Genomic DNA, 57,420 nt, shown 5'->3' with positions numbered 1-57,420 from the left:
GTGGCTTTGGTGGCTAGACCTAAATGTCAATGTTACTTCCTACCTTCCTGGCTAATCGTTGCCAAATGTACTTCGTACGAAGTAAAGAACATGACTCAAGAATTAAAGCAGTTACCTATATATATCTTGACGTGTTCTGTGTTCATGTGAGGTATATTTTAAAAGCTAAATTATCCTCGGTTGAAAGGAAAGTAACCTATTATTTTAAACGTTGCTCAAAAATTTTTACCATTGTTCAAAAAAACGAAGAGATATCATATAAAATTTTGAACCAATAAATTAAAAGATCAAATGTTTCAATTGGAGCCTCAAAATTGATTTTTATTTTCTTAATGTATACGAAGTATTAAATTACTCTCATGTTCTATATACCACCTTTCAAACTGTTACGAGTAGATAACTAAGCTAGTTGTTATACACAACTTGAAAATTGATAATGTGACTTGGGTTTTGATCTTTGGAGGTACGATGAATTAGATATGGGAACAACCTATGTAGCTGACTTAGGGCCTGTTCTGATTGACTGAAATCAACTGAACTGAACTGAACTGAACTGAACTGAGCTAAACTGAACTGAACTTATTAATTAGTGATTTTTAACTACGGATTAGTGGTCTTTGATTATATATTACTATACCTATGTGTATATACAAATGTACTATTTCATATGACATAATTATAAAATTTATAATATAATTATAAATTTATGGAAAATATATTAAAAACTTGAAACCTCTAAATATTTTAAACACATATACTATTTAATTTTAAAATAAAATAGTATTATGACAAAAGAACACAAAACACTTACATGTAGCAGAAAAACAGCTATGGATATTGTCCGACAAGAAATAACTGATCAGATATGGGAGTCAGTTCAGAGGAATGCCGAGGTAATGGAGGAGCTTGGTGGACAAGAAGAAGACGAAGAACTAACTGACTATGAAAATTAGTTTAAGTTGTGTAGTACTTTAATTTTCTCAATAAGATTAACAATAGAAATGTGTATCAAAAAAATAGAACCATTTGAACAATGAATTGTATCGATATTATTATTATTATTAATATTAATTATTGTTATTATTATTATTATAATTAATTATTGATTATTATTATTAGTATTATTGTTATTATTATTATTATTATTATTATTATTTATTCATGATTATTATTATTATTTATTGATAATAATAATAATTATTATTATTATTATTATTTGTTGCGTCGTTGTAATAAGAGCTTAAAAGAATGAAATTTGGCTTTATATCATTAGTAATATCATTAGACATAAGAGCTGAACTGAACTGAACTGAATTTCAACGGAAGAGAACAGGCCCTTACTCAAGTTTTTGCTGCACTTTTTGACTTCACATATACTATAAACCAATAATATCTCAACTTTTTGTATTATTTAAACTATTGTTAGAAGTCTTCCAACATTATACTCCGTGTAATTATCATTTTCCCGTCCAAGAAAACATAAGTATTATAATTAGGCCTTTAATTAGGGTGTTATATATGTTGATCCAAAAGTTATAACACATGTTCTCACGTGAAAACACATGCATGTTGTTTTGTAACATTGATCCATATTGAGATATCTCATTATACTTTTAAATGTCTAATAAATATGTACGTATAGTACGTTCATCTAGTATCTCTGGGTTGACTAATGGACAAGGTGCCAAGTGGTACTTAATCTAGCTAGCTAGTTAGTTGTAATAAGGGTATCAAAAAACAACGAGGTTATGAGGTGATCCCCCACCATCTCCAATACTGAGACTCAACATTGAGTATTGAAGTACAAAATGAATTGTTTTTTACCTCCAATGGTGATACCCAACCCACTTTTCAATTTAGCAACTCATGTAAAGTCAAATTTTCCAATGGTGAGACATTTTAAAGTATACTAATGTCACTTTCAATTTATGGCCCACCAAATCATATTATAAGTTTTTTTACAAAAAAAATAAAATTAAAACTTAAATAAATTACAAAACATATTATAATATTGATAAGGGCCCACACTTTTTGTCAAATGAGACTCAAAGTTGAGTATCTGAACTTAGCAACTTTCTTTTGGAGTTGCTAAGTTTAGATACCAACTTATTGATATACAATGCAAAAAAATACTTTCTCTCTCCTAAAAATACTCATTTAAGTTTCACTATTGGAGAGGGTCATTTTAAGGTGGAGATTACCCCTTAACTCTTTTAAGGGGGAGATTACCCCTTAACCCGGTTTATGGTGACTAAGGGCCTGTTCTCTTACGTTGAAATTCAGTTCAGTTCAATTCAGCTCAGCTCAGTTCAGTTCAGTTTAGCTGAGTTAAGTCAATGAGAACAGGCCCTAAGGATGAGTTTAAAAGTCTTTTAATGGACCAAGAATTGAAAAGGTCAAAGCGAAAATGAGACTACAAGAATAAACGTCAATTTACCAAATACATGAGCTCATTTCTGTAGAATCCTCATTATCTCTCAATCAACTTAATTGATCCAAAACACACTAGATAGGGACCTACATGGTCTCTAGTAATTCGATTCTGCATTCCTGCCTAGTCCCGATCCATTAACTGTAGATGCTAATTATTTATTTTTCTGACCCACTATCATCCTAACATTATGTATGTTTTAGAATTAAAACTTTAAATGTGAGGCATGCATGATGTGTTGTTACTTGTTAAATATTAATTAATTACAAATAGATAAATGTCTCTAGCATGTATATAAAAGCTACGAGTATTGTTTTAACCCACAGTATCTATCTATCTATCTATATGCCAAATCCTTGTGAGATATGTAGTACGTACGACACAAATTGAAGGATGGGAGAGATGGAGATAATAGAGAGCTTAATACAAGGTGTGCTACATTATATATAGCATGCAATGTTAGATTGTTAACGTACTTAGTTATACATTGATGTTGAACCTTAAACTAATCATACCAATACCAATATTTGGTTGACTAAAAACCAAGTTTTTCCTTGTTGTCATGAACTACTTTTATTTGAACTTCAAATCTAAGGTCCCTTACTCACATGGGAAGGCCACAATGCAACAAAAAATGACCTTAATTATGCAATATAATTCATTGAATGTGCCTTAGCTTACCAAATAATTTCTTACCATGTGTCTATCCTTTCCTACAATGGAGACACACCCACATGTATGGCAACATGTCTTATATATTCAATACATTTTTGAAAATATTTATTGTATGGTTTTGTAGCAATATAAATTTTGGTCTACTCTTTTGTCAAAAAATAAATTTATCAATAAATTTTTGTTCTACCAATAATTCTTTTCAAGGACATTCTCTATGTTTGTTATTGCTCGTTGTCACCCGCCACTTGCCATCATATCCAATGTAGATTGATCTTGACATCCATACTATGTAAAGAACATATGTTAATAATATCACTAAAGTATTATTATTATTATTATTATTATTATTATTATTATTATTATGGATATTTCTATTTATTATTATTATTATTATTATTATTATTATTATTATTATTGTTATGGATATTTCTATTTATGAGCAATTAATAGAACTAATTAGAATTATATGAGAAAAATACAACTCGATGTGTCCAGTTAAAGTTTTTAATGAAAGGGGAAATTGCACATTAGCGAGATTGAGTTTCACACTTTACTTACTTTAAAAAAGATCGCTTATATTTGTGAGACTTTTTAATTTGTGTATACTATCAAAAAATTGTACAAACTTCTTGTTTATCGTTATTTAAACCCACATTTCTAGTTTTTGCTAAAATTGTTGTATCTATTAATCTTATTATTTTTTTGCTTTATGTTGTATTTTGATCTGCATAATTATTGTTGCGGGCTGAGTATATTCATTTAGTACATACAAACATATATAAGCCTCCTAGTTGGTATTAGAGCGATTCCTTAAGCTTTTTGAGAAGATAACATCTAACAACACTTATATACTTATATCAATAATTTTTTTTGTTAGTATTATAATTATTAATTTTATTAGTATTAGTATTATGTTTATTTAAGGGTTTGATCTCACATGAAAATAGACCTTTACACGATTAGACTTTTACATGACACATATAATTCCTTACCAACGCTTTATAGATTTTTGTACTTGTACTACGTATAAGTCTAAGATTTGGCTAGCATGCATATTTCCATTGCATGAAATTAATCATGCAAATTGTGTAGGACAACTTGTATCGCTTTCTATAGATTTATTATAGTATTAACTAAATTATCAAGATCTAAATTAAATTTATTAATTTATGTCCCAAAAATAAATTGTCTCTTCATTGGTGTATAATCTTTTTAGAATGGTGGGGTGAGAGGTTTGCCCCTTATGCAGCAATTGTAAAGATCATCCTAATCATTGAAGAACTACCATATCCTCTAACTCAAATGACAACTATATATGATGCTTCCTACCGCCATTATCACCCATCACTAACTTTAATTAAGTTGTTAGTAACAACTACTACACACTAATCACTAGGATAATGAGTTAAATGATCATAATAGTGACAATAATTTGATAACTAGAGCTCGAAGATATAACTTCAACGTTTTCCTATTTATGATACTTGATAGGTATGTTATGATCGTCTTTTTTATTTGCATAAATAACATACTTTCTATGTTCCTAAAAGTTCTTCAAATTTGAAATCTTTACACTATTCAAAAGATCAATATAATCTAAAATACTTTCAAAGTCTCAATATATAAAATGTATCATATTCAGATTGAATCTTATTTGATTTTCCTCAATGAGTAAATTTTTTGTATTCTATTGATTGGTATATTTTTTATTACTAATATACAACTAAAGATATTTATGGTCCAATGAAATATTGCATTGGTAAACAACTAAACATGTACAATCAAATTGAAAAGAACATTTAGAAACGAAGGGAGTACTTTTTACTATATTTTCTAACGGGACATTTGTTATTTCCACTACTAAATTTAATTAACATATCTCACTTGTAATTGCAACATTAACACGCTCTTTCCTCTTTTTTTCCCTCTTATTTTATTTTTTATTTTCCACAGTCTACCAAAAATGTTCTTAAACTCATCACCTACCAATTTTACACCAATTTTACTTTAATTACTTCGATAAGAGGTTATTTGCTTCTTCGTACGTTAGGAGAATAGTCTACCTCGACATGGCTGTCCACATATTTCCTTAATTGAGCCATAACAATCAAATTAAACTCTTTAAAACTCTAGGAAAAAAAGATAATTAAGGGAGTTTCACAGCGAAAGATTCCAATAAAGTTTGATCCCACGATCTTAAATTTGTAAAATAAACTCTATACTACGTATAGAGTATAAGTATTATCTTGAAATTGTACGTTGTCGCGTGGTATAGAGTTTAACCATTATCTTGATATTGTATGTAAGACCTAAACATTTTAATTGGCTTATATCCAAATTTCCTATATCCTTGGTAGCAGAACTTAATAATTTATACTGGAATTCCACATGAAAGCAGCAGAACAATCATGAACTTGTTAATTGGCTTCATCTATATATAATGTGTCATGTTATTATTTTACTAAAATTATTAGCAGAATAAAAAAATCACTTTTATCATTTGATCTGTAAATAGTTTTTAAATATATTTGTTTGTTGATGCATCATTTTATGTTAGATCTGGGAAAGCTAAGCAATCTGGCAACAAAAGGCAGGGGAGGTTTATGATTGGTTGACCATATAATAATTTTATTATTTATGACATAAAACCATATAATAATAAGAATAATAAGAATAAACGTAAAGTTGGATATTCCTTTCCAATAGTCCTGTTACAAGATTTTGAACGTGTTCAAAATATGACAGCTTAGGGTAGACAAGTATTAGGCTTTGTAGTATTTCGAATGCAGATGAAAGTTGGCAGAATCACAATTGAGCGCTCCATGTTTAGGTTTAAGGTGTCGATAAAGTTAAGCTTCTAGGATTTCTTCCCTCCTCCGACCGCTCTCAAAAGGGTTAAAACTTAAAACCAATCTATAAGGGTTCGTTTCGCATTGCTATTGGTTTTCAGTTTTTTGGTTTTTAAAAATATATGATATATGTCATAATATAATAAAACAAAAATTAGTCAAACTTATTAAAATCATGATAATTTTGAAAACTAACAACAAAAAAGTTGAAACAACTTTTTTCATGTTTTCTGTTTTTAGTTTTTTATTTTCTAAAAAAATGAAAACTGAAAACAAAAAACAATGCCAAACAAATCCTAAGCTTTTAGGATTTCGTCCCTTTTACTCTCAAAAGATTTAAAACTTAAAATCGATCTAACATATAAGCTCAGGATCGATAATTAGAGTATTCGTATATTATAATAGATATATAAGATAATATGTTTATGAAAATGGGTTAAATAAACTGTACTCGATAATGGGTTGAATTTCTAAGTTAGGTGCTTAGACCCCAATATCAGTGATTATTCCATGATGTTGGTATTCATTAAAAAAAAAAAAGAAAAAAAAAAAAAAAGAAGAGGGTAGAGAGTTAGATTTTTTTTTTTTTTTTTTATTATTATTATTATTATTATTATTATTATTATTATTATTATTATTATTATTATTTTCCAAAGAGATTGCATTTGAGAATTAAGATAAGGATTCTCTTATGTTTTTTTGTACCTCAAAAATAAAATTTAAAAGTATGTAGCTCCAAAATTTAAAGATGAATGTGTATTTGAAAAGGTTGACCAATATTATTTGTCACTTGTATAGTTGTATGTTGTATCATCTCAAATTTCATTTTTTCCATCTAGCCCATATGCAAGGATTTTCGTCATGTAACACTTGGACATAAATCAATTATAAATTGACAAGTTTTTGAAGGTGTGCAAATGTGCAATGAATGACAATGAAGTGTATTAAAAGGTTAGGCATTTAATTTGAAGAAGCCATAAAGTGATAGACATATGAAAGATTAAATTTGAAGAGAAAAGATTAAAATTGCAAAATAATTTTTTTACAAAAATGAGTATATTTGCCTTTGAAATTAGGGGTAATATCAAAGGATCTAGGAGTTGGAGGGATGGTTAGTCCCTCCATCTCCGCTCCAAGTGATGGGAGCTCGATTCCTCATCCCGGCCTTCGTGATAGAAGGGGTTCCTCCCCGTATCTAACCATAAATAAATAAGGTTAATGATCAACTATGTATTTTTTTTTTTTTTTGTTGCATAATACTATCACCAAAACTTTGACTCATCAAAATCAAACAAACAAAACTATGGTGAAAATTAACAAACCAAAAAGAACATGATAAAAACAAGTTAGTGACAAAAATCATATAATTATACTATAAATTACTCTATCAGTTTATTATGACACAATAATATGGTTCATTTAAATAATTTGCAAGCAAGAGCCAGCTAAAGAATACCCATTCTGCTAATAATTTGGCATTAGAGTAAGTGAACAAGACAATTATTCAAATATAGAAGCAACACAAAAATATCACAAAAGTTAAACATTAATTATTTGTGAATATCAACCACAAAATATGATGATACAATAAGCACATAATCACATTGTCTTATTAGCTTAACTTAGCTTAATGTAGATTTGTCTTTTTAACTTATATAGGCAATTCAATGATGATATTCATTTCTTCTGTTACAATTGGCTTCTGGGTTGACTAGTTTAGGTTAGGTATTATGTATACAAGTCAAGGCTAAAGAGTCGTACTCATAATGTACAAGTGACTAATTAAGTAGGGTACTATTTTTATTAAAAAGGAAATGAAATTAGGTGTACGTAGTTTATTGAAAAAAGACCACTTAAACCATTTTTGGGGATGAACATGACCATTTGTTTTAACATACTCGGTTTAATTGTTTGATGAAAAAACTCGGATTATATCCGATTCAGAATTGAAATGGATTGGACTTTGCTAAAAATCCATATTGAATCAGACTCATAATTTATTAACGTATACACGTAATTTTATTTCATGTTCAATCAGATTTGAGTTTAATCGAACTTCCATTACTAATCAACTAGGATACCAAGAAACCCAAGCTGGATGGTGCTGCCGACCTGCTACACATTACGTATGATAAACAAGGGTCCTAGTCCAGCTCTAGTTAGCTTGATCATGAGATAATAGCAAAACTAATATCTCTAAATTTTGCAATAAACAACAAATAAATAATGATAGAATAACTGTATTACAACATACTACGTATATATTTTGTTTGTAATTAGGTGATATACGAGTCATGTTTGATTTTTTTTCAAATAAAATTATAACAAGAATTAGCTAGACATCTTTGTATTAAATTTCTATTTTTCAATGCAATCATTTACTAGTAAGTACGTAGTACGTTATAAGATTATTGTTTATATGTTTACATATCCAATAATGCAATCATCAATCATATCATGTTGCGTTTAGCTATAAGTGAATTTCAAGAAGAAAAAAAAATAGCTAATTAGAATATTATAGAGTTATAGAGATTGTAAGGTGTTTTGATAGAATAAGCATCAAGCAAGTGCACTACATTATTATCATGTAAAAATTATAATAAACCTAAGACAATGTAAAAATCTCTCTTTATACCTCAATATAAATTTCATCTTTGAGGGGTCTTTTCTAACGAATTTGACAAATACATAGTAAAAATTCGTAGTTGAGACCTCAAAGGTAAAAACATAGTCATACATTTCCATCATACCAGTAATATTTAGTCTGTAAAATTCGTAGTTGAGACCTCAAAGGTAAAAACATAGTCATACATTTCCATCATACTAGTAATATTTAGTCTGTAAAATTCTTAGTTGAGACCTCTAAGGTAAAAATAGAAAGCACGTAGTAAAAGCCTTAAAAATAAAATAAAATTCATGTGCCACATACTAGACACTCAAAAAAAAAAAAGGTGATCTTCTTGTCGTGGATTGTAGCAAAGGATCCAAACAACGAAACACATAATATTTCAATGAAACATATGGGATCATATTGGCTTAGACTTGGAATCTACCAATTTCATTTTTGAGCTGGATTGAAAATTGGAATAAAGTGGAAACCAAAAACCAAACTTTCATCCCTAGATGGCTAGATACAAGACAAACTACTCGTATATGAACGTAAATAAACAAGCTTTAGTGAGAGTGAGTGATAATTCAAGTGGTCATAGCTTTTCTCCCGATTTCAAGGTATTCTATGATCGATTGTTATCATCTATGCTTGTGGCTCTCTATTGAGGATATATTTTGGTAGATATATTTTGGGGGATATTTGATATTATCTTTTATATTGTTTCCTAGTTTCTAGTAACCTAATTAAGGTAACTCTAGGAATTAGCATTGTATATATATGTTTTGCACCAATTAATGAAGGGTCAAGCCGTAAGTTTATACAATTCTACATGGTATCGGAGCCTATGATTTTAATAATTTTTTTTTTCTCTCGGTAAACATGGTGGACGAATCAAATACTCCACCGCCATCAATTCTTGAGTGTAATGGTAGGCGTAGGGCTGCAGTTACATTGACCAATCAAGCTCTTGGTTTGAGTTCTAATTGTCAGTTAAATATACATGACAAATCTAAAGATATTATAGGTTTGGTAGGCAATACTACAATTGTCGAGGATCGTGTGAATAATAATTTTGATGATACATCTTGGATTATTGACACCGGAGCTACACACCATGTTACAGGAGAAAAATCTTGGCTTTTTGACACAAAGAGCTTCGAGTGCCCGGTTGGTTTGCCTAATGGAGACACGGTGTCGGCGTCTCTTATTGGCTCTGTTTGTTTATCGGACAAGATTACTCTCTCCGGATTACTCTATGTTCCTAATTTGAGTTGTAACTTGATTTCTGTTTCGCAACTCAACGATGACCTTAATTGTACTGTCCAATTTAACTCTTATATTTGTGCTATACAGGACCAAACGAAGGAGCTGATTGGAACGGGAACTAGGAGGGACAGATTGTATTACTTTAGCAAAACGGATTTGGTGCATCATGTGAGTGTTGCAAATTCAGAGTTGGAGTTGTGGCATCGTCGTATGGGTCATCCTTCCGAGAAAGTAGTTAAGTTGCTTCCCACAGTTAGTAATAAAGCTTGTTTAAATAAAGGATGTGAAGTATGTATGCGTGCTAAGCATCCTAGAGATAGTTTTCCTTTGAGTGACAATAAAGCATGTAGAATTTTTGAAAAAATTCATTGTGATTTGTGGGGTCCGTATAGACATGTTTCGTCATGTGGTGCTCGTTATTTTTTGACAATAGTTGATGATTATTCTAGAGCCGTTTGGGTTTATTTGATGAATGATAAAACAGAGGTTTTTCGTATGTTTTTGATGTTTGTAGCTATGGTAGAAAGACAATTTTCACAATCCATAAAAATTGTGCAAAGTGATAATGGTACGGAGTTTAATTGTTTGCGTGAATTTTTTGGTGCTACGGGTATTATTTTCCAAACCTCTTGTGTGGGTACTCCGCAACAAAACGGGAGGGTTGAGAGAAAACATAAACATATTTTGTCAGTTGGGAGAGCTTTGAGATTTCAGGCCAAATTACCTATTTATTTTTGGGGAGAGTGTGTCCTTGCCGCGGTTCATCTAATTAACCGTACTCCCACTCCGTTGCTACAAAATAAAACCCCATTTGAAATCCTTTTTGGTAAACCCCCTATGTTTGATGCCATTCGTACTTTTGGTTGTTTATGCTTTGCACATAATCAGAAAACTAACGGGGATAAGTTTGCAAGTAGAAGTCGGAAGTGTGTTTTTGTGGGCTATCCTTTTGGGAAGAAAGGGTGGCGTTTGTATGATCTTGAAACTAAGGTTTTCTTTGTGTCTCGGGATGTTAAGTTCATTGAAGATGTGTTTCCGTTTGCTACTCCGGAAGATGTTAACATAGAGCCTCATGTTTTTGATTCGGGTTATGATGTTCATGATGGTTTTATTGAGTTTGAGGACTCTCATATTGATGTGGTGGAAAATGGGCATAATCGTGCTATTGAGGGAGGCACAGGTGTAGGCCCGCAGGAGAAACCCGCGGGCGCGAGGCCAGAGCCCGCGGGCGCGGGGTCGACGGTAGCCCAGCAGCACGAAGCTACTGCCTCCCCGCAGGTAGAGCCCGCGGGCGCGGGGACAGCATCTCGGGAACCCGCGGGCGCGGAGACAACAGCTCCACAACCCTTGGGGCGCGGCTTTCGAGAAAAAATTCCTAATGTGCGTCATCGAGATTATGTGACTCACTCCGTTTTTGTTAACAATCCGTCTCCCTCCACTCCGTCCTCCAACACTCCTTCAGGTACTCCCTATCCTTTAGCACATTATATAAATTGTGACAAGTTTTCTGTGAATTATTGTAAGTTTCTGGCAGCTATTGTTGGTGGTCATGATCCGAAATCCTTTAAAGAGGCCATGAAACATGAAGGTTGGAGGAAATCTATGCAAGAGGAAATAAGGGCCTTGGAAGATAACGGTACATGGACCTTAGTGCACCTTCCCCCTGGTAAACGTGCTCTAGGGAGTCAATGGGTGTTTAAGACAAAATGTTTGTCTAATGGTGACATTGAACGACTTAAATCTCGTTTGGTTGTCTTTGGTAATCATCAGCAGGAAGGCATAGATTATAGTGAAACGTTTGCTCCGGTTGCAAAGATGACAACGGTTCGGGCTTTTCTTGCAATTGCAGCATCAAAGAATTGGGAACTTCATCAAATGGATGTGCATAATGCTTTCTTGCATGGTGATCTTGCTGAGGAGGTATACATGAAATTACCTCCCGGGTTTGAAAGTGAAGATCCTACATTAGTGTGTCGCTTGGACAAGTCCTTGTATGGGTTGAAGCAAGCACCGAGGTGTTGGTTTTCAAAGCTAACTACGGCTTTGAAAGGGTATGGCTTCATTCAATCTTACTCTGATTATTCTCTTTTCACATATACTAAAGGCACAATTCAGATTAATGTCCTAGTATATGTTGATGATCTTATTATTTCTGGTAATCATTCCGCTGCACTTGTTGGTTTCAAGGCTTATCTCAGTGATTGTTTCAAGATGAAGGATCTAGGTCCTTTGAAATATTTTTTGGGTATAGAAGTTGCTCGTAGTGCTTCAGGTTTATTTTTATGTCAACGAAAATATACGTTGGATATTATTTCTGAGGCAGGTTTGTTAGGGGCAAAGCCGAGTGGTTTTCCCATGGAGCAAAACCACAAGCTCGGTCGTGCCACAGGTGCGCTTCTTGAGGATCCGGCAGCGTATCGTAGGTTGGTTGGTCGTTTGATTTACCTAGGGGTAACTAGGCCGGATCTAGCATACTCCGTTCATATCTTGTCTCAATTTATGCAAGAGCCGCGTATTGAGCATTGGGAAGCAACTCTCCGTGTTGTTCGTTATTTGAAAGGTACCCCGGGTCAGGGTATCTTGTTGAGTGCTATTAGTGATCTCACCTTGGAAGGTTGGTGTGATTCAGATTGGGCGGCTTGTCCCCTAACTTGTCGCTCTATCACAGGTTGGTTGGTGTTTTTAGGCCATTCGCCTATCTCTTGGAAGACTAAAAAGCAACCAACTGTGGCGACGTCCTCTTGTGATGCCGAGTACAGGTCTATGTATGCAGCTACTTGTGAGCTCAAGTGGCTTAAGGGTTTGTTGTTGAGTTTGGGTGTACATCATCCTAAGGCGATCAAGTTATTTTGTGACAGTCAATCTGCTTTGCACATCGCAAAGAATCCGGTCTTTCATGAAAGGACCAAACATATTGAAGTCGATTGTCACTTTGTTCGAGATGCAATTATAGATGGCTTGATTTCTCCTTCATATGTTCCTACGACTACTCAATTGGCCGACATTTTCACGAAGGCTCTTGGGAAGTCACAGTTTGACCATATTTTGTCCAAGTTGGGCACTTATGATCCGAGTGCTCCAACTTGAGGGGGGGTATTGAGAATATATTTTGGTAGATATATTTTGGGGAATATTTGATATTATCTTTTATATTGTTTCCTAGTTTCTAGTAATTATATATGTTTTGCACCAATTAATGAAGGGTCAAGCCGTAAGTTTATACAATTCTACACTCTCTAAACACCCAAAAAAAAAAAAAAAAAAAAAAAAAAAAAAAAAAAAAACCAGCTTTAGTCCCACCACAATTTATTATTATTATTATTAAAATGTAAGGAGTATTTTATTTGTAATTAATTAGTAATTAGGTGAGATTTGAGTCATACTTGATTTTTTTTTTTTTTAAAAAAAAAGTCATATACTTGATTTTTAAAATTACAATATGCAACGAATTAGACGTCTTTGTACTAATATTTATTTTCCAATGCAATAATAAGATCCTTGCTCATTTGCTTACATCTCCAATAATGCATATCGCTGTTCAAGAGTGATTTTTAAAAATAAAAAAATTCATATAAGTGACTTTTAAAACATTATATTATGGTTAGTTGTTTGATTAAATAGAAAAAAATTTATAGGTAGGATAATTCTTTGCTCATTTGATTTAATTTAATTTAATTTAATTTATTTATTTCTAATTGAAATTTTAAAATATCAAGTGAAGAAAAACATACCTTTAAGAGCACCTTTCTCTATACGCACTTGGTATCATGTAAAAACTATGATAAGAGAATGCCAAATGTTTCTTTCTTCTCTCAACATAAACACTAAAGGCCTGTTTCGATTTACTGAAAACAACTGAGCTGAACTAAACTGATTGGGGCTGTACGCCTGTACTGAACTGAACTGAATAGAGATGAAATGAATTCTTTATAAAAGAAGAAAATTAGAACTGAACTGATTGGAGCGGAACTCGAACAGAACTGAAATTAAGTTGAACAAAACAAGCCCTAAATTAACCCTTACGTATGATCTTACATATATGAGTAGAATCATCAGTTCAGATGCCCTGGTCGAGTTTAAGCCATACATTCAAGTATGGCATTTTTAGATCAAGTCGTGTGGGATAACTCGGGTTGATTCCTTGATTTTAAGTCAAGATTGAATTTGAGTCATTATTTTCTCAGGTTCAAACAAGACTAATTATAATCGGATTAGTTTTTAAATTGGGTCAACTGTGATTAGAGAGTTTAAGATCAAAGTCATATCTACATATCGTAGCCCTCAAGCGGATGGACCTGCTAAGCAACTATAGTTAGATACTTACCTCCGTTTTTTTAAGTTGACATGTATTTCTTTTAGGAAGTTTTTTTTAGTTTACACATTACCTTTTTTAGTAAGTTTAATATTTTGCATTTACAAGTTACCCCACTTGCTCTCTCACTCTCTTTCACTCTCTCCTCTCCTTAATACGTATGCCTAAATTGAACGTGTCAACAATTTAGAAACGGAGGAAATACAACAGAGAGTTGGAGTTTGTGTTGTCATGGGCCTATAAAATGGACTGTTGAAGAGGAAAAAATTAATGGGCTTCTTTACAAGGCCCATGGGCCTTGATCTAGTTACCACATATTGTTGAATTAGAGTCCAGCTTTGAGGGGAACCTGTGGCACTAGGCAACATGGGCCAAGTACACAACAGCAATAATGATAAACCATGTTGGGCCAGATTCATGTTACTAATAAGAGTAGAAATAATAAGAGCATGCACTTCATAAAATTGAAAATTTATTAGTTTTGATGAAGTAATTTATAATTGATGCTTAACTAGTAATTTTTATATGAAATTGCAAAGAAAGCAAACATTAATTAACCAACAAAATCAACATTTATCAGCAAAGGTCAGTTTTGATAAATTAAATCAATTAACCTCTGATTATTCGATAGTAAAAAATCAAGTGAATAGAACATGCCTTAATTTACCAATTCAAGGGACTGTAACATAGACAATGGTTAATTCACTAGCAGCAGCAGTCACCAGAAAGGCCTTGAAAGTTGAAACTGGAAAGCTTAGAAATATAACAAACATCCCACAACCTTCATTCTATATATATCGCGCTGTCAATTGGAAAAACTTACATATATCACACATGTAATAATCACAACCAAAAATTATTGAACAATCCTCTTAAGAGACTGTTCAATAGTTGTATGATTGTCCAATACAAGCAGGAACCGGATAGGATCCTTGAGGCAAGATAAAAATAAATAAAGAATCAAAAGAATACAAAACTTTACTTCCAAGGAACCCAAAACCTGTAAACAAAAAAATCGTAATCAAAATGTAAAGGCACCACTTTTTCACCAAGAAAAAGTAGCAGACATGGAGCGAAAATTGATTTAAGCCTGCATATCACCAAAAATTTTATTACACAGGTCAGTATGAATCCATCATAGACCAAAGGCAAACTGTGAAGTTGAGTTAGCAGAAGATTAATTAACGGAGAAATTGCACACTATGAATACCTGGGGGGAGAGGGGTTGAAAGATCTCCATCCAGGTCTTGTCAATTGCCACGTTCAGGCAGACATCATTACTTTCAGGAATTATAAGAGACTAAACGAATTCTTTTTCTCTTTTGTTGATATTTTCAGGATCTAATAGAAACCAGCTTAATGACACAGTAGGAATCAACTTTTTGGGGCCAGCGAAGCAAGAGCATTAGCATGTGCAGGGGAGAGCGAACTCACTATGGGCTGCATTTGATTGCCGTACATTGAGACGAGATGTGAAAAGGCCCTTCCTATCAGGGATTTAACTTCACTAGTCTCAATGGGTGACAGTGCCACTTGAGCAAAAAGATTCACCAAGTCTGGAACCAGTGACAAGATCTGCCACGTAATTTCAAAACAAAAAAATTAGAAATTTCCCCAAAAAAAAAAAGTGATTAGCTGAAGAACCTCCCAGGAGATGGATACATCATAATATTCATAACTAGTTTTCACAGTAAAACAATACCTCGGGATGGGATGACAAAACAAGATTACAAACACAGCTATAAACAGCGGTTGACTCCTCATGATCTTCTTTAATAGGAAGAGTTTTCAGGAAAACAGGTAGTACCTGAAAAAAGAATGATATACATTTGGGCCTATCATAATCCAGAATCTTATCACGATCTAAAGAAGTTCTGTAGAAGCTTAGTTACATACCTGATTTAATGGGATTGCCTCGGGGTGTACCATAATCATCCTTGCCACAGCACCTGCTGCATTATCCCTCACGGCATTATCTGGTTCTGATTCACCAAAAAGTGGATGAAGTCCTCTCAAGATGTCGCCATAATATCTATTATTGATGTTAAGTAAAACAAGCTAACAAGAAAATTCAAGACTAGAGTAAAATAACAATATGTAAAATTTCTTTTAAAGGCTAGCAAGCTTGAGTGAGACTTAAACACACAAAAAGGATACTTTAAAGCCACTTCACCGCCATTTCTACAGAATTCACCAACACAGAAGGCAGCATTTCTCCGATTCGTTGCATCAGAAGAAACCAATTCTTTCAAAACTAATGGCATCACCGCCTGAAAACACAAGTCACCGTCTCATAACCCTTCCACATAATATTTAAAATAAGATGTAATAATCCTATGATTTTGTTTGAAAATGAGACTAGTAATGTCTCAAATTAGGAAAACAAAAACACTTCACACAACCAAATTCAAGGATTAGTCTCAGCAAACCGTGCAATTAATCAATAACACTTTACATCAACATAGCCTGCAATAGGTGGACCCATGTTCTGCGCAACTTCCGCAAGGGTTGCAACTACCATAGTCCGATCTTGTGGTGGACGAGAAGCTTTCTGCAGATGAAATACATTCAGATAAAAATAATATAAATAAAAAGAGACTCAAAGTATACATGACAGGAATCATGCAATTTAAATGACAACCCACCGCAAATTTCATCAGGGGACTGAATAGTTTGGCTAATATGGGTGCAAAATGAGGACCCATAGATTTGGCAAATGCAGGAAGAAGGTCAGAAACTGCATCCATTAGCACCTCATCGTGCTCTGTGTCATCTTCATCAATGTCTCTATCCGACTCAACCTGCTGACAGACTGACTGCTCATTAAGCAGCACTAGTGTTGCATCGACTAGCTGCGGCATATCTGAAAATAAATAAACAAACAAATCATGAGACATGTTTGTATCAGTGAGAAAAGTAAAATCATAAAACAAATCCATTTGTAGAATAATACTAACAAGCCTCAATAGCCGTAAATCCAATATCTTTAATGGTGTCTGCTATGCCCATACAAGCTTGAGCTACAACTTCCTTGTCATCATCCTCCGTCATAGTCTTAATATAAATGTTCAGGACAGTATCTGACACAAGAGAGGGGGGGGGGGTGATTAGATAACAGTCATCAGAGGGTCCAAAGCTAGCCATAACCTGAAACAAAGAACCCAATGTCACTAACAACACAATCTTATCATTACCAAGTACTTCTCTCGCCTTGGATGAACCGTCCTACAAGTAAATACACAAAAAAAGTTAGAGCATACTTTTCCCTGCCAAATAGGGTTTCAAGCACAGCTATAGCATAGAAATTGGTCACTAAACTATTTAATTTATTACATCTTGAATATGCTTTACTAGCAAAGATGATGATGGTTTCTTAAATGCCAGTCAATGACACAAAATCGTCAAATTTAGAGCTTAAATTGTTTCTTACAATATAAATTCCAAATCCAGCACTACATAACTGACTGAGCGTAGGTCATCACAGCCCTTATATTGTTCAGATACACCAAATGATAATTGAGAACAAAATTATAAGCTAAGAAAAATATAGTATGTTCAGAAGTACACTCACCGCATGACCTTGAAAGACTGCGTGTGCTGCTATTAGTATATCTGCAGTCAAAGCATAACTGATTATATATATATATATATATAAATACAAATATAAAGGTGAAAAAAAAATGCACTCTTGTAACGACACATGGTATCTTTCTCTAGAATTCCAGGTATGCCTTTTTTTTGTGAGGATACTATTGTACATATGTACGTACAATAAGAAGCTGCCACTTGCAATCTCTTTTCGATGCCAAGTGTCCCTCTTTTTCTTAATAAGTACATGTACACAAATAATGCCATATACACAATACGGAGTAGGAAATTTAAATTCTTATTAATGATGGGAAGTGATGTAGGTTACTAAACATACATTATATTTTCATATTACTCCATCAATTGTTTTACTTACTCGTTTTTCATAATTTATTATACATATTTTTTTAATTAGAATTTATTAGTTCATATTCTTCCATAAAAAAGAATATGCATATGATAAAAATTAACCTTAAGCACGGGCTAGGGCCACCAAGTCCACATTTAAAAAAAAAAAAAGGGGGTTTTCTAAGCTATGCCCTCCCAAGTTCTTCAATTTCTACGCTGTACCCATGCTTTTCCAAAGTTATAAGATGTGCCCTCCACCTCACGATATTTTATCAACAATACCCTTTGACAGCCATAGCCGTTAACGAAAGTTAAGTTATTTTGTCAACAATGGTGTCGTGACGTTATTAAGTTGACACGTGTCCGGTTCTAATTGGTTTGACACTTTGAAAAAAAATTTAAAAATCATAAAATAAAATAATAAAAAAGGTTATTGTTAATAAAAATTAGTGAGGTTGAGGGTACAGCTTAGACGTTTGAAAAATCATGGGCACAACTTAGAAACCGAAGAAGTTTGGGGGCATAACTTAGAAAAACCCAAAAAAAAAAAAGGAAGATTGTGCATGCTGATGCTGGTCCCTTAGGTCACAAATCAATTCAGCAACACATTTACTCATGAATATCTGATTGTACTTAGACAGGAAGAAGAGAATCTTATCCATGAACACTAGGGAATAAATTAACAACTCCATTTCACACATACACATTATTCATATACATAATTTTAATTCCTATTTAAGCTGTTCAGCCTCAAAAGATAATAAGGCAGGGCTTCAAATTAATCTAAACAGCTAACAGAGAATGGATGTCATTCCGGCTCTTTAACATTTACAATCCGATTAAAGAGATAAGAGAATTATTGACTGGAAACAACTATAAGAAACCACTTGCTGCTGCTTTTTATGCAGCTAGTCAGCTACCTATGACCAAATTAGCTAAGAATAAAAAAGAAAGCAGAAAACTTGGTTTTGATGATATCTTGCTCAAAGTTCATAATAAACATAGCTCTTCTTAGAGTTTCATCAAAAAAATTACATAAGCTGATAAGAAGTCTAGTTGATTTGCTTGGTAAATGGCGCTTTATTTTAATGGATCCTTCCAAGAGGAGCTTGTGATCGGCAAGATCTCCATTTTTCAGTTCCATACATATTCATGCTTTTAAGTTATATTTAATTGCTCGATTGCTCTCTTCCCCCACTACTCAATCAACAATAATTAAAGGAGGCCTCTATATACCCACCATAAATTTCATCACTGCATCTAATATCAAGACAACACAATAGTTTTCGAGTCCAATTAAAAGGTAGGTTCATGTGTGAAAATAGGTGCTTGAATAGGTCAAGAATAATTCTAAATGGTCTGTACAATAGCATTCAGCAATCAAACAAGAAACAATCAATCAATATACACGGATAAGAAGGAAATAGTAAGATTTGACATGGTAGAGACCATAAAGTAAAATGCACCAGCAGATATAGCAACTCACTTTTCAAGGCAATAATAGCCTGAAGCCTTACATCCTCGTGAAAGTAACCAGAATGTCGTACCAGGATTTTCAATGTCTCCTCCAAGTATCTTTACAAGGCCAATCAAGGATCCCAATGCATACATAAGTAAAGGAAGTAATCATCAAGAAAATACAGCACAAGTAAAGCATAGTTGACGTATAACAAAAGGATACGGTGCATAAAAGCTTCGTGTATGAAGAGCAAATAGTCCTAGAGCCTGAGTTGCGGCTGCCTTTTCATCTAACACTCCAGTTCTTACGCTGATATTCCTAACTCTTGGTTCATCATGAACTTCATCATCTGATGAGACCCCACCAAATCCATTAACATTTTCATCACCATCAGATTCATCAATGTCAATTGCAGAACCATCATCAAGATTGCAGGAGGAAATTGCTAACGGCACAACATGTGGAAGGTACTGTTTTATAATCAAAAAGTTATCTGTTGATATTCATATACAAGTTAACAAAGAATATTCAATTAGTTGCAAAAAAAAGGTCATCGTTACCTTCACAAATCCATCATCCAGAATTTCAGCCACATTGCTAAAGAATCCATGGGTATATTCGCGCAGCTCACTAAATTCCAACCCAAAACCCTGAAGTGACATGAAAAACTGATACTTAGAAACAAAAGCCAGCCATTAAACCACATCAGAATTTAAAGAAAACTTACAGCAATTGCTGCTTCAATATAAGGTGGCAATATAGGCTCCATCCTTTCTCTCCCAACAGACATTGCTACTATTCCTACTAACTCGGTTGCCCTTGCTCGAGAACGTAGATCCTCATCATTTGTCAAAACCAAGAAGTTTTTCATCAGCTCAAAAACCCTTTCAGCATATGGTAGGAAAGCTTGTTCTGCTGCAGATGCGACAGAACCAATCGCAGACTGAAAAAAACATACAAAAGGTTATCAATCTGGAGGACAACTCAAAATAAGGCGCATCTCTCTGCCAAAAGGGGCATGGCAGGTGAGTAGATAACGAAATAATATCTAACCATGCAAGTCTCTTGCAAATTTCGGGGACTGTTTTGAAGAGCAGCCAGAAGCTTTCCCATCAAAGGATCAATAAACGGGAGGATTTCTTCACCCATATTCTCACAAAAGGCAGCCAATGCATAGTATGACTTTTCCTGATCAGTAAATCCAAATCAATCATAAAAGTAAGCTACAAAAAGATTGATGATTGACAGTAATTAACATCATATTTTACCTTTACTTCATTAGATACATCTTCCAAAGCATTTAATATACAAGGAAGCACACTCTCGTAGTGTGATATAATCTCAGGCTGCAGGTGCTCAGCAAACTGACCTAATGCAAATGAAGCAGCACCTCTCACCATCTGCTCTGGGTCACTTAAAGACCCCAAAACTATATGAAGCACAGGCTTCAGATTACTTTTCATCAAATCCAAACAGCCCTCAGATACAACTCCCAAGGCTGTGACAGCAGCTTCCCTAAACTTTGGGTCGACATTTTGACAGCTTATGGATGCAAATTCAAAAACTGGTGGGAACACTTGCTTTGGGAGGTTCAAAGCCATGGTGTCAATAACTTCTGCAGCAGCACGATCTGGGGCAAGGTCCTCATCGTCTTCCCTGTTACTTGACTCCGCAAGCAAAGGGCAGATGACATGCAAGATTGGCATAACCAACTTGTGTTTCTTAAGAGAATTATACTTGTATTTTGCCAGCCAGGAGATGATTTGAATAGCCTGACAAACAAAATGACACGTGGAAAGATAAGCATTGCTGCAAACTCCTTTATACAAACACTATGAGTTTCTGATAGATCCCAAACATATTGTCTAACCTGGTGACGGGTGCTCTCGTCCAAAGTCTGATTAGAACAAACCTCGAGAGAGAACTGAACTATGGATTTAACAGAATCTCCAAGAAGTGGTGCAGGGGACTCAATCAGCTCATCAAATATTTCGAAGGCAATAACAGCCACATCTTCCTCACCAGAAGCAAGACACTGTCTAGCTGCATGCAATATTCCAGGTATAAAGTCCCTGAATCTGACCTACATAACAAAAGAACCCTAAGTTGTAAAAGTATTCAATAATTATTAAAGAACTGTTTTCTACAGTGATCAGCCAAACTGGCAGTAACTAGAAGTTATTATTAAGAGAGCTGAACCTGACCACTTTAGATGCACATTTGATTTAATTAACATAACAGGTAATTTCCTGACGGTTGCCTTAGATAGAGGAGGAAAAAGACTGGGATTGTGGCAGATAGCAGGCTAGCAGCACAGCAACGAAATATCCATACAGCTATGGAGCAATGGGCGTGAAAATAGGTTGGATTATCAAATTGGTCATAAGAGTAATAAAATTAAGGGGTTGCAGATTTGCTCTTATCCTCCAACATGGAGCTATTTTGTATATATCTTCGAAAAACCATCACTTTCCTCATGTCATGATTGTTAAAGGCTAACATAATAAGTAAGGATTTTAGAGTTCAAAGATTGGTAGCTCCCTCTTAACATTTATTTTCTTTGCTTTGTAGGGAAGATAGGAATTACGATGCAATTGCCAAGTTATTTATGTGTGTAACACATGGAGCTATCTCATTGATCTCATGACTAAGAGTTCAAATATAATCCAAAATCTTTTCACTAGCTTTAGATTTACCAGAGAAAATTTAGCTATATGAATTTCTACAAGTCAATTCAATATTTAAGCAGATATCTGGGTTCAAAAATTCACCAGTCCAGCTTTTACTCTTCTTTCTTGGTAGGATTATCAATTAGCCTTTTGTTGTTTTTACTACGAAGTGAATCCCCAAGAAACACCTATTTTTTAAATTGTACATAAGGCTACAATTGCATGATGAATTAGAAACTCACCATTTCAGATGCATCATGCGTAAACTCTAGAAACGATCCCACAGCCCTAGCAAAGGAAATTGAATATACTATTATCATAAATTAAATTGCAAAACAATTCCCAGAAACACAGAACTACAAGGCCAAAAAAATCAGGACTTCTCATTACTTAAGTGCTGCGACTCTAACTCGGCTGCTAGTCTCGTCCTGCAAGCACTTTAGCAAAAGACTTTGAAGATCTGCAAAATGTGGTCGAAATGTATCCCCTATTGTTTCAGTCAATGAGCTGAAAAGAATCAATGAAACCTAGCATGAAAACCCAAAGTGCAATCTGTTAGCTTATGATACCCTCTTAAGTTCCATATGAGAACAACAAAAACGAATGCAACAAGCAACAACATATATAAGTACACTAAATACACTATGGAAACTTCACATAGCACATACACACATGCAAAAAAAAAGATGCATGCACTGTTACAGCTCAAGACCCCATTAAAAGACATCGTAAACTAAGAACTTAGGAAGTGCAGAAAAAATTCATATTATTAGGATTTACAATTAGAAATTCATCCAGATCCATCTAACAATGGTATTGGTCATAAAATATGACTCTTTTATGATATTGCTTATAGTGGCATTTTAACTGTCATTGTTTTATTTCTAGTATAACAAAACTTTTGTGAGTACTTTCTGGTTTGATCTAAATTCTAATTATAATGACAGGGCTTTAAATATCAATCCTACACTGTGTTAAAGGCAAATACAATGCCAAAACCACAGGTATGGGGCAAATACATGACTTAGTAGAGCAGAAAAAAGGCACCAAGGCAAACACAGCCAATTAGACAATATGCCACGACAATTGTAATCCTTCAGTCTTGATCCTTATCCAATAACTTAAGTTATTTTATTTCTCCCATATATGTGGATTTGTCAAAAATTTCAGCAGTTTAAACAAACAAACCACCACCGCACTGTTTATAAACCAATGCCTGAAATTACTTTCTATCTTTTGCTTATGTGGGTTTTCAGCAACGATTTCAGCAGTTTGGACAAATGAATCAAGGGGTTTCCCACCTAGAAAATGAAGGCTGCATCAAACCTGTTGAGAAATAGGGCTCACTAAAAAGAAATGGAGATCAGCTCACCAAGTTTGCAAAATTACAGTGTAACAATTCAGTCAAATGATGGCAACTGTCACATTAGTGATGGCTGCAGCTATTAAATGGGACCATGCTCACTGTATGGAAGTCAAGTTGGATACAGTGAGGGCAATTTTATCTCTTCTGCAGTATCAATGTTATAGCTACTTTAGGGTGATCCATTATCCTGATTCCTGGAACATGAGGGCTTTAACCTAGCCAACATGTTTCATTGGTTGAGATCCCTAGGCATTCCTCTCAGCTCAAGAAAACTTATCATCAGATCTCATTTCTAAAAATATACGGATTAATATATATGTATGTATGCACATGTATGTATCTCACTCAATGTGTGCACATATCTCAGGGAACAAGAGAGGGATTCGAGATCCTAAAAGCCAAACTAAATTCATCAAGTCATCGATAATAGTGAAGCAAGATGGCAATACAGTCATTCGAATAAGGAGTATGAACAATATTTAGTCTTGTGACAAGATAGCTACAAAGTGTCAATAAGAGAGCAGCAGCTGTCAAGCATACCTCTCTGTGATCCTCTTGTGCACTCTGACTGCATTGAAAAAGAAATGGCAACAATTCAGGCCACTCTCCAGCAGGAACAGCATACTTTGCAACAACACCGACAACATTTGCACTAGCTCGTCGCACTGGTGGACTGCAAAATCAGAGTTGTTAGTATCCTCTGATTCAAAAGTTAAGTCTTCATAGAACATACATTTCACCATTTCCTGTAGTTAATCAAACACCTTGCATATCTCAACTACATTGGGTTTTGGAAAAATTCAAAATTTATTCCATTATCACAATATAATCACTGCACACTATTCCATCAATATCAAAAATCAATAATTGCATCACTTATTATATACAATTAAAAACCCAACTACAACAATTAATTCACAATTAACCACTACCAAATTAGTTCCTCAGTTACCCATCATCAAACTAATTCCTCAGTTACTCATCATCAAGCTAATTCCTCAATTACCCATTATCAAACTAATTCCACAATTACCCATTATCAAACTTATTCCTCAATTACCCATTATCAAACTTATTCCTCAATTGCATACCCAATATCAAATCATCTCAATTCTTCAAACAAATCAAATAAAATCCCATCAAAATGCAAGAAAAACAATGAAAAAAAAAAAAAAAAAAACCTGTGCTCCATAGTAATGCTATCAATGAGAGATTGCTTAACAAGTTGACGAAGCTGAGAATTAAGCTTAGCCCAATGACCAGTAATCTTCTTACGAAGCAAAACAGCAGCAAGTTGACGAACATTGGGGGTTTTAGCAGTACGAAGATGATGAATTAAAGCAGGAACAACTTGTGGGTCTTTAGCTAATCGCTTAATTTGATCTTCAGCTTGCCGACGAGCATCATTGTCGGGCATCAAGAACTGTATGAGTAGCAACTCCAGTGACTGCGCCATTGCACGGGGAGGAGAGAGAAAGATGGGTCGTGCGCCGGAGTGTTCACGGGGTGGCCGTGTGAGTGGCGGCGCAAATTTGGGGTTGCTTGGAAGTGAAGGGCTTTGCAACCTATAATTCAGGGATTGGGGTTTAAGCCATACAAATGGAGTATTTTGGGACAAAAAATTAATTTTTTTTGTTTTTACTTTTAAAAATTAAATCTTTATTTTTTATCAAAAATTATGCAAAGATTTTTGACAAAGGTTTTGTAAGGAAATAAATACAGTACTAATGTAATATGGTCCGGTCCATTAGAGCACTCTCACTCATGGGCATTTTTTTTGCGAGATTTTAATGAAAACAATGAAATTTTGGCTTCCCACTCATGAACATTAGAAAAAATGCCCATGGGGAAATCCTCAAATGCTCATAGCAATGGCAAAAATTAATTGCTACAGTAGTGTGGGTCATGGTACCAAATCATCAAAAAAAAAAAAAAAAAAAATAAATAATGTGATGATAGTAATACTTTAGGAGAGAGAAAAAGTAGGAGAGAGAGTGGTGTGGGTTTTTTCTTAGCCCATGAATGTGTAAGAACCTATAGAAAAAAAATGCCCATAAGAAAAAGTGGAAAAGAGGATTGAGAAAGTGGGTAGAGTGATAATGGCATTTTTTTTATTTGCTGAGAGTGGTCTTAGTATGATCGTGGATGAATAGAAGTTCTGAAAAAATTATTATACCTGTCAAAAAAAAAATATTATAACCAATAATTAGCGAAAATTATAGAAAATAATTCTCTCATGTGACATTTATCATTAAAATGAATATTTTAATTTTAAGAAAATACTTAGTATCATTTATACATAATAAAAGGAGGTATATTATCCAAATTTTACAAGATGCTTTCCGAAATAAAAATTACTAGTATTCATTCATTTTTACCCAAAAAAAAAGGCTCCATAATAACCCAAAATGATACATTTTTTTAGGGACCCAAAATATTACCTTTTTTTTTTTATTGCAACCCAAAATGTTACATGTAGGGGTGAAAGTAATTCGGATTAAAATTGAACCGAACCGAATATCTTTTTTTAATTCGGATTGGAAAAATTAAAAAATATGGATTACAGATTACAAACCGAATTTCGACCTAATACTTTAAGCCCACTTTCTTTTCCAAAGTATCCAACCACTTTCCCCTTTCATATATAAACTTGAAAAAAAAACCTAATTCTCAATTCTCCTTTCTCAATATCTTACTCTCTCACAAAGAATAAACGAGTAGTTAACAAAAAATGATTGTAGGAATTTTCAGGGTGAAGTTCGAGTTTCGGGTTTGAATGTTGCAAAAGAAAAGAACAAATTTCGGTTTGGATTGGATTCTAATTTGAAAACCCGAATTAATTTGGTTTGGATTAGATTGGGTCGAATCTTAATTCGGTTTGGATTCGGATTGAGATTTTCGAAAACGAATTAATTCGGATTGGATTCGATTTTGGCTATAATCCAAACCGCAAACCGAACTTTCACCCCTAGTTACATGGTATATGTCACAATAAAATACTTTATAGCTATTCAAAAAAAATATTTACTTTATAAATTAGTCAAAACTGATTGTTAAAATGTGCTTTGGATCAATTTCTTTGGGCTCTAGGAACGACTTAATATTATGTAATTTGTATTCTTTAAGATCAACAAAAACTTAAAAGAAGTAAGTAAGAAACATTGTATATTCATAATGTAAACAAAGAAAGGGTACAAACTATAATTTGCTATATGAATGAAGCATAATTATTATACAATAAAATTACGAGCCAATAGAAAAATTACATAGTTCGTACGTACCTCAACTAGCAAGATGGGATGGACTCATTCAGTTGAATAGGAATAATAATCTTCTAAATTAAAATCCCATCACTTCAACAATTTGTAAATTATATTTAGGGTCTGTTCACATTTACTAAATTGAGCTGAAATGAACCGAACTGAAATGATTGGAGCTGAATTGAACTGAACTGAATTGAATAGAGTTGAAATGAATAATTTATGAGATAAGAAAATTAGGAGTTGAACTAAACTGAACTGATTGGAGCTGAACTGTACTGGACTGAAATTAAGCTGAAGTGAACAGGTCCTTACACTTTCATTATCAAAAAAAATGCTTAGAGCTTACAATGAACATTTTACTACCCTATTCATTCAAATCGTCCATCTCCAAAGATAAAACTAAAATCCACCGATACAAAACAAAAAGATTGACAAAAATAACCAACAAATGCCCAAAATCAATTTAGAAGAGGAGAATCACTTATCATGCTACTAAAATGATGACAAATTTAGAAAAAGTGTGTTACCATTCTTAATATTCTATAATATTGTATTTTATGTCAATAAAACCAAAAAAAGAAAAAATAAATTCGTTGGGACGTAGCGAGTAATGTTCAAAGTTCTGATGAAATTGAAACTTTTAATTTTTCGTATTTAATGTTTTGCATACTAAATTAAATGTTGTGTTATGAGTTTACAACTAATATCTACATATATAAAAGTGATAAAACTTTTTTTAACTGCCATCTTAAGTTTTGATTATAATATAATGATTACATGATTGGTTATAATATTATACTCTTATCAACCGTTATAATCATTAACAACGTTGTATGGTTTTTTCTATTAATATGAGTATTAGATTAGATTTTTCTTCACAATAAATTAAATCATGAGACTAGATTAAGGCAACGAAAATACTGGTAAAATTACATGCGAGACAAAGCCAAAAGGTTGATAATTGAATAAATTGACACATGTCACTCTTCCAATGGCGATAGTTATCATTCCACAATAGTTTAATGAAATGAAGAAAATTATCAACAATGTCACTAAAAAGCTTCAAATTCCCAACCTTGAGTGAGTATGGGCAAAGGGAACATAAAAAATTATCTACTAGAATATGAGTAACATTTCATTTCAAGAATAAAATGACATAATTGGTATAGTATTAAGGAAAGATTTACTGCATAAGGCTATAATGATTATAATGGTTGATAATAGTTCACTATTGCATCCTCATCTTTTATTGCATGCAATTTTCTCATTAATTCAACAACGCACGTTACGTACGCGTTAAGCGATCAAAATAGTTTTGCACCATCACCACATGTAAGACATGCAATATACATGGAACCGTTGAAGTTAGACCATATGCGTTAGTATATACTACTCTGTATATGTTACTTCTTCATGTATCAAATTTTTTGTTTCGTTTGAAATTTGACAATTTCCAAGTTGGAAACACTCTTAAGTAACCACAAATATCTTTGATTATGTAGCAAGTTACAAAATGAAACAAATCTAATTGGGCCTGTTCTCATTGACTGAACTCAGCTGAACTGAACTGAACTCAGCTGAAATGAATATTTTATAAGAGAAGGAAATAAGAGCTGAACTAAACTGAACTGAACTGAACTCAGCTAAACTGAACTGAACTGAAATGAATATTTTATAAGAGAAGGAAAGTAGGAGCTGAACTGAACTGAACTCAGCTGAACTGAACTGAACTGAAGGCCCTAAGTGATATAATATTATTATTAGCATCAAGGCGACTATCTTTCATATTATCCTCTTTAAACACTCTTATAATAAGAGCCCATGGCTTAACAAACACGAATATGCGTGATTAATACATATGGACTTGATCAATCTCTTTACAAAGAAACACAAATCGCATCCATAAAATATGAAAGACAAACTAAATAAAAATTTATTTCAACGGACATTTAAAAAATAAATTCTACCTTTTTTTTCCCCCAAAGTGTAGATCAATATAGGTATATTGATGTAAACAAAATTCGACAATGTACCTAGAGTGCCACCATCAAGACTTTTAACCAGACAAAATCAGCGTATGGAATTAGTTGTGTACAAAGCCTATCTTAGAGGCCCAAGCGCTTAAAACAAAAAAAAAAAAAAAAATCCTAATATAAAGTATTACCATATACAACGTATATATACAACGTATATTTAAGTGATTTTTTTTTTACCCTAATAACATCTAATCCACACATAGAAAAGAATAAACTTTTTAATTTTCCATTTTTTTTACATAACATAATATTCAACCCGAATAAGAGTTTGGATACCACTTGACCCAAACCCTATAAAATAGGGCCAAGCTCAAAACCCACCTCCACATTATAAGGAACACATAGAAAGTACAAAACCAACCCAAAAAAAGTAAGTACAAGATTAGTTCATCCAAAAAGCTCACCCATAACTCTACAACACCAAAAGCCTTCAAAATTCCTCAAAAGTCACTACTTGAATAACCAAGATCCTTCTTGTCAAAAAAAAAAAAAAAAAAAAAAAAAAAAAGAATAACCAAGATCCATTTATCAACCAAACCCATTTTTTATTTATTATTATTATTATTTTTTATAGTAACTCCGGTAGTAAAAAAAAAATACTAACACTAACCTATTAGCTATTACCCGTTATACTGTAATTCATTTACAAATTTTTATTTTTTTAATAATTCATTTTTACTCGTAATTTTAAGTTTCTCTCTCATCGCCCTTCCTTCGGCTTCTAATTTACAAATTTCTTATTATCACCCTTCACAAAAACAAACCTTCACATAGCTCAAAAATCCCTCCTCCATTTCTCTCTCTTTTTTATTTCTCGCTACCAAAAAAAACCAAAACTCTTTTTTTTTTTTTTGAATAATTATTTCCGATTTTCAAAACCTAATTTCATCATCATCAAACTATCAGCAAGTTTTTCTTCTTTTATCCCCATTTTTTGTGTGTGTAATTTGTGTTGTGTTATTGAAAAACCAGATTGTAGATTTTGTTCTTGGTAAGTTTTTCAGCGATCCTTTTATTTTTATGTTTTTTGTTTGTTTAATTAGATTATTATGTTTATCGTTTGTTTTTAGTTTGGTTGATTGTTCTGATTTGTTGTTTTAATTTTGTGTTAATTACTTGTTAATTATGATTACCGTTGCTTAATTTTCAAGTAATGCGATTAATTTTTTTGTTTTTGTGATCTGTTAGATTGTTTGAATTTTAGGTGTTGTTAGTTTTAATTTTTTTGCTATTTAGATCTGTTTTTATGTCGTTCAAATGCTGAATGAGCGTTTTTTTCTGTATTTTTTACAGGAATTTTTGATTATTTTTTGGCGATTTTTGAGTGAGAAATTAGAGCTGCTATGATTCGTTGAAGGAGAAATTAGTGGTGATTTTTTTTAGATATGAAGAGGTCTAGAGATGATGTGTTTACAGGGCCTCAAGTTAAACGGCCGCAACCTGCTAGTTCTTATCGCGGCGAGAGGTAGTTTTCTCTCTCCTCACTTTTTCTATGCTTTAATTTTTGATTTTATCTAATATTTAATTTGTTTGTATGTGTAATGAGTGTGATATGGTTTCAAAAAAAATTGTTCAATTTATGTTTGATTGATGGTTTTGATTCTTAGATTAGTAATTGTAATCTCGAATTGGTAATTTGTAGTGTGTTGTAGGGTAAAGATTTGATCTTTACGGTTTTTCCGTAACGATTTCATTTTTCTTTCCAAAAAAAAAAAGGTTAAGTAGATCGAATATAAGTTTGTATTAGTGTTTGTTAGCTCTTTGGTGCCTTGAATGTTTGTTTTGTTTAATGGTATCCCGTTTAGGTTTTTTTGATGAATTTTGTGATGGCTAGTTGTATTTCGTCAATGTGGCTCTTTCCGACTAATGTAATTTTTGTATTTTGGTAATTGTAGCTCAGGGCAGCCGCAAATGGTTGGAGGTGGCGGGGCTGTTGCACCTACACCACAGAGATTAACGACTAACGATGCCTTAGCTTACCTGAAGGCAGTGAAAGAAATGTTCCAGGAGAAGAAGGAGAAATATGATGAGTTTTTAGAAGTTATGAAGGATTTTAAAGCCCAGAGGTCTGATCATTATTGAGCTTGTTGAGTGATATTTGTTTGATACGGTTGTTCTGAACTTGTAGTAAACCAACCGCATTTTGCATGCTTTTTTGTAGAATCGACACTACTGGTGTTATAGCAAGAGTTAAAGATTTGTTCAAAGGGCATCGCGACTTAATATTGGGATTTAATACCTTTTTGCCCAAGGGATATGAAATCACCCTTCCTCCTGAGGATGAGAATCCTCCTGCGAAAAAGCCAGTTGAATTTGAAGAAGCAATCAGTTTTGTTAATAAAATTAAGGTGAAAAATATGGCATTTTTTGGATGTTATTAGTGAAAATTGTTTGTTCATGTATGCTTAAAGATGGCTTGGGTTTCTATTGCAGTTGCGGTTCCACGGCGATGAGCGTGTCTATAAATCATTTCTTGACATTTTAAATATGTATAGGAAAGAAAACAAGACCATCGGTGAGGTCTATCAGGAGGTATGCTTTTTTATTTTGTGGTTGATTTTGCATTTTTTTTAGAAAGGGGAGGGGAGGGGAGGCGGTCTTGTGGAGGAACAAGATATTGTGCCCCATTTCGTGTTGCATCTTATCCCACTCTTTTGTTTTGACTCCTGCTAACTCAAATTGATTTTTTTTTTAAAAGTTTACGGTAAATGATGCATTGGGTAGGTGATCTGGCGAAAAAGGAAATTTTTGGATAGGATATAAGATAGGATTCAAAAGCCTACGGAACCAATATCTTTAATGAGAGAAAAGAATCTTGTTATTATGATCTTTGCTGACATATTATCATATACGTTATGATGTGCAGGTAGCCGAACTCTTCCGAGACCATCGGGACCTTCTTGAGGAATTCACACATTTTCTGCCTGATACATCAGGAGCAACAGCAGGTCTAAATGGTCCATCTGGTAAAAATTCTATCTTGCGGGACAGGAATTTAGCCATGCCTTTAACAAAGTCGATGGATAGGGTATTTTCCTCATTCTTCTTGCTTTGTTGTTCACTTCTACATGGTCTTCCTGCTTTGCTTTTTTCATCTACATGATCCTCCTGCTTTGCTATTTTCCTCTACATAGACCTTCCTGCTAATAATTATCCTATTTTCTTTAAGCAGAAGGATCGTGAGTTCAATGTTGATGGCTCTGATGCAGACAATGATAAATTGGGGAAGGCCGAGAGAGATCAGAGGAGGCGGCTTGATAAAGAAAGAGATAAAAAAGATGGTATTATCAGGTCAGAATTGGCAATAGATGATCAGAGCTATGAGCAGGAATATATTGGCGTAGATAATTCTAACAAAAGTGAAAGTTGCTTTCAGGGTTGAAGACTCTATTACAGACCAAGGTGCTGAAAACTATGGACCGCGTAGTGTACCTGGGTCTTATGATGATAAGAGTGCTGCTATAAAAAGTGAGCATACGGACATTGAATTTTTCACGTGAATATTTTGGTCCATGGCTCTTTTTTATGGTGTTATCAAATGTTTGAAAGTGTGTAGAGTGGAATCTAAGTGCAGTGCAATTTGTCTGTGTCTTAATGCACCCGCACCTGCTCCTGCTCCTGCAGTGATGCTCGCATACACAGTTCATTGTTGGCTGAACCAAATGCATATCAACTGTTTGCGTTAGTTTGCAACTGTTTATAACTGCTTATTCATTAGGCAATGACTTTTTGTTTAACTGCTTTTTCTTTGTAACGAGTGTCGGGTTATGGCGTTATGCTCTGTAGGATTCTCATCCCAGTTTGACATTTTGCTTGGAACACCATAAAGATTGTTTCCTTTTGACTTCGGAAGCAGAACATATGCTTTATTTTACTTAATTATTAATTCTTTAAGAAACAGTATATCGTTTATATTAGTGTTGAAATCAGCAATAGCAATTTACTTATTACGTAAATTTCTTTCCTTTGATGTCTTATGTATTGTTAGTCTCCTACCTTTGGCTTTCTTCTTTGACCATACTTATGTCTTGAGGTGGGGGTAGGGGTAGGGGTAGGGGTAGGGGTTGGGGTTTTAGATCCCATCGTCTGTAAGGCTTGAATAGGCAAACCCATAAAATATCAGTCAACTTTTTATACGCTCTTACTTATTTGTGTAAAGTCATTAAGTTGGTGACGTTGTTGCAGGTTTGTACGGCCAAGAATTTGCATTCTGTGAAAAAGTTAAGGAGGGGTTACATAATCCTGATGATTATCAGGAATTTTTAAAATGCCTTCACATATACAGCAGGGAGATAATCACAAGACAAGAATTGCAAGCTTTGGTAAGACTGATTTATATATTTCCAACATTTCACTAAGTTTTTTATTTTTTCCCCATTTGCTTAACACTTTCAACACCTAGATTGGCCATGATGAACATTGTTACAAATCAAGTTAATATATATTTTTTCCTTGCATTAAGAGTTTCTTATTTATAGAAGTTCAATTAAACACTTAATAACAATGAACTTTATCAGTAATAAATTGAAAACTTCTGTGTTTTGTCTAAGGTACGTGATATACTAGCAAATTATCAAGATCTCGTGGATGGGTTTGATGAGTTTTTGGCACGCTGTGAGAGACCTGGTAATACATGAGACCATGGTGCTATCTATTATCATCTTTTCAGATATTATGCTTATCTCTGATGACCAATATTTTGTTTTTGCAGATGGATTTCTTGGCAGTGTTATAAGCAAAAGTATGTACAATCAACACCCTCTTTCTAAGTTTGCATGAGTTAATAATTTTTTCTTCATTAGATGTTCATATGATTTGTTAGGTGTCGCAAATTTTGGCTACGTTCTGCTGCTTTTGTCAATAATTACCTAATATTGAGTGGCCAATTTTGTCCAGAATCCCTGTGGCCAGAATCTTTGTGGAGCGATGGTCCATCAAAATCAGTGAAAAATGAGGAAAGGGAGCGAGATAGGGATAGTGTAAGAGAAGACAGGGATAGAGATCGGGAGAGCAGGGAGAGGGACCGCACTGATAGAAGTGGTGTTTATGGGAATAAAGAAGTTGCAAATCTGAGAATGTCTTCAAATTCGAACAAGGATAAGTATATAGGAAAACCTATACAAGAGCTTGACCTGTCCAACTGTGAACGCTGCACACCTAGTTATCGATTGCTTCCCAAGAATGTAGGCTGATATTTGTTTGTTTGTGTTTATGGAAAATGATGGTTCCTGTTTGACATCTTTCAGTAACCCCATGTCTGTGCTAATGATGCAGTATCCCATACCTTTGGCAAGCCACAGGACGGAGCTTGGAGCTGAAGTATTGAATGATCACTGGGTCTCTGTCACTTCTGGAAGTGAGGATTACTCATTTAAACACATGCGTAAAAATCAGTATGAGGAGAGCCTCTTTCGGTGTGAAGATGACAGGTATTTATCCTATAGAATTCATGTCTTGTTTATTTACATTGCATCAAAGTCAGTGAATAAACTTGTACTAAGTGTGTTTTTATTCTCAAGTATATCCAACTTCCTGTCTGTTACATATGTTATAGTGTCATACCCTATTGAGGATTCATGATCCTTATCTAACCATGTGTCCATGTGACGTGCCTTTGTCATTTATCAGGTTTGAACTGGACATGCTGTTAGAGTCCGTGAACGTAACAATTAAGCGTGTGGAAGATCTTTTGGACAAAATCAACTCAAACATGATTAAATCAGAAAACCCTATCCGGATAGAGGACCACTTTACACGTACATTCTGATTCTTGACTTTAAGCTATATTTACAGAGTATCTGATGTTGTATTGTGTCTGACACTGCTTTCCTTTTTTCCAGCTATAAATCTGAGATGCATTGAGCGGTTATATGGGGATCATGGTCTTGATGTCATGGATGTATTGAAAAAGAATGCAATTCTTGCTTTGCCTGTTATATTGACTCGCTTGAAACAAAAGCAAGAAGAATGGGCCAGATGCCGAGCTGATTTCAACAAGGTGTGGGCTGAAATATATTCCAAGAATTATCATAAATCACTTGATCATCGTAGTTTCTATTTCAAGCAGCAAGACACAAAGAGCTTGAGTACAAAAGGTAAATTGCTCTTTTATACAAAACTGGGTACTCTAGCTTGGCGTTAAAGTGAATGGTGGTTGCTAGTCTTGTTGTCCACATAATTAATAATATGGGATGCAATTATCATCCTTATTTGTTATAAATTCTCAAACCTTAAGGTGGTCTAGGAAATGAGTAAAAGCACTGCAGCCTAAATCTCTTGCTTGTGTGTGAACATTTTTTTATTTTAAATTTTATTATTTATAAAGGTTCTTAGCTTTCTCACCTCCTCCTTACCCTACCGGGTATCCTCAATTTAGCCTGATTTTGTCTCTTTATCTTTTTCTCGTTTTGGGGGGGGGGGGGGGGGGGGGGAAGGTTTTTTTGCTGACTGTTATAGTTTTGGCTGGTTGATGTGCTCATAATGCAAGGATTAGGTGTGATGGGTGGAAATTTTTTACAAACTTGCTTATTGTATCCTCTTCTCTTTCGCAGCTTTATTGGCAGAGGTTAAAGAGATTAGTGAGCAAAAATGCAAAGAGGATGATGTGCTTTTCGCTGTTGCTGCTGGAAACAGAAGACCTGTTATATCCCACATGGAATTTGAGTACCCTGATGCAGAGTTACATGACGATTTGTATGACCTCGTGAAATATTCCTGCAGTGAAGTTTGTACAGCTGAACAGTTGGATAAAGTGATGAAAATCTGGACATCTTTCCTGGAACCTGTACTTGGTGTGCCTGCTCGAGCTCAGGGTGCAGAGGACTCTGAAGATGACACTAGAGCTAAGAATGAGGTTACCAAAACAGACGGTCCTGTTATTGGTGAAAGTGATAGAAGTCCTAGTGGCTGTGTTGCTGTTCGTAAACATGAAAGTAGTCCACCAGAACAATCCAGTTCTGGCAATCATGCCAAAGATGATGTGTATCCTGATGCCAGTAGCAGTGGTCTGCATCAAGTTCGATCACAGAGTAATGGCAACATGATCGATCAAATATCTGGTCATGGAAAACAAACGACATCTAATGAACGATTGGCCGCTTCTAACCCAACTCTTCCTCCTGGAGTTGAGCAACATGGAAGGAACATTGAAAACCCATCAGGTTTGTTCATTGATCCTCCATAATTGTGATGTTAACATAGTAATAATTGCTGAATATCACTGAAATAAGAAAAATGCTGCTCATCCTTAGCTTTCCAGTCTTATACTTGATATTATGAGTATTGTAGTGTGTTAGTTCTGCCCTGAAACTGTGACTGTAACGTTACAATTTTAAGCATAAATGTCAATAGTTTGTAACCATGGACTTTGTATAGTTTTGACTTCATATTGGTTTTTATTAAAATTTTTTTTTTTTCCTAACATGCTGGTTGATATTTGACCCTGTATCAGGTCATAGTACCACACAATTGAGAGTTGGGAATGCAGCAGAAAACAGTGGGCTGGAGTTGAGATCAAATGGTGGAACTTTACCTTCGTTAGAGGTATTTCTCTACCTTTAATTGTTGTGCATCATTGATGGTTATGCCTTTCTTTCCTTCTGATTTACTGTACTGGTTCACACCTTAAGAAGTTGAATGCATTCGTGTAAATGTCTGATAAGGAAAGTCTGATTAGAAAAAGAAGTGAAGTGAACCAACTTCACAGATATTTTGATGATTTTAATATGTCATGGCAAAGTTTCTCTTTTCTTGGTTGATTGATAAAATGTAATTATGTCTTTTGATTTTGCAGGGTGTTGATTCTACACGACCAGTTCCTGCATCAAATGGAGTGACAACAGGACAAAATAAAGAAATTAAATACTGCGAAGAGTCTAATGGACATGCCAAAGTCGAAAGAGAAGAGGGTGAGTTGTCTCCAAATGGAGATTTTGAGGAGGATAATTTTGCAGTTTTTGGGGATACAAAAGCCACAGAGCCTGCCAATAAGCCAAATGATGGTGCTTCAAGTGCTCCACAACAAAGCAGACAGAGAGGTGAGGTACATCAAGGTGATGCTGGAAGAGGAAATGATGCAGATGTTGATGATGAAGGCGAGGAGAGTGCTCACAGGTCATCAGAGGACAGTGAGAATGCTTCAGAAAATGGGGATGTTTCCCCCAGTGAGTCCGGTGATGGAGAGGATTGCTCCCCTGAGCATGAAGAAGATGGGGAACATGATGGGAATGATAATAAGGCTGAGAGTGAGGGTGAGGCTGAAGGAATGGCAGATGCACAAGATGGAGATGGAATATCATTGCCTCTTTCAGAACGCTTTCTGCAAACAGTGAAGCCTCTAACAAAGCATGTCCCTGCACCTGTAAATGAAAGAAGAAAAAATTCCCGCATCTTCTATGGAAACGACTCGTTCTATGTTCTCTTTAGATTACATCAGGTAAGGAAGGGTTTACTTTGGAGTCCTCTCAAATTATTGTTGATTATTCTAGTGTGACCTTAAAACTTACAATTAGTTTTGGCCAGACTTTGTATGAAAGAATACAATCAGCAAAGATTAACTCAACTACAGCCGACCGCAAATGGAAATCTTCCCATGAAACAGTTCCGTCTGACCTGTTTTTAAGGTTCCTATTTATAAGGCTCTATTGTTCTACTTTAAAAGCATTTTGTTGGTCAGTGCATGGTAATCTGACATAGTTTTCCTGGTACAGATTCATGAATGCACTATTTAGTTTGGTTGATGGTACATCTGACAACACCAAATTTGAGGATGATTGTCGAGCCATTGTTGGCACTCAATCATATCTTCTGTTCACTTTAGACAAGCTTATATACAAGCTTGTCAAGCAGGTCTATCAAATTCCAAGCACTTGTTATTTTATTGCTTTATCCTTGTAATAATATCTAACTGTTTTCTACCGTTTTGGTTGCTTTTGTATTTGGATCTCAGCTTCAAATATTGGCCTCTGAGGAAGTGGACAACAAGCTTCTTCTGCTATATGCATATGAAAGCTCCAGAAAGCCTGAGAGATTTTTGGATGTCGTTTATCACGAAAATGCTCGTGTTCTACTTCATGATGAGAACATATACCGTATTGAATGTGTATGTCATTTTGAAATTTCCTACTTTCTCCTGTGTGTGTGTGTGTGTGTGTTTTTTTTTTCTTTTCTTTTCTTTTCTTTTTCCTGGAGTTATATAATTGTGGACAGTTGTTGGCTTGTTTGTTTCATACATGTTTGCATGTTCGTGTATGATGCAGTCATCTTCACCAACGCGATTGTCCATCCAATTAATGGAGAAAGGGCATGAAAAACCTGAAGTAACAGCTGTGTCAATGGAACCCAACTTTTCAAGCTATCTACATAATGAATATCTCTCAGCTGTCCCAGATAAGAAAGAGAAGCCTGGGATATTTCTGAAGAGGTATGCAATGTTTGTGTTTTTGAGTTGTAAATTATTGATTGGAGCCTTGAGCTCCACTGAAGCTAAGATACATGCTGTAGCAGGAATAAACACCAACATACGAGTGGAGAAGAATCATCTAGTGCTTCCAAGGCTATGGAAGGAGTTCAAGTTGTCAATGGATTAGAGTGCAAGATAGCTTGCAATTCGTCCAAGGTATTTTGATCATTGGAAGAGATAGGCATTTTGAAAAAGGTTGATTGCATGCTTTTTAGAGCTTAAGTGTGTGGAATAAATTTTTTTTTTTTATTGCACCTTGTAATTTGGCATGTACCGTAGGTGTCATATGTATTAGACACGGAAGATTTCTTATACCGGAGGATAAGAAATAGGAGAACTTTGCGTGTGAGCAGTGCTTGCAATGACCAGGCGAAGTCACAAAATGGCTCTTCTCGCAGATTAGATCCGTTTAGCAGATTGCTTGCAAACTCATGCTGATCCATACTGATGCCCACTGGAAGTATGTGCTGCTGGTGCGTGAGGAGCTGTGCTTATTGCAATCGATGACAATATCAATTGAAGCATTATGGTACACTATCAGATGCATGCATTGCTCAATCTACTTTTGCTGTGCTCTGGGGGTTGCTGAAGCAAAGGCTAACTGAAGTCACTGAGGAATGATAACGATTATGTGCTTTGGAAGATCAGAAGGTATATTTACTGCTCAACGGGAAATTATTTCTAATATTTGTGCCTTGGATGAAGGATAATACTATATTCGACAAACGTACAATAGTTGTATGCTATATTGGTGTGAGAAAGAGACAAGTCATTGCCGTATGGAGCAGGAGAAAGAGCAAAAGAAAGGAAAAAGGAGTTCCTTTTTGTTGAAGCATCCCCTAATTCCTTCCTTCCAACCTAATAAAGGGAGTGATGGTGGGTCAAGTGTAGTATAATGTAAGTTTTGTGGCAATTTAGCCACAATTGTGTAAATATAGCTAATATCATTTCATTCATTTACATTACTGATCAATGATCATTTTTGTTTCACCTAATAGCCCTTTTTCCTTTTTTTTTTTTTTTTTGTTGTTGCAAGATCAAATTGATGTAATTTCATATGGATATTTTATCAATAGTTGCAGTTGCGCTGCCCTTTCAAGTAAAAAAAAAAAAAAAAAAAAAACAGTGGAAGTTTTTGTTTTTGCAAACCTTGTCAAATTTTGTGTATGTGGTCTTTCTTTGTCCTGGAAGGATCTGTGGATGGCAGATAGTGTTAAGGTCTTTCGTGGATTATTGTGGTACTTTTATTTATTTATTATGTGGTTTCATTCAATTGGAAAATACCTCTTCGTCCCTTTTGTAATACCAAAAAACTATTTTGGCACACAAAAAAAAAAAAAAAAAAAAAAGAGTGTGGGTTATAATACCTTGGGAGGAAGGCCTTGTTCTTTTGAGCTGCTTTGCCTGTCTTGTTGTGCCCTACTCTATTGAAATCTGCTTTGAGAAGCCTTCTGCTCTGTTGAAATCTGCTTTGCAATGTATTAGAAGCCCTGCTTTGCCTGCTGAAATATACTCTATCCAGAAACTCAAAAGAATAGGGCCAAATAGAGGATAAGATCTTTTCAAAAAAAAAAAATAAAAAAAGGTAGAGAATAAAAATTACTAATAATAGTAGTATTCCAATTAATTTAATAAGCCTTACTCTGTAAAAAGGATTAAATTGGATCAAAGTGACCAAGTTTCAGCTTAATGGTTACCTTTATCTATTTTTTTTTTTTTTTTTTTGCCCAAAATCAATATTTAGGTTAAATTTTGATAACTTTGACAATAAATTTCCGTTATTCAATAAAAGATAATATAGGCATGCAAAATTTTTTCTAAATTCGTCTCATCGTATTTTTATTAATATTAAATTTTAATAATTTTTTGTGTATAGAAATTATAATATAAGACGTGTTTTGGAGATTGTGAAAAGTCATTTGGAGCACAAAAAAATAGGAACGGAGGGAACGCTGATCTTTCTCTTGTGAACGACTCCGCTGCAAGAAGAGGAAGAATTATACTTTTATAAAAGTAAAAATAAAATATGGAGTAATCTATACTATATATTAAAAGGTATTCCTAAGAAGGTCAATGTGCCACGTAGTATAAGGAGGATCGAACCCTCCACCTCGCATACCAACTATAACCATTTCACTATCTTAGCCAATTATCAAGTATGTTATTAATAAGTAAAAAAAATTATATAAGTGCAAAACACAAAGTTCAATTAAAAGAGAATAAAAAAAAAAAAATCAATTTTAGTTTGACTACGACAACTACAATTTTAAAAAGACTTAAAAAAATTATCGATTGCACGTGTACAAAAGTAGTAATCCGAGGCAACGCACGGGCTACTCACTAGTTAAATAATTTAAAAAAACAACCTTGTAAAACCAGAGAACGTACTCGTACAGTCGTACTTTAAGAAATAATAATGTCCACGGTTCGCCTGCTAATACAGTAGCAATTTCGTTTCTAAATCAAGTACGTCAAGTCAAATCATATTAATTTGAAAATTTAAGATTTGCATACATTCAGCAAGTTTGACATGATCCAAAAAACTCAGCCGCCTAAAAGCTGCTTTGTAACCTCTTTCGTTCCCTTTTTATATACCCTAATACAATTTTCTGGTTCCCTATTTTTTATATTTTTTTTTTTTGTTGTTAGAGAGCCACAAGGGCGGGTGATGAAAATCGATCCCAGGATCACCTTAAACCGGGAGAGAGACTCTAACCACGGGAGCTATACCTCACTCTCCTATTTTTTATATCTTTGAATTGCGTGAAGCTGATGAGACAAAATTGAAGAAATAAAAAAAGTGATGATCCTTCTTATAATCAATAATTGTATAGGGCGCATTACTTATCAAAGGGAGAAACCATTAAGAAAATTAAAACGAACAAAAGCAACCAGAAAGGCAGAAGCTAGAAGGTTTGACAGTGGTATCTGGTATGGCTTAGATGAAGCGCAGTGCTGAAGGCCATGGGCTCGTGAGCCGTAAGTTTGACAGAAGGATGGTATTTCTGGTAAAATTGGACATTAGGCTTTTAGCATTGTCTTCAGCAACCAAGTTATAGTAAGAGTTTTATACTAAAAGCAGGCATTTGATAATGCATTCAATATATGTTGAGTTCAGATAGATTATGAATGATCAGACTACAGAGCATTTAGTCACAATGATCATTGTCATCAATCACGATAACACACTGAAACATACTCGGCCACGAAAGCCACGAGGAAAAAGAATGATTCTTCATCTTGCTACAGAATCTTATCATTAGCTTAAACAATCAAATTTACAGGAGCTGATACATCATCCTTACAAGAGATTCTACATTTGGACCATACACAGACGTTTCAACAAAGCCTGCATATCTAAACTTGACACCGATAATAATGTACTATACATCAAAATGAAGAGAAGCAATTCGAAACACTACTGCACTAGTATATTTACAGAAAAGCTACAAGTATTTAACTAATAGTGTTCAAAATCTATGTTGCGTACTCCTATAAGACCTTCTAGATTGAGGCATACATGAATTCAAGTGAGTTAATCAAAAAATAAAATATACACTGAATCAAAGATATACCTTGCCTTAAAGATTGCCAATAGCTAATATACCTATGTATACAAATAATACTTCTTTTTTAAATTGTTACAACCGCTGAAGGCAAATACACCTGTAAATAAGGAAGAGAGAGAAGTTAGTATAGGAAACAAGAGTATGGGTGCATACATTTTAGATAAGGAACTTAACAGTGTTACAACCTTGCAGATCTCCTCTTTAGCATTCATGAGTAGTACTAACAGAGGTATATACGAGTCAAACCAAGTATTAACCTCTTAGGTTTAATCCCATTTAACCCTACCATTAAATTGCGTTCTCCCGAGAACCATGCTCTCCGCGCTCCAGAATTCACTGCAAATAAAATAACATAAGATTAACAAAAAAAAATTAAATGATGAACAAAAAAAATAACATGACGTTAAATTGAAAATAACATTATGCTAAATATAATTTTCACTTCATTTTCAAACCTATGTCATATTTTCGGAATCACAAAGAGCATGGTGCTCACAAATGCACTTAAAAACTTGGGCATTTAAAACTAGGGATAACCTTCCTAATGGAGCATTCTAGACATTGTACATAAAAATGCCACTTAAATTGTATTTTATAGAAGATGAAATGGGTCCTGAGGAGGAGATTTTGGCCGCCTACAAGCCAAACGTAGATTCCATACTTCAATTCCAGGACATTTGGAACGAAACATCCTTTGGGCTTGTGTTTTGCCTAAACTCTCCTACTGATAGGGGTTTCCCAAGCCCATTTCACCTATAAAATACCATAAACTTGTAACAGAGTTTTCTAAGAATCCTAAGATTCCTAACTAATAAGAGTATGAAGTAGTTTATGAGACAGGTTTGTTTTAAAACTAAGAGCTCAAATATAAATAGATAAAAGGTATCAAAACACTTGTATTTTCTCTTCTAAAGAATACTTGTACGAACAAAATTCTCTTTAAAGCTATCTAGTCCCTTAATTCAGCTACTCTACCCACACACAAAGCATCACTGAACCACAACTTACTAAATAGTCAAGACTGGACACTGGACTGAAGCAACAAGCAAGTAACATTTGTATTCAACCAAAGATGACAAATCAGCACATGAATACATGATACATTGCTTGAATTTTTTTTGTAAGAGATGAGCTTATTTCCAAATTAAATGCCAGAGTTTTAAACAACTTTGTGATATATATATATATATATATATATATATACATATATATATATATATATATATATATATATATATATATATATATATATATATATATATATATATATATATAGAGCTAAGTTTAGGGCTCTTGGAAGACTAATAAAGAAGAGACAAATAACAATATATCAATCCAAATTACTGAATTAGTAATGTTTTGGTTAGGATGTACGGTACATGTGAATATGTGATTATGTAAATATATCTGCCATCAACCAATCTATATACATATTGTCATTTGATGTACATCTCGTGTTAATAAAGATAGATCATATATGAATGCATACCTGTTTAAAAAACAAAATTATCCTGCTAGCTCACTAATTGGTGAACGGTCCATGATACCAGATGCTATCTTTGCATTGCTCTGTAAGATTGGGTTAACATCCGGCAACTTGGGAATCTGCAATAAGTACAATTACCCATTGTAAGAAGATTGTAATAATCTTGTAAAGTAAGACGTATCGCTAATTCCCAATGGACAACAATAATTGTTGACTCAGATATATTTGTAAACGGAATTGTTGGTAACTGGCAATATTCCTTTAGAATGTACAATACTATACGTTTCTAAAAAATGCAAAATGCATACATACTTGTGCCAATAAATCAATTGTCCGCCGAAAGAGTCTAGCCAGATCACCCTCATCCATTGCACAATCCATCATGATTTCCCGCCAAGTCAGACCAGAGGCCCACGCTTCTACCATACCAGAAAATTGGCTATCCAAGCAGCAAGATATCTGCAGAGAGAGAATACCAGAATCACATCATTATTCAAGACATACAATCATTACCTAGTTCCAAAATGATTAAACATGCATATAAAGCATTTTAAAATACTTAAAGATAAAGACAAAAACATTTAATGATTGTAGAATTGGTTAACAAATGCCATAGTGATGTTAAAAAACGATTACAATCAATCAAAACGGGCCAAAAAACAAGTAGTAGTACAACCAAGGAGAAATAGGAGAGTATAGCATCCCCAATGTAATGATTGATAAGATGTTAGTAGATACCTGTACATCATGTTTGTCTTGAAGCTGCAGTAGATAATTCCTCGGTTCTTCCAAATGATTTATAATGTTGATCACAGTGGAAGAAGGCTCGTATATATAACTGCAGCCAGTAAAAAAAGATAGTGGTGAATAAAAAAGCATTGCAAAATGCATCTATTAAAGCTGGTTCAAATATGGTTTTTAAAATAAAAAATTAAAAAAAAAAAAAAAAAAGCTGGTTCAAATATAAATTTTACCCTACTTATGCATGAATGTAGAGCGTATATTTCACTTCGCAATGGTTGCTTCAGCTCTTTGTGAAATAGTGTAATTTGAAAATTAAAGCCAAAGTCTATGAAAGGTGTATTTATTACAAGAAAAGTAATGATGGGCTGGCTTATCTCTGCTAGAAAATGTATTTGCATAATTACACACAACCGGTAGAAGCATAAAAGAGTGAATAACATATGGAATGGAGAGAGGAAAAGTATAAGCTACAATACAATGTTTCCTACAAAACTTTGCCACTAAACAAGCACAATTATTGAAGCCGTAAATTGACTTTCCTAACACTTACTCACAATGCTTTGCAACCAAACACCTCATAAGAATCAAAGTTGAATTTTTTTAACAAAGGGAGAAGCTAGAATATCAAAAGCAAACAAAGTTAAACAAAGGAATATTTAAAGCATTACCACCTTCAATCTTTGCCAAAGAAAATAAAAAATTAGCATTCAGAAAATCAACAAGGTACTAAACCTGTTATTCTTCCATGGACGGACTTTTATCCCTTCACAAACTAGGCTCCCACAGACAGCAGCTAGTTGTGCTGGTTGTAGGTCCAACAGTACTCTGTCTCGAAGAACCATTGCAAGCCAAAGTTCATTTTCTCCTCGCATCGCAGATGCAGTTTCTCCAAGAGGAAATATCACATTTGTATTGATATCTAATGCTCTTGTTTCATGAATCACATTGCTAATCTGGTAGGGCAAGAAAACAAAAACAGAATCAAATTACTATCCACATTGTTGTAGTAGTGACTTGAGCACTACTACAATGCCCAAAACTAGCGAGGACACTGCCAATGCAGGGTCTGAGAAGAGTGAGATAATTGTGGCCTTATCCCTAAATGGGCTAATTCCCTGTACAATCAGGTGTTTTAGGAATTAGCAAGTCATTGGATGAATTGTAATCTTTCTGCAATAGCAACCTTGTCTCCCTATAAATTAAACCAAATAATCATTATAATATTTTCTAATACATTCTCACTTATTACGAGTATAAATTAAAACCATGGGCATAGGATCCAAACTAGAATGCCCCAGGTCAGTTCGGATTGAATTGGAATGGAGGGAATTAGGATTGGATTTGGAACCGAATAGATAACGTGGAAGAAGATATCATCACACCTTGAAAGCAATAAAATTATAAACAGAAATCCAAAAACCAAATAAATTTTTTGAATACCAATATGCTTCCTCCGTTTTTTTAAGATAACTCACTTTTAAAATTACACTTCATATACTATACAATCTCTACTTTGAGTGGTTCGCAATATTTGCACCTATCTATACTCTCTCTTACATTATCTTACACCCACCCACATTCTACTACAGAATGTAAGCAACGACCGTCTAAGCTTTTTTGGCCGTTGTATAGTCAAAAAAAATACAAGGACCATTTTTTCATATACATATGTAGGTAACATGGCAACTTTGATTGGTATATCTTCTCACTTATTAAGCAAATCCATAGATTATTTGTTATCAAATTATTTTTTACTTATTTATAAATTATTAAATTATTTATTTTGCATCCCATATGGCCATATGAATAGAAAACAAGGCCATAAGAATAGAGAACAAGGCCAGTTCACAGTTTACAATTAGAAATAGAACCGGATTTGTAGATGACAATTATTGTAGCTCAGAAAGAGAAATTAAGAAAAATAATAGGCCCCTTTGAAAAACTTACTAAATACATCTAATTTTCAAGAGTGCCTGGCAGAAGATCTAAAGAAAGCCAACCAGACACGGTTAAAAAAAAAAAAAAATGAAGTTGAAGTTTAGAAAGGAATCTATGTAGCAAATTGAAGCTTTTTATACTTAATTAGGGGTAATAGATACTAGAAAATGACAGTTGATAAAGTAAGAACCATATATATGTACACTCCCTCTGTTTCGTAACAATCGCAATAGTAGGCATGACACATAGTTTTAGGAAAATTATAAAGTGGGGTCTAAGTAGAAGTTTAATAATATAAAGTATAGTTGGAAATGATATATTGAGAGAGAAATAATAAAATAGTAGTGGAACCTTATATTTAAGGTACGAGAGAGAAATAATAAAATAGTAGTGGGTCCTTACCAAATAAGGAAGTGTTGCAATTTTTATGAAATACACGTAAAAGGAAAATGTTGCGATTATTATGAAACGGATGGAGTATATGTTAAAATAGTAAGAAGAATAAGAACCAGAGAATGTTCTGTTGTTGACTTTTAAACTTCAGATTGTCAAGATCATCTTGGAGGCATTACCTGCAAAAACTCTTTCCATCCTGAGGGTTCAATTCTCTCAATTCGATCAATCAAGCGTTTCTCTCTGCTCTTCAGACGCCTAATCTTTCCCACAGTTAACTTTGCCATATCCAAAATCTTCTTGTATTCTCTAAAGCCTTCTGCACGAGTAATCTTTCTCTTCAAGTGCGATACTTTATTTCTTTGTTTTCTGTAGCATTCTACCGCCTCAAGTTCTGCTGGTGACATGTGTGATGCCTGACACGAGAGTAGAAGACACCATCACACCAATGATATTCTTAAGGGCAAATTGAAGCCTCAAAAAACAAAATGCCACAATGAGTGACAAATACCAGATAGGTAAACAACAATGAAGGAGGATACAAATTTAAAAGACAATCAGCCAAAAAATAATTTATCACCTTATCTTCTTCAGATAGGCTACTCAACATAGGAACATTCAAACTCCAAGACCACGTCTCAAGGGATCCTTCCATATGCCATAAATTTCCCAATTCAGAATCAACAAACCTTGCCCATTCCATTCCTTCCTTATCAAGAAGTGTAGTCAAAATATCCCGTGGTAAAGCATCACCTTCATTCAGAGCCATGTTTGGAAAACCTGTTCTGTATACTGCTTTGATCCACTTTTCAGTGAAAAGATACCAAGAATTATCTGAACCAAGAGCCACATGATAAGATGGCTCGAAACATGGCAGCCTTCCAGAAGCATCACTACTTGTCTCTGCTTCCACCATGTTCAGCTTAAAAGAAACATCATGCTGCACCTGATATCAAAATAAAAATAAATAATAAAAAAAAAAAGGGGGCAAAAATTAATATAATTTGATGTCAAGAGCAATAGACACAAACAGAAGCTAGTTCATGAATCAGCATGCCACTCTAATTCTTGTTTATTAGTTCTAAGAAATACACATCATTGATTTTTACCATCAATTGGTCAAAACTGAACCAAAGATGAGCTATGCAGTACAATGTTCTTAAGATTGATTGAGCTTTTAACTTCTACTGATAAAGAGATTTCATGAATTCCCAGAAGTGGGTAAGAGAAAGCCCATAGCAGTTATTGATGTGTCACAAGAGGACTTTGTACATATACAGAGAAAACTTGAGACATTTTCTGCACGGGGATGTACAATTGAATAGAAAAACTTGTAGACAATAAAGAAAGAATGATGATTTGGTGTTGTTTGCACACACACTTCCTAGTTTCTAAGATATATTAGAATGAGATATGCATGAACATGTGCAACTCATTAAGCCATCATGCAGACGACCGTGCAATGTCATGTTTAACATTAGACCTAACTTCTGGTTTTACACCTTAGTCATGGATATGGGGATTAAGCAGGCACGACTATGATAAGCCTTAGCAGAAGAGAATCCCTCCATCCAAATGGTTTACAAATGTAAGGTATGCAGCAAAGGGTTCTATACAAGATGTGAATCTCTAATAGCTAACAAACCAAAATATAAGAATCAGCTACATAGAGAAAACTTTAAGTTTTTCCATGAAAGTAAACTTGACAACGTGACATATATACACGATTAAAGATGACACGCCTCGCTATCTTCGTTCCTTTTAACACAACAGCATTTCAATGTGGCTTCTAGCCTTTTGCAGGAAAAAAATCCCAACATGTTGAAGCATAGAAACCCACCTCAAACATACTGTATATATCAAGTATAGAGAAAATAAAAGAAAGAGTGACTACTAGAATTGCACTCACAAGGTTCTTTACTTTTGACCCATCAAGTGACTGAATCTCTGCCAAGTATACTGCAACAATTGAGTGCTCAATACCATCGGTATCCTTGTATCCTAGACAAAGGAAAGGTAAGTTTCCATCTCCCAACTCCTTCAATAAAGGTTTAAAAGAAGACATCCTCTCCAATTCCATCCTTCGTCGAAATTCAACTCGGAGTTGTTTTTCTACCTGAGAGAAAACATGGGCACATTTTAGAGCTTACTATACATAAAATGCAAGTAATAGGGTCTTGGAGTATATACAATTAATCCCTCCGTTCCTGGAAGATGGTTACATTTGCCAGATTGGGGGATCCCCTTTGTTGGTTATGTTTCAACTAATTTTCTAGATTAAAATTAAAAAAAACTTTTACACATTTTCCCTCATACATACCTACTTCCAATGCAACTATTTCCATTTACCAAAATATTCACCTCTCCCAAAGCAACTACTCCTATTTACAAAATTATTTATTTACTCTTAACGTAAATATTCTTATTTCCAACGTTCACTTAACCCCTTTATATTTGATATATGTGCATCTAATCATTGCTTTCCACTATATTATTTTTCTTAATAACTGTGCAAAATCAGCAAAGTAACAATTTTTCGGGAATAAAGGGAGTACCAAATACTACAACTTCTTTAGCTCAAGAAGATAACACTAGTGAAGAAAACAAAAATTAATGTCCCCACAAGTGTAGATGCTAATTTTCAAGTAAACATCACATTAATTAGGCAAAGATTCATAGCCCTTATTCCGCACTACTTTAGTTGTTCCAAGATTCAGAACTTTCCTTCAAGAAAATTTGAAAACACAAGCCCCAGACAAAACAAAAGAGCATTATTATGAGATAAAATATAGCTTCCATGGTTACGGATGTTATCCTATTTGTCCTTGACATATTTGGGATCGTCAATTTAAAAAAAAAAAAATAACACTTATTTAACAACTAATACCTAAGAGCGCAGCGACAGATGCAAGAAGTTAATTGAATAAGCAGGTTTAAGAAGAAGAGAAGAAAAAAAAAGGTTCCCTAAAAGGCCTAAAATTCTAAGAACGAAACTTGTACATTAACTAACAGGAGAGAGGCAAGGGGGAGCAACCTACCCTTAATTCTTCCTGCAAACCAGTAATCTCTTGGTACGCTGATTCAGGCAACAACTTCCTGATTTTCATATCAAACGCATCATCACTGACTTCTGCAGTTAATAATTCTATTTCCTTCTGAATTCTTCCAAGCTCCTCTTTTGAAGCAAGCATAACATTACTCCCAAGGTAGTTTCCGAAACTTTGCTCAACTAACTTCCTTGCTTCTTCCAAAGTCCGTCCTACTTGAGAAACCTTGATGCCATCCACTTCATTTGGCCGGGTAACTTTTGCGCCCTATGAAAAACTCAACTTGAGTAATCAGTAATCAATGAGAGTAGATAGCTAGAGTGTAAGAGATGACAGTAGGAGCATACCCCAAGAAGGTTCAAAACCATTCCATATGAAGCAGTAAACTGTGAAACAAGAGGCTCCACACTAGAAAATAGAAGTTCACAGCATTCTTCAGCACCTTCAAAGGGACTCTGAACAAGCACTACATGACCCTTTTCATCTATACCTCGGCGTCCAGCACGGCCTGCCATCTGAAGCAACTCATTGGATCTTAGCTGGATACGTCCAGCTTCACTCCTTTTGCTAAGAGAAGCAATAACAGCTGTCCTTGCAGGCATATTGATCCCTGCAGCAAGAGTTTCCGTGGCAAAAACAACCTTAATGAGGCCCCGCTGAAAAAGCTCCTCTATGAATGATTTCCACAGGGGAAGACAACCAGCATGATGCGCAGCAACGCCCCGTCGCAGGCCCTTTACAGCAGGTTCTCTGACAGCATCAGGATACTGAATACGGAACCGTTTCAGGGCCAGTTCCACTTCAACCTTCTCACACTCGTCCAGAAGCTTGGAACCTTCAAGGTATTGAACAGCAGCATCGCAACCTTTTCGGCTAAAAATAAACCATATTGCAGGCAGCATATCTCTTTCTTTAAGATGTTTCAATGTATCTTCAACTTTAGGAACCTAAAGAATGAAGAATATCTCCAGTTATCTCATTATATATTGAATAAACAATCGGAGAAAAAACATACCCTGTTTACTACAGGATATGTATACTTTTATTGAATCAAACAATCCGAGAAGGAAGGGGGAGGGGGTTAACAGCTAAGTTGCAAAACTAGCATTTAAGATGTCAGCTACATGAAAAAGAATAATAATTACAGGGGCATACAAGTGAACGGCGTATCATGTTTATGTCATTTTTTGACAAAGAAGACTGTCTTGACGATCTACCATACTCCTCATATATCAAATCACTGTCATCTTTACGTCTTCTGGAATTCTTACGTCTGGATCCCTCATCATTGTGAGAATTCTCTCCTGAAGCATAAAGGCGTAGATAGCTGAGTGATAGTTTCCTGTTTTAAGGCACAGCACAGTAGGAGACAGTTAGGGTCACAACCAGATGCCAAATCTAATTGCAAGGGCAAAAGAATCAGATAATTGCATGAAGAAGATATTCTTTAAGCAAATCGGGGAGAAATTGAAATAAGAATTGTGACTCAGATAATTTCCCGATGCTAAAAAAGACATGTTCTACACCAAGTCTGGCAGCCACATAAAGCATGTTGTTTAGCTCTTAGGCTTCACCCTTTTCCTTTAATTGAGCGACCAAGCATACAATTGCATATTGACGTTGATAATTAACATATTTTAGCTTCTTTATTAATACATAAATATGACTATTCAAATTTCTGCTCACAATGTAAAAAGGCAGACTTTATAGAACTAAAGAACATTGAATACCTGTTCATACTGGTTCCTTTCTCATCAAGAAGAGGAAGCAAAGAGGTCTTTGTAGAAAAAAGCCACGTCAATGGTACAGGACGTTTTGATGATGTAACTAATTCTGTTTTTCCATGAATCTAAATAAAAACAAAAGAATATCAGATTAGATTGCATTCAAATTAAATAAATTGCATCGTCTCCTGTTAGTGTAAGGTGTGAAACTAAATAAGCCAAAAAAAACAAGCCTTGCTTAGGAAGTGTTCAGAATACTGCACTAAATAGAACTTCGTAGGAAGGCTAGGTACACAACTTCCCCCAATTTGCAGAAATTGTAAATTTCCAAACAAAAAACTTTTTCCCTAAGGAAACAACTCTTACAAACTTCACAATTTAATCTTACAAACTTTGATAAAATAATTATTAGTACAAGTTAGATACACAGCATACACTACCTTTCCTATTCTTAATCATTTCTTACTTTACAAGTCATATCACACTATTTCGGTTCCCATAAAAAGGAACTCGTAAAATTTGTTCAGGCTCATCCCAAAAAAAAAGTATAATTTTTTAACCAAGACAGAGTTGCATACTGTCTTCGTTCTTTTTTAATCGCAACGTTTCGAATCTCACACTAGTCAAAGATACTTTTATAACCTTCTCTTGTGATTATACGTTAGGAAAACTACAGTTTGGTGAGATTTATTAAATTCATTTCAATATAAAATATCAGCTTTTTCTAATTTTTACGAAAAGATAATTAAAGATATTAATGATTTTTATGTTGTGATTACAAAGTAATAAAAAACAAAGGAGGTACATTTTAAAACCATTTCTCCAATCCTGTGCAAAAGCAGTAAGATCTGTATAGGTGTAAGATGTCAACCTGAGGAAAAGTACTTTTAAGGACTGGTACGGTGGTACCAGCTATAATATTCGCAATATTTAATCAAGCATCAACAGTACCTGTCCAATCCAACCAGCTAGCTCATCTGGATTTGCAACAGTTGCTGACAGACAAATAAGTTGAACTTCTTTTGGGCAATAGATGACCTAATGAACCCAAAGAAGATAGTTAGTGGGTACTAGCAACAAATACAAGGAAAACCACAAGAGGGAAAAGAAGAGGAAAAAACCAACATACTGTTTCCTCCCAAACAGTACCACGAGAGGTATCACTTAGATAATGTACTTCATCCAAAACAATTACATCAACATCAAAAAGCCCACTCCCAGAGGAAACTGCTCCAACACTACATAAAAATAATTTTAAATTTGTTACAGAAGATGAATTGCTTAAAAACAGAAAAAGAGACGAAAAGTTCCAAACTACCAAGAAATTTCAAATCTATATCACCAAGACTTAAAGCCATGCAATCGGCAAAATCAAGTCACATTGATAGAACTTGGAATCTATATTTTTATATTTTCTCTCTCTCTCTCTCTCTCTCTCTCACACACACACACACACACACACACACACAAAAAAAAAAAAAAAAACACACACACACACACACACACACACACACACACACACACAAACACAGCCCTTAAACCAATATAAAGTAGGGAAATCTAAGAAATGAATACTAAGTCAAAGTGAATCACATCATTAATCGGCTGAAAGAAAGAAATATTGACGGTGATTTACAAAGTCTCATACATAAAATCACAAGAAAGAAACATCACTTGAAATTATTCATTCTATATCTTGGTTAGAGCGATTATGGCAAGATAAGTGACACTTCAAATGAGACCATAATTCACCAACTGAGTCCTGAATCCTAAACATACCAAGTTTGATCACATGCATGCATTTCCTAAGGCAAGAACATTGTAGCCGGATCTTTGAAGACCCAAGGGGCATCTGAAGATCAGTTCCCCCTCCCCCCCCCCCCCCCCCCCCACCCCCCACCAAATTTTTTTTTTTAAAAAAAAAAACAGAATAAAGTGATTGATCTAGCCTCAGCACTTGTGTCAGCAACTCAGCATAATAAAAACGAATGCAAACTAATGATTTACTGTTCACATATAATACAAAATGGGAAAAATATCCATAAATAAATAAAAAATAAAAAAAATTCAAATAGTCTATAGGCTATAGTGAAGTTTTTCCATAAGGTGTAAAGCTTGAGAAACACTGGGATTTAATTAAAGGATAAGAAAGTGTCAGGAAAGATGTTGATGTTGAGGTAGGCAATCCCAAGTCTCACATGTAAATATTAACGAATTGAAGAGCTCCTTATAAGTGAATGCACACTCTAATTAGTATGAGGCATTTTGGGAAGGTGCCCAAAAACAAATCCTTGCGGGCTAGGCTAAAGCGGAAAATATCATAATAATGTGGAGCGGAGTGTGCATGCGGCCCAACAAGGTGGGTGGTATGGAACAGACATGAAATCCAATGTGACGTACTTGGTGTCGGAACACGTGGGTGTGGAGTGGTGCAACTCGATGGCATGGGTACAAGTCTTTGGTAGTGTTGTGTGGGAGAAATGTCTTGAATTCTCAATTCCTCTTGTGCAACTAACCTCTCTTTAACAATATCCACTTTTGCCAAAACACCTAAATTTAAGGACTTGGTTCCAATACTTAGGGATTTGGTCCTGGTGCTCCATGTCCTTACTCCAAAATAAGATTTGGTATTTCCTTATACTTCCTTCGTTCTTTATTAGTTTACACATCTTTTTATCACGTGTGTCAATGCACAAATATAATCATTAAAATATCTTTAATTATCAAGAGTTAAATTTATAAAAAGTTGGTACTTGGGAAATACACTTTGAGATGAATCTACAAGATCCTAGAATAATTTTATTTATTTATTTTTTTTTTCATATCAACATATCACAAAAGGTAGTCAAAGTAGAGTTGTAAATAGTGGACAAATTTCAAAACTTGTCAATTAAAAAAGAACTTAGGAAGAATAGAGCTTTGACATCCTTATTCATCCTAAATCCCTTCGCTATTCTTTTTTTTTTCCCTTCTCTCCGACATCACAACTAGTGGACACTTCTTTTTCTTCTACCCTTACAGCCACCATTACTATTAACTTAATATGTAATGCTTGTATTTTTCTTCTTTTTTGTTTGAAAATTAATGCAGCATATTATTATTTTTTTAAGTCTCATGAGGTCTTGTATTTATTTCCTGTGCTGCTCATAGGAGTAAATGACCACCAACTTCTGTCGACCTCAGCGGTCCTTCACTTGTTCCCTAGTAACTCCCTCCAAATTATTTTTGCATTGATACTTCACCTATTTTATCATCTACCATTCCAGGATCCATTCTTTTGATTGCATGATATGAGACAATTTATATTCTGCTCATGTCACAAATATGGAGATCGGATCACCAATGATAGCTTCCTACCAGCATAAATAGCACCAAACACTATTCCAAAAAAAAAAAAACATTAACCCTATCATCATCTCTGAAACTGCTCGTTGGACAACATTTTCTTCACTTCACAAAATATAAACTCACTTGTATCATTTACTACCCATTAGGTAGGTGGTCGTGAATGATGGTAATGCACAACAGCACAAGTGGTCATATGAAAAAGTTTGTGAAGTAAATCTAATACAATTCCATGGTAATGTTAGTACCTCTTCAAATATGCAAAATTACATGCAAATTCATTACCATTATTACATTTAAGATTGCTTACCAAACACAATGTAGACCACAAATTCTCAAAGGAATTGGAACTAATTTCTTACACAACACATTCATGATGAATTTCAGTGTTGTATACATATCCTAGGAAATGGCTATAATAAGTTAGGTAGACATGAAATAATTTGCTTTTCCTAGGAAGTTAAGTATAGATTGTAATTGTAAGGAATGAATCAGCCATGTCCCACTTCCCACATTCTAGCTAAGTTGTGGTCAAGAAGCACCTCCTCAAATAATTACTTCCTCTACATTGTATAAACCTATGCAAGTTTGTGAGCTTATGTATATCAATGTGACCAACTAAGTTACATAAATCTATTATCAAACATATTCCGAAAGTTCCATTGTCATAATCAAAAGTATAATATAGAGTTAAAAAACATATACCTTTGATACAACATATTTCGCAAAATTTCCGTTGTCATAATCAAAACTTGAGCATCTTTGTTAATAGCAGAATCTCCCGTCAAAAGGCCAACATTACTCTCTCCAAATGCTTCCCTAAAAACGCACCAAAAAAACAAGAAAACATGTACATACATTCATCATCAAATTTGACCATTATCAAATCAAAATTAGACCAAAATTTTCAAATACTATGCAGGAGTAATACCGGAACTCCCGGAATTTTTGATTTGACAATGCTTTAAGCGGAGTAGTATAGAGCAACCGCTTTCCTTTTGCCACTGTCGCCACCGCCGCCGCCTCCGCAATCAACGTCTTGCCACTACTTGTTGGCGCCGAGACCACAACTGACGAACCTCTCAAAAATGCTTTAATCGCCAATCTCTGAACTCATTTCAAAGAAAACAATTCAAATTATCAACAAACATATAACATACAAAAACACAACAAATTTGAACATGTAATTTACACTTTATTCAGAAAATTGAATTAAAATTAACCTGAAATTTATCAATACGAAAATCATAGATAGAAGCAAGCTCATCGGCATCAATTAAATCAGCGCCATACTCTCTGACTTCATCACACAACTTCTGAACTCTCTGCAACTTAGAATCATTGTTACTCCTAAACGACGCGTTTAACTCCTCGTCTTGAGTCTCAAGACTCTCGACTTCGTCGTCTTCCTCCAGCTCACCGGAAACTTCCGCAACATCGGCGGTAACAGAAACGACGTCGTATTCATCGGCAGCTTCGTCATCTTCGTCGTCGAAATCATCTTCGTCGGCGTCGGAAAGTTGATTTTCGACGGAGGAGAGAGAATTTGGGGATGAGAAAAGGGGGCGAAATCGGAAATTGGGAGGTAATTTGGGGGAATGAAACCCTAATTTGGGGAATTGGATGAGAGAAGGAGAGAGAAGAGTGAAGGAGGAGAGAGAAAGTGGAGAGAAGGAAGAAGGAATTTGGAGGAGTATGTTCATGGCGCGAGAGCTGTTGCTTAAGCTCTCTTCCTGTGTTTCTCTTTTCTAACACGCCGCTCAAATTCAATCTCATTTTTACAAAATTATCGTCTTTTTAAAAGATATTTTTGTGAAACGACGTCGTTTTAAGTGAGAAATGAGATGGTTTTGTGACACTTTTTGGAAGTGGATATTTTGTTGATAACAAAGCTGCAATCTTCAAAATGTACACAAGTACACAATTAACACAAGTAAGATAAATGTGTTCTTCAATAAAAGCTTTGATAAATCAAACTTTATTCGGTTATAATTCTAATACTTTGCTGCCCTATCAGTCAATTGTTCTACCAACTTTAAGCTTAGGTCACTTCGTCTTTGTTCTATACTCCCTCCATTTTTAAATACTTGTTCCACTTTCCATTTGTGGCCGTTTTTAAATACTTGCTCCATTTTCTTACTTGGAAATTTTTAACAATATATAATTAATTTCTCACACCTAGTAGACCCAATATATATTCTCTCTCCTCCAATTCTCCCCACTACTTTTGTCTTTTACATTTTTTTTATTCTTCCACCAACCCCACTACCTCCATATTTTATTACTTTCTCCAATTTCTCCTAAAACTCCGCGCATGGAGAAATGGAGCAAGTATTTAAAAACGGAGGGGGCATCTTTCATTATTCTTTTTCTGATCCCAACATACTCTTCTTTTTATGGCCTAACTAGTGTGTGGCTCGAGCGATGCCCCGAATTGCTAGTTTGTAATTAACGTTTGATTATTTTTGCGTAATGTATTGATAATAATCTTCAAAATGTAATATTTTGAATAAAGATTTGTATTAGGAGAACCATATTCAATATTTGTAACAAAATTTAATATAAGTTGTTAAATTATCCTATGATATGTAACAAACAGTACAATTAAGGACTAATTATCTTATCCAAGTTAACTATAATTTTGTTGGATAAATTCACACGGTATATTGTTAGCTAAGGTGGTAAGACTTGTATTGTAGTACTTATTGGTCTCAAGTTCAAGTCATGATGTAAGCATTTTTTAAATGTCAAATCTAATTCTTGTTGTAGAGGTGACATGGCATATTTATAGTGTTTAAATACATGACACGTGGCATATATTGATGACTTGGCACGTTAATA

At 34.4% G+C, this 57,420-nt stretch overlaps 3 protein-coding genes across 4 annotated transcripts; 1 reads left to right on the top strand and 2 right to left on the bottom strand.

The window, feature by feature from the left end:
- Positions 1-14,905: 14,905 nt before the first annotated feature.
- Positions 14,906-25,189, bottom strand: LOC145600914 (putative importin subunit beta-4). The gene is made up of 21 exons (XM_081656781.1): positions 24,756-25,189; positions 24,115-24,247; positions 22,599-22,735; positions 22,451-22,496; positions 21,410-21,622; positions 20,808-21,311; positions 20,593-20,727; positions 20,267-20,482; positions 20,100-20,189; positions 19,762-20,009; positions 19,567-19,655; positions 17,716-17,756; positions 17,339-17,369; positions 17,102-17,224; positions 16,790-17,007; positions 16,600-16,695; positions 16,302-16,414; positions 16,041-16,176; positions 15,847-15,951; positions 15,355-15,719; positions 14,906-15,234 (listed from the first exon to the last, which is right to left on the bottom strand). Exons 1-20 carry the CDS (start codon positions 25,028-25,030, stop codon positions 15,519-15,521), a joined length of 3,150 nt encoding a protein of 1,049 aa, XP_081512907.1. The 5' UTR covers positions 25,031-25,189; the 3' UTR covers positions 14,906-15,234; positions 15,355-15,518.
- Positions 25,190-29,594: 4,405 nt separating this feature from the next.
- On the top strand, positions 29,595-39,328 carry LOC145602106 (paired amphipathic helix protein Sin3-like 4). The gene is made up of 24 exons (XM_081658255.1): positions 29,595-29,864; positions 30,167-30,338; positions 30,769-30,939; positions 31,035-31,221; positions 31,307-31,405; positions 31,740-31,901; positions 32,046-32,164; positions 32,250-32,341; positions 33,059-33,195; positions 33,424-33,499; positions 33,585-33,614; positions 33,770-34,056; positions 34,148-34,302; positions 34,502-34,629; positions 34,714-34,968; positions 35,425-36,033; positions 36,324-36,415; positions 36,666-37,307; positions 37,394-37,494; positions 37,582-37,720; positions 37,821-37,973; positions 38,131-38,294; positions 38,375-38,489; positions 38,613-39,328. The coding sequence occupies exons 2-24, from the start codon at positions 30,259-30,261 to the stop codon at positions 38,769-38,771; spliced, it is 4,152 nt and encodes a 1,383-aa protein (XP_081514381.1). The 5' UTR covers positions 29,595-29,864; positions 30,167-30,258; the 3' UTR covers positions 38,772-39,328.
- Positions 39,329-41,552: 2,224 nt separating this feature from the next.
- On the bottom strand, positions 41,553-56,341 carry LOC145601103 (DExH-box ATP-dependent RNA helicase DExH15 chloroplastic-like). 2 transcript variants are annotated; one of them, XM_081657041.1, is made up of 18 exons: positions 55,803-56,341; positions 55,511-55,686; positions 55,285-55,398; positions 52,364-52,472; positions 52,186-52,272; positions 51,241-51,359; positions 50,666-50,852; positions 49,858-50,457; positions 49,502-49,777; positions 48,373-48,579; positions 47,044-47,409; positions 46,643-46,879; positions 44,865-45,085; positions 44,127-44,226; positions 43,701-43,847; positions 43,392-43,507; positions 42,088-42,238; positions 41,553-41,999 (listed from the first exon to the last, which is right to left on the bottom strand). In XM_081657041.1, the coding sequence occupies exons 1-16, from the start codon at positions 56,280-56,282 to the stop codon at positions 43,409-43,411; spliced, it is 3,525 nt and encodes a 1,174-aa protein (XP_081513167.1). In that variant the 5' UTR covers positions 56,283-56,341; the 3' UTR covers positions 41,553-41,999; positions 42,088-42,238; positions 43,392-43,408. The 2 variants fall into 2 exon arrangements, with proteins under 2 accessions (XP_081513167.1, XP_081513168.1); XM_081657042.1 differs by having other exon boundaries at positions 42,189-42,238.
- Positions 56,342-57,420: the final 1,079 nt, after the last annotated feature.

The sequence above is a fragment of the Chenopodium album genome, chromosome 21, assembly GCF_948465745.1.
Source record: "Chenopodium album chromosome 21, dcCheAlbu1.1, whole genome shotgun sequence".
NCBI lineage: Eukaryota > Viridiplantae > Streptophyta > Magnoliopsida > Caryophyllales > Amaranthaceae > Chenopodium > Chenopodium album.
This window is presented reverse-complemented; position numbering and strand designations above follow the sequence as displayed.

What these genes read in the sequence shown, in the direction of transcription:
- LOC145600914 (XM_081656781.1), bottom strand. Translation starts at nt 25,030, where the DNA reads ATGGCGCAGTCACTGGAGTTGCTACTCATACAGTTCTTGATGCCCGAC. An exon ending in GGCTATTATTGCCTTGAAAA is followed by an intron (nt 17,757 to 19,566) that starts GTGAGTTGCTAT and finishes CTTTGACTGCAG; the next exon opens with ATATACTAATAGCAGCACAC. An exon ending in GGCGGTGAAGTGGCTTTAAA is followed by an intron (nt 16,177 to 16,301) that starts GTATCCTTTTTG and finishes CATCAATAATAG; the next exon opens with ATATTATGGCGACATCTTGA.
- LOC145602106 (XM_081658255.1), top strand. Translation starts at nt 30,259, where the DNA reads ATGAAGAGGTCTAGAGATGATGTGTTTACAGGGCCTCAAGTTAAACGG. An exon ending in GACAAGAATTGCAAGCTTTG is followed by an intron (nt 33,196 to 33,423) that starts GTAAGACTGATT and finishes GTTTTGTCTAAG; the next exon opens with GTACGTGATATACTAGCAAA. An exon ending in TGGCAGTGTTATAAGCAAAA is followed by an intron (nt 33,615 to 33,769) that starts GTATGTACAATC and finishes AATTTTGTCCAG; the next exon opens with AATCCCTGTGGCCAGAATCT.
- LOC145601103 (XM_081657041.1), bottom strand. Translation starts at nt 56,282, where the DNA reads ATGAACATACTCCTCCAAATTCCTTCTTCCTTCTCTCCACTTTCTCTC. An exon ending in GTACTGTTTGGGAGGAAACA is followed by an intron (nt 52,273 to 52,363) that starts GTATGTTGGTTT and finishes TGGGTTCATTAG; the next exon opens with GTCATCTATTGCCCAAAAGA. An exon ending in GTTTGCAGGAAGAATTAAGG is followed by an intron (nt 48,580 to 49,501) that starts GTAGGTTGCTCC and finishes GTTTTCTCTCAG; the next exon opens with GTAGAAAAACAACTCCGAGT.